General features: G+C 37.3%; 3 protein-coding genes and 2 long non-coding RNA genes across 11 annotated transcripts; 1 reads left to right on the top strand and 4 right to left on the bottom strand.

The window, feature by feature from the left end:
• Window positions 1-17,918: 17,918 nt before the first annotated feature.
• On the bottom strand, window positions 17,919-24,927 carry LOC121234803 (hexosyltransferase GAUT11). The gene is made up of 2 exons (XM_041130903.1): window positions 24,171-24,927; window positions 17,919-19,710 (listed from the first exon to the last, which is right to left on the bottom strand). Exons 1-2 carry the CDS (start codon window positions 24,321-24,323, stop codon window positions 18,256-18,258), a joined length of 1,608 nt encoding a protein of 535 aa, XP_040986837.1. The 5' UTR covers window positions 24,324-24,927; the 3' UTR covers window positions 17,919-18,255.
• Window positions 24,928-44,802: 19,875 nt separating this feature from the next.
• On the bottom strand, window positions 44,803-45,620 carry LOC121236165. The gene is made up of 3 exons (XR_005934662.1): window positions 45,483-45,620; window positions 45,209-45,410; window positions 44,803-44,869 (listed from the first exon to the last, which is right to left on the bottom strand). It is a non-coding gene; the product is annotated as an uncharacterized LOC121236165 (long non-coding RNA).
• Window positions 45,621-51,677: 6,057 nt separating this feature from the next.
• Window positions 51,678-59,054, top strand: LOC121236163 (ADP,ATP carrier protein ER-ANT1). 7 transcript variants are annotated; one of them, XM_041132689.1, is made up of 5 exons: window positions 51,706-51,832; window positions 51,976-52,406; window positions 56,867-57,155; window positions 57,860-58,219; window positions 58,598-59,054. In XM_041132689.1, exons 3-5 carry the CDS (start codon window positions 56,898-56,900, stop codon window positions 58,880-58,882), a joined length of 903 nt encoding a protein of 300 aa, XP_040988623.1. In that variant the 5' UTR covers window positions 51,706-51,832; window positions 51,976-52,406; window positions 56,867-56,897; the 3' UTR covers window positions 58,883-59,054. The 7 variants fall into 7 exon arrangements, with proteins under 7 accessions (XP_040988619.1, XP_040988622.1, XP_040988623.1 ...); XM_041132685.1 differs by lacking the exon at window positions 51,976-52,406 and having other exon boundaries at window positions 51,678-51,832; window positions 56,896-57,155; XM_041132688.1 differs by lacking the exon at window positions 51,976-52,406 and having other exon boundaries at window positions 51,680-51,832.
• Window positions 58,752-61,133, bottom strand: LOC121236164. Its single transcript, XM_041132692.1, has 3 exons — window positions 60,726-61,133; window positions 60,502-60,581; window positions 58,752-59,832 (listed from the first exon to the last, which is right to left on the bottom strand). Exons 1-3 carry the CDS (start codon window positions 61,087-61,089, stop codon window positions 59,545-59,547), a joined length of 732 nt encoding a protein of 243 aa, XP_040988626.1. The 5' UTR covers window positions 61,090-61,133; the 3' UTR covers window positions 58,752-59,544.
• A 2,301-nt stretch (window positions 61,134-63,434) lies between these two features.
• On the bottom strand, window positions 63,435-63,904 carry LOC121236073. Its single transcript, XR_005934652.1, has 2 exons — window positions 63,831-63,904; window positions 63,435-63,749 (listed from the first exon to the last, which is right to left on the bottom strand). It is a non-coding gene; the product is annotated as an uncharacterized LOC121236073 (long non-coding RNA).
• Window positions 63,905-72,089: the final 8,185 nt, after the last annotated feature.

Genomic DNA, 72,089 nt, shown 5'->3' with positions numbered 1-72,089 from the left:
AAAACTTTCGTGAAGGGCTCAACTCCAAAATATGTCACTTTGATGCTCTAAATTCAGCTAGACATCTGGTAATAAAATCAGCCAAGAATTCCAAATTTCAGCAGCAGATATGGGGGAAATTTTTTTAAAATTTGAAAAGAGAATCGGTTTTGAATTGATTGGATAGCTTGCAGCTATTATTAGTTAAAGATAAGGTGCTAAAATTGAAAAGAGAAGGAAGTGGATGTTAAAAGACCAAAGCAATTAATGAAAAGGAAAAAAGGGATTGAAGGAGGAGCTGTAATTCAAAGAGGAAGAATGAAGCTCATGATTTTTGCAATTACAGAGTTATTTTTTCTTTCTCTAATTTTTAGTTGTTGAATTGTTATTGAGGATGTTGAATTCGAATTTGGTTTGCAAAATAATTGGATTGTTTTATTAGTTATGATTCGCTAGTTTTCTTATTCTAGAGCTAGAATGTAGTCATTAAGTTTTAGATATGATTTGAGTATGGCTGTATTGAATACCCTTTATTAAATGCAATTGGATGATTTCAGTTTTCCTTCTTGCAATTTTCTGGCCATGAATTACATACTTAAGATGTTGAATGAAATGAAACTGTAGGTGAAAGTTTGTAAAGTCTGAAAATTTCTGTTTTTACCCTTTTTTTCTCTCTATGGGTGAATAGGGTTTCACATTCAGCGACAGGGTTTGGTCTTCACGAGAGGCTGCATAGTAGTCGCTGATGGTGGCACAGGTCGGCCTTCCTTTGCCGACTTGGTGGCTACTATTTTGTAGCCCATCCCTAAGATGGTACTGGTGCCCCGACCTCCAAAGATGGTTGACGGTGAGGTATACTTTCAATTCTCCAAGGAGGAGATTGCAACGTCCTTCGCTGGACGTCGTGCGGACTTTCATTCATAGCAGATGGGGTCTCTCAGCCATACCGGTGGTCTCTTCCATTTGGCGTCCTCATAACGCTTTTGTGTGTATGGCTAATGAAGCCGATTTCACTAAAGCCTTATCGTAGGATGTTTGTGAGATCAATGGAGTTTTCTATCCTGTCTTTTGTTGGACTCCTGAATTTAATGAGGATGAAGAGCCCTCGAGGGTACTGGTATGGCTTTCTTTACTGGGTCTTTCTCCTAATTTTTACTGTGAAGCTTCTTTGAACATTCTGATGGCACCTATTGGGACGTTCATTCATCGTGGTAATCCAACTCGTTGCGCTACGAGAACGATGGCGCCAGATTATGCGTGGAAGTGATGCTGCGAAAACTCCTCTGACTCACTTCTAGATTGGGGCACTGGGTTTATCTTCAAGCCGGAAGCAAGAGATAGTCTATGAAACACTTCCTGCATTTTGCCTCATGTGCAAAATGCAGGGTCATAATTCGCGAACCTGTAGAACAGGAAAATCTTAGAAGAATGCACATGCTCAAGTAGGGAAGAAAGGGCATCAAGAGACTGTGAAACCTATAGCAAAACCTGTGGCAAAACCTATGGAAGAACCTATGTTAGAACCTGTGCTAAGTGTCTCAGATATTGCAGATAATCTTCCATCTGATATTGTTATAGAAGAAAATATGGTGACTGGTATGGAAACAGAGGGTGCTGTTGTAGAAGTGGTTCCAAGTCTGTTTGAAGTTGTTCCACCGTCTGAGAGGGCAGATCATTTGGTGTTGTTGTTGGTGGTGCCGTCTATTCCACACGGTGACAGCCTATTAACTACAAAAATAAAGGGTGTAAAGGCAACTGAGATAGAACAAGATTTCCCAGTTTGTGTTGAGAATGCAACGGGTGTTATTATGGGGGAGACTTCAATGGTGAATCCTGAAGTCCTGGTGGCTATGGCCCGTGAGTGGGTGGATTCGTTCATGGTGCAGGTTGAGTCACTCAGGGTAAAGGAATCTGCGGATGCACCTGGTGAGGAAACGCTTATGCTGGAGAGTATTGTTTCGGAGCCAGAACATGATGTTCAGTCAGAGGTCTTTCGATAGGATAAAGACTATCTTACGGAGTCTAATGCCAATGAAGGTAAGAAAAAGTTGTTTGTTAAAATGCGAAGTTCTTCTCAGGTTCATGCCCGAATTTCAAATCCTACTCAATGGTTGATTCCATTTTCGTATGGACTATTAAAGGGATTGGGACCTCCCAGAGTAGATTGAAGATGTTGATTGGTAAGTTGAAACCGAAAGTTGTTGCTCTTTTAGAACCTTTTCAAAATTTAGAAGGCGCTCGTAAATTGGCACAGTGTTTGAAATTTGATAATTTCTGTTCTAATGAGGATGATGGGAGTAAAATTTGGATTTTCTGGAATAGTACTTGTGAGGTGTAAGTAGTTCGGATGGGACTGCAATTTATTTCTATTTGAGTAGGTGAAGGAGCTATGAAGTTCTTTCTCACTGTGATTTATGCCAAATATACCATGGTGGAGAGGAGATACCTTTGGGATGATCTTAGCTCTAACAATTTGGGATCACACCCTTGTGTTTTTGTTAGTGATTTTAATATTATCCATAATGACTCAGAAAGGGGGCGAGGTAAGCCTCGTCCTAGTATGGCTATGAAGGACGTTAATAATTGGATTCATCAAGGGGGTCTAATGGAAATGGCTACGAAATGGAGTGTTTTTACTTGGTGTAATGGGCAGTCGGGTCTTGCCCACTCCTGGGCATGTATTGATTGTGCTCTCATGGACAGCCCCTCTCTTGCTTTGTTCCCATATGCTATTTGTTCTGATTTGCCACGTTCTACTTCAAATCATGTTCCCATGTTTATTGAAAGAAAGATCCTTTCTTGTATGGCCTAGCCTCGTTTCGATTTCAACAGATGTGGGTGGATCACCATAGTTTCTTGGATTGTGTTCGGACAGCTTGGGCTACTCGGGTGGGGGGTTCGGCTATTCAGATTTTGTCTAGAAAATTAAAGCAGACTAAGGTGGCTTTAAGGGATTGGAATTAAAAGGCCTTTGGTCATACCTTCAATCGTATTGATGCTCTTGAAAAATAGGTTGAGGATATTGAGCAATAGCTTCAATTAAATTGGGGGGAAATTTTTGAGAGGGAGTTACATATGCCTGTCTCGGATCTGGCAAGTTGGAGGCGACAGGAAGAGTTGAGATTGGCACAAATGGTAAAATTAAAATGGAAGGTGGATGGTGACCGGAACTCAAAGTTTTTCATGCTTTCCTAGCAAATAGGAAGAGAAAGAGAGTGTTGGAAATGTGTTCGAATGGGGTGTTACATGAGACGCCAGAAAGCATTCATCAAGGGGCAGTGGAATATTTTTCTTCTTTCCTTCAAGGGGAACCATAGGTTGAGCAGCCTAGACTTGAGCAATTCATTGATCCTGTCATTTCAGAGGAGGAGAATGTCTCACTTCTTCGTGCTCCTACAATAGAGGAAGTTTTCAAGGCTTTGTCTTCCATTCCGTCTCAGAGTGCTCCGAGTCCTGACGGGTTTGGTTTGGGTTTCTATAAAAATTGTTAGGAAGTGGTTAAAGTTGATGTGTTGAATGCAGTTTTAGATTTCTTTTCGTCCAAGCACCTTCCCAAGTATTTCACGGCCTCATATTTGGTTCTAATACCAAGGTGGATTCGGCTACAGGTTTTGATAAATTTCGCCCCATTAGCCTTTGTTCTGTTTTTTATAAAATTTGTTCCAAGATTATTGTGAATATATTAACAGGTCTCCTGTCAGGCCTAATATCTTCAGAACAATGAGTCTTTATTCCTGAGAGAAGTATCTTTGAGAACATTAGTCTCACATAGGAAATTGTTCAATCTATTAATAAAAGAACTCACGGGGCAAATATTATGTTGAAAGTGGATATGGCGAAAGCTTATGATCGCGTGGATTGGGCTTTTCTGATTACAGTCTTGCAAAGGTTTGGTTTTTCTTCTCAATTATGTGACCTAGTGAATACTTGTATTTCAAGCCCTTGGTGTTCGGTTATGATGAACGGCATAGTCAATAGTTTCTTCACGAGAGGCCATGGTCTTTGTCAAGGGGATACTTTGTCACCTTATCTGTTTATCATACAGCAAGAGGTCCTATCCCGGATGATTCATGGCAGCGGGAGAAATAATAAATTTGGCCATTTCTATCAAGCTCGAGGTACGCCTATTCTTTCTCATTTGATGTATACTGACGATGTAATGATTTTTTCTAATGGAAGTTAGAGATCGGTTCGAGTACTTCAGCACATTCTGAGTCAATATGAGAGGTGGTCGGGACAAATTATCAATATTCAGAAATCAGCATTATATTATTCGGACAAAATTTCCCCCATGTGCAAGCGGTGTCTATTACGTCATACTGGGTTCATGGAAAGGACTTTTCATTTTAAATATCTAGGACTACCGATTATTCTGGGGTGCCTTAAACAGTCTTATCTAGAAGACATGGTGAATAAAGTGAGGCAAAAAATCAGTGGTTGGAAGATGAGGCTATTATCTTCTAGTGCAAAACTAATTTTGTTAAGGCATGTTATATCTAGCATGGCGATTCACCTCTTTGTTGTTTTATAGGTCCTTCAAGCTTCTATCACCAAGCTTCACAGGTTGATGAGTTCTGTCTTTTAGGGAGAATCCAATGGACAAGATAGAAAGAAATAGGTGGCTTGGAAACATATTTGCAACCTTGTGGAAGAAGGTGGTCTTGGGTTACGGCATCTCCAAGACACTTAGAAAGCCTTACATATGCGTTTTTCTTGGAATCTTTTACAAGGTAATTCTCTATGGGCTAACTTTTCCAAAGAAGAATATGTGGGTTCGAAGCCTTGGTTTTTAATAGAGGCCACTAAAGGGTCTAGATTTTGGAGAATGGTTGCTAATTGTATCCTGATGTTGTTGAATAATTCTAAGTGGAAACTTAGAGAAGGATATATTTTTTCTGGCATGACAAATGGAGGGATAATGGTCCCTTAAATTAATGAGATGCCATTAGTGGGTTCACCCCTGCTAAAAGTTAAAGAGTGTAGATTGTCGGATAGTTGGGATGTGGATCTTCTGGAGAACTTAGTTGGGTAGGAGAATGTGTATGAGAATTTAGTCTCTTTATCTGGGCCTTCTTCCGACAAGAATGTTCTTGTTTGGACTCCTACAGAGACAGATATGTTCTCTACTAAATCTGCTTGGCATTGTATTCGTATCAGAGGTTCTACTCTTGGTTGGCATGATTGGATTTGACATAAAAGTCTTCCTTTAAAAATGTATATACATTTTTGGAGGGCTTGGCACATGGCCTTGAGCGTGGATGAGAGATTGCACCGTATTGGTATTCCCCTTGTTTCCAAATGTGATTGTTGTAATGTAGGTCATCTTGAAGATATTAATCATGTGCTTTTTAAGGGTCATCTTCTTAAAAAAGTATGGCCATTTTTTGGCACTCTGTTTGGTATTCTTCTTGGCAGATCTTGGAAGCAGAATTCTGGGACTTAGTTTAGGCGTGCTAGCCCTTCTGCTCGAGTGGGTTTTATAGTTGGCATCATTCTCATCATTGTTACTTGGCGCCTATGGAGGAGAAGATGCCTTGCTCATATGGAAGGAATTCTGGAAACTAATGAAGCTAGGCCTCATTCTATTTGTGTGTGGCTAGGTTCCCTTTGTCATGCAGTAAAAAATCCCATAAAATTGTCTCACCGGGATGACATGATCCTAGAGGCCTTGCGGATTAAGACGGTTGTGCCTAAAGCTCCTTGTTGCAAAGCGGTTAGGTGGTTAAAACCGCCGTCGAGATGGTACAAATCGAATACGGATGGTAGTAGTTTGGGAAACTCGGGCACTTGTGGCATTGGTGGGGTTATCCAAAATGACTCAGGTCGACTTGTCCAGGCTTATGCCTCTCATATTGGTTTCAGTTCTAATAACAAAGCAGAACTTCTAGTGCTCCTTCAAAGTTTGAGAATTCGTATCTTTACATATTTTTAATGTGATAGTAGAAATGGATTCGATGGTGGTTATTTCTTGGTGGAATAGAGGGCGATGTAGAGTGTGGTACCTAGAGGATTTTTGGGAAGAACTTGTTGGATTGTCACGCACTATGCATTGTCGTGTTCAACTTGTGTTTCGTGAAGGTAATATGGTGGTGGATTGGTTAGCCAAGGAATGGGCCTCAGGCGCCAAGTTGGTTTTTTCTAATAATTGCGATATGCTTCGGATTCTCAGAGGATTGCTCCGTTTAGATCTTAGCCCTCACATCTTTAGGATGCTAGTTTGTCTAGTTTTTGTGGTTTTGTTTTCCTTTTCATTCCATAGGATTGTCATAGAATGTTTTCTTGGTTGCAGTCTTGTTGGGTTTTCCATGGACCTTGATTGTTACCACGGTCTTCCTCCGCCATAAATGAGGGCTTTATTAATAAATTCGGGAGAGGGTCACTATTGGACATGTGACTTTCCTGCTCTTCTTAAAAAAAAATTAAGATGTTGAATGAAGTAATGAAAGTTGAAGTTCAATATTAGTTCGTGAATTCATCAAACCTTGGTAGTGTAGTTTAGAAATAAATATACACACTTGTAACCTACATTCAAGAATTTCAAAGAGCATAATAAATTTATATTAATTTATGTGATCACGACAGTAGATATAGGATTAATATACGTATAGGTGCTATACCTTGAAAGATGATATCACATAAAAAAAAAAAGAAAATTCGATCGTTGTAGTTAGCAAAACATTAATGCAAGCAACCAAGTATAAACTCATTAAAGGAATTCAATTGATGAAATCCAAGCCCTAGGAACCTATTATATTTGATTTTTTAGGTTAAGAATTTGCAGTCAGTCACGTCAATTTGGGATCGTCTAAATAATATAGAAAATTTTTTAAATTGGTACTTGAATCTCCTCCTTATGGAAACGATATTCTTTTTGTCATGTTCTACTTGTCACAACCCATGCACTTGTGGTAGAGTCTAGGGACCATCACTTAGCACGAACTTGCAACTCTCAAACATGTAACTTAGACTATCTACACTGAATGGTTTGGTTTTTGGTGAAAACCACTCACCACAATTGGTTGGGCGTGGCTCCCGTAAAAGCAACACGATTGAGCCTCTCACACTGAGATCAACCACACTTGGAGAGTCAGGTTAGCCTCCTTCAACGTGGTTGAGCACTCCTCCTATCAGGTCTAGCCCCACTAGAGTACAAAGGTTACCCTCAACGCAGTCGAACATCTCCTTATCAAGTCGAGTGCCCTCACACACAAAGTTAGGTTCCCTCACACTCGCAATTGTAATGAACAGGTGATGACACTCCCTTGAGTGCATCACTCCTCGCCCATAAAGTCAAGTGCCCTCACACTCACACTTGGTAGTCAATGGGTGATGATGCTCCCTTGAGTGCATCACTCCTCGCCCACAAATCCGAGTGCCCTCGCACTTGCACTTGGAGATTAAAGGATGATGTCACTCCCTTGAGTGCATTATTCCTTGCCCACAAAGTTAAGTGCCCTCGCACTCGCACTTAGTGTTTAAGGGATGATGCCACTCCCTTAAATACATACTCCTAGCCCATTAGAGTGGTCGAGCTCATCTTCCACCTAACTTAAAAGGCAAGTACTTTAGAACTCACACTTGGTGATCAAAGGATGATGACGCTCCCTTGAATGCATCACTTCTCAACAATTAGCGTGATTGAGCACATCTCTCACCTAAAATACAAGTCGAGTACCCTCTTACTCACGTCTGGCAATCAAAGGATGATGACACTCATTTGAGTGCATCACTCATCACCAACGAGCACGGTCGAGCACATCTCCCTCCTCACATAAAGCCAAGTGTTCTCAAACTTGCACTTGGCCATCAAAGCCAACGCAGTCGAGTGTCTTCTTCAGCAATTGCCGAATGTTGACACTCACGCCACAAACGTCTCGCGTGAGTTATCTCCAGGAACAAGCCTCCAGACTCTACAACCACCTCTAGTAAGTTACCTTCGGGAAAGAGTTTGCGGGCTGAGCAACTACCTAGAATGGACCCAGAGAGTTGATAAGCTCCTTAATCATCTAAGTGCAGGTTACCACGAACACACACTAACCTCCAAACAACAAATTGCCTCCAGGGGCAAAAAAATCCACTAGTGCCAACAAAATAGTTGCTAAGTATGGAAATATGCACTCTTGCTCACAATAAACATTCACATGCAACCATCCAAACACATGATTATCAGGAAAACGTTCAAACAAACAAACTTTCCAAAGTTTATTTCTACAGATTATCTCTATGACAGTTGACTTGAAGATGCTCAAGGTCTTCTTGTTGAACAAATCACCCTTAAGAATCGCGGGTATTTGTTGGGTATAAAATCAACAACCAAGAATCAAGCCCAGAGATAAGGCCAAGATGTTATAAGGCAAGTTGACTCAAACATATATAAGGAAATGGTTTCATAAGACAATTAGGACTCAATTAACTCAAATAATGAAAGAGACCTCTATAAAGAGAAGGAAGCTCCTCATATGATGAGAGACTTTGGACTACAAATAGAGACCCCCCAAGTCTCGTTTCTTGAGGAGGATGACATCTCAACTCTCTCTTTATTTAGATATTATGTATTTATTTATTATTTATTCCTATGGATGAATGTTCAAGCATCATATCGACGTCCAAACTACCGTTGTGGGCTTTTTGACTGCATCATCGTGGCTCGAATCACGTCCATGGACCGGAAATGATTATTTCCTCTCGTTTCGACCTATTGTGCAAAATTACACATTAACATATTCCTATAGGAAAATTTGTAGGGAATACTAAACTTCAATCTAAGCTTTATTCTAACACAGATAGAATAAAAATTAAAATAAAGGGCATCATTGTTTAGATTTACAAGATTGCAATATTTCAACTATATAACCCCTAAGATAATAAGGAAAGTGGTTTTTGTGATGCAAGGTCGGGATTCACTCCCATGTTCATTCCAAAAGGGTAAAAAAATCAAAATTTGGGCCAATGAACCGTCGGTCTACTAATTGAAAAGTTAATTGCTCACGATTAATGTGCTTTAATACCTCAAATGATCATATTGCTAGGCTTGTGCATAAAGGCCTTGGCCCAATCCATCCGAGACACCCGATTTGCCCAACCCGAACAAACACGGGTTCATCGGGTCAAAAGTTAATACCGGATTTTATACAATGCAACTCTTCGAAACTGAAAAACACTCTCTGTCGAAAACAAAAACATCTCAGACTCTCTTCTCCCCACTGTAGAAACCCTAGTCATTGTCGCCGTTCACCATCACTGTCCTCTGACGAAGAACTCGTCAAAAGGAAAAGAACCACTTGATTCAAATATAGATCAAACTGGTTGCAGAGTTTGCTGGAGCTGTAATCTTCTGTCATCGCAGAGGTTCTCTCTCTCTCTCTCTCTCTCTCTCTCTCTCGGTAAGAGTAAAGTTTCCTACTCTTGGGTAGGCTCGTGGGTCGAAGAGGGAGTGGTGGGACTGGGGATGTGTTTGGGTCTGTTGCGGGATGAAGGGAGAGAACGTGGTGGGTGTGGGTTGATCAGAAGCCTCTTCAAATGAAGTTGGCTTTGGCTTTTGGAGATTTCCATTTTTGCTGCTAGGCTAGATTTGAGTTTTTGGACATTCGTCAATGAGGGTAGCCAATGAGGGTAGATGAATCAACTATTATCATTAATTAATGGGGGGAAAAACTTGTGTTTGGGAATGAAGATATTCTTTGAGGTTAGATGAACCGATGATTATAATCAGTTATTGGGGGAAAAACTAATGTTGGGAATGAAGATATTCTTTGGGTCGTCCTACTCGTGTCCAGGGCATGGCTGGGAAGCTCAGGGAGTTATGCTTCGTGGTCAGCTATTGACTCCTTATACCTTCTTTTAAGCTTTCTTTGTGCATTTTCCTTTATTGCTAATTTGAAATTTTCGTGGCAGGGTGTGAGGTAGTTGGCGGCGTTCATTGTGGACGACCGAGAGGCATTAGACGGCAAGAATTGGGTGCTCCAATCTTTGGCTCAGTTGGCCTTACATTGTGCCAAATAGGAGAGGGAAAGGAAAGAGGAGTTGGAGGAAACGCTTGTTAAGGTACAATTTAGTCAGCGGCGGAGGCAGAAGAGGATATTCAAGTTTCATCAATGCAAGATCCAACTTAAGTCCACCTTGGCGAGGTCTTGGGAGTCGTTTGATCACCAGCAAAGGGAGTTAGAGCAACTACGAGCTGAGAACGTGAAGTTGCAAGAATAGCATGACTCCGACTCCCAATCGTACAAGTGGCTGGAAGGGAGGTATTTGGAGGCCTCTAGGTCTTTGTAGAAAAATAGGGGCTCTCTCAAGGCTAAAGACTAAAGAGTGAATGCCTTGGAGTTTGAGAAGACCAAGGCCGATCGGGCAATGGTCATCCATGAGGCCACCATCTCGGACTTGCGCTCCCTACTCGACGGTGCCGAAGCGGCCCTTCCTTGGCTTGTGAGGAGTTTTCACACGTCCGCTTGGTTCGCAACGATACCTGGAATTACGGCTACTTTAAGGGTTTGGAGAGAATGAGAGATCACGTGCTCTTGAATCCCTAAAGCTACTTAAGGTCACTAAAACTATAAGAGCTCCCTCCAAACCCATCAACGTTAAAGCGTGGAGCCCTAATAGGGAAAGAGCTCATCCCAAGCACCCTCTCAGACAAATCCCACCAGTGACAACTCCGCTAGCTGAACAACTCCCTCTCCGTGTTAATGTATCTTTTTCTTCTGTTTGTAAAGTTAGGCACATTATTATTATTATTATTATTATTATTTAGGATACTCCAATCAAGTATCCCTATATGTCCTTGCGGCCATTTGCTCACTCCTTGTATATGCTTAATTTGTTAATAAAATTGTCCTTTTTCCTTTGCTATTTGCTCTGTCCCTTCCCCAATGTTCTTTTTTCTTTGGTTTTTCTTCTGTTGGCTTGGTGGGCCTGATGCGAGGGATAAGTCAAATCCAAGGGGACGTGATACTTGGCTCCTTGGTCTTCTTGTCAACCTATAGATTGACAAGCTCGCAGAGATATGCCAACGCCTGGAATAACAGCTATCTGGAGGGTTTGGAGAGAGCGAGAGGTCACGTGCCCTCGAATCCTTAAAGTGATTCGAGGGTACTGAGGGTGTAAGTCCTTTCGCCCTATCAATGGTGTAAGTTGTTTAGGAAGCTGAGAAGCTAGAACTGCTCTCCCCGTGAGGGGGGTTGGGCCACCTGCCCACCCTTTAGCCCTTGTGGGGAGGTAAGTTGTTAGGTAGTTTGGGATTGGACCCACTCTCGCCCGTTAACATCACAGAGAAAGTAAGTATTGGGTCAGGCTGGCGCTGATCCCACTTTTCGTTATGGTAAGTTTGTCGGGCAGTTTGAGACTGGACCCGCACCCAGTTGTTGATGCTCATGAGGAAGGTAAGTGTCAAGCAACTGAGGGTTGGCCCACTCTCCACCGCGATAAGGATAAAGCAGCCTTTAGTATGACTCATTCCTTTGGTGCCTTGCGAGGAGGTAAGTAGTTTTCGATGGAGATTTCGTTAGTGGTGATCACGTTGGTGGAGATTTCGTCGATGGAAATTATGTTGGTGGAGGTTATGTTGATGGAGATTATGCTTTATTCCTGAAAAGTCACATCCTCATTAATAAAATTTATACATCAATGTGGAAATGTAAATTACAAGTCATTAGGTTTTTGTTTTTAGCAATAAAACTTCCGTAGGTGCTCGGCATTCTAGGAGTGTGGCAGCTCGTTCCTTTAGGAGTCTTGGAGCCAATAGAAGCCTGGGTGATTGTTGGCGGTGACCATGTAGGGGCCTTCCCATCAGGGGCCCAGCTTTCCTTCATCTCGGGTAGTTGTTCCTGTCTTCTAGAGCACGATGTCCCCGATTCTGAACGCCCTTGGCCGCACGTGTTTGTTGAAGCATCGCTCCACTCTTCTTTTGTTAATGGTTGTTCTTACTTCTACCTTAAGCCTAACCTCTTCCAGCAAGTCAAGTTTTTCTTCTAGTCATTCGTCGTTGCAGTTGTTCTCGAAGTGTTGCAACCTTTAGGTTGGGATCCCTATCTCGATTAGTGGCATCGCTTCATGACAGTAGGTAAGGGTGAAGGGGGTCTCTCCCGTCAGGGTTGTTACCATGATACGGTATGCCCATAGGACTCTGAGAAGTTGTAGCTAAGCTTATTTTTTAGTACCCCCATCAAAGTCTTGTTGGTCGCTTCCACCTACCTATTGGATTGAGGATGTCCTGGAGACGAGTAGCAAAACTCGATTCCCAGCTCTCGGCACCAGTCTCAGTAGTGGTCAGTGTCAAACTGCCTACCGTTATCAAATATGATGTTATAGGGGATGCCAAATCTACATACAACCGTTTTCCACAAAAAGCGCATGATGCTACTTGTCGTGATCGTCACCAACGCCTCAGCCTCTACCCACTTGGTGATGTAATCCACTGTCACTACTACAAACTTCACTCCTCCCTTGCTTGGGGGAAGGGTACCTACCAGGTCGATCCCTTATTGGGCGAAAGGCCATGGCGAGGTGATCGACGTCAGTACTTCTGAAGGGCAATGGGGCACTTCGAAGTATTCTTGGCATTTCTTGCACTTCCGTATGTACTCCTCAGTGTCCCGCAGGGCGCAAGGCTAATAGTACCCCACCCCCATCACTTTGCCCCCCAGCACTTTTCCTCCAGAGTGGTGGCCACAGATTCCTTCGTGCACTTCTGCCAGCACGTATTGGGCTTCTTCAAATGATATGCACCTCAGGAGGAGTGTGGAATTTCCTCCTCAATATAGGACTGCTTCGATTAAGGTGTAACGCGCCGCTCTGTTCTTGATCTTTCTAGTCTTGTGTCTATCGTTGGGTACCTCATTGGTATCTATATACCTAATAATATCCAACGCCCATTCTGGTGCTCCTGGCTTTACTTCCACCACTTCAATCCCCACAACTTGCATTTCGATAGTCCTGATCACTGTCCCTTCTGGCAAGTGAGAGTTTTCTTGCCCAAACGTTGCCCGTGCCAATTTATCCGCCTTTTGATTTTCAATCCTTGGAACTTGTTGGATTTGAAAGTATTCAAAGTGGGCGCACTCAACTTCTATCAGCGTAAGTTATTTCTTTAATTTCTCGTTCTTCACCGTGAACTCCCCCCATACTTGATTGACCATAGCTTGAGAGCTGGCTCGCACCTCTACGTCCTTGGAGCTAGAGATTTAGTGACCGCCAAACCTGGGAACAATGCCTCGTACTCTACCTCATTGTTAGTGGTTTTGAATGCCAGCTTGATAGCATAATTATGCTCTTCACCTTCATCCATAATTATATGCACCCCTACTCCCCCACCGGCTTGGCAGGATGAGCAGTCAACGACGACTTGCCAAGGCTTCATAAGAGGTGCATGTTCGACCCCTTCCGGGAAATCAATAAATTCTGCTACAAAATTTGCCAACTCCTGTCCCTTAATAGCATTCGGTGGTGAGTATTCGATGTCAAACTCACTCAACTCCACGGCCCAGTTCGTAAGGCGACCTAAGGCATCCGGTCTTTGTAGGATCTTCTTCAGGGGGGTCTTGGTAAGGACCCTTAGCGGGTGTGCTTAGAAATACAGTCAGAGTTTCTGGGTGGTTACCACTAAGGCGCAGGCGAGTTGCTCTATGCGCGGGTACTTGGCTTCTACTCTCGATATGCTCGGCTTGTGTTGTACACGGGCCTCTAGGCCCCTACCTTCGTCTCGTACTTGGGCTGAGGAAGCCGCTTATGGGGAGACTGATAGGTAAAGGGTCAACGCTTCTCCGCATCTTGGTTGGCTGAGGAGTGGAGGGCTAGCAAGGCATTTCTTGAGATCTTTAAACATGCAGTCACACTCTTCATCTCATGTCCGTGCTTTATGCAAAACCTTGAAAAATGGTAGGCACTTGTCGGTGGATCTCGACACGAATCTGTTAAGGGATGCTACTCGTCCGGCTAGTTTATGTATTTTGTTTATGCTTTGAGGGGGGCCATGTTGAGTATGGCTTCCACTTTCTTTGGGTTGGCTTCTATCCCCACTCAAATATGATGAATTCCAATCATTTCTCAGAGCCTATGCCAAAGGCGCACTTCGCCGAGTTCAGCTTCATCTAGTACTGCCTTAATATCGTGAAGGCTTCACGGAGGTCGTCCAGGTGTTGCTCAAGGGTCCCCCACTTTTGACCAGCAAATCATCCACGTAGACCTCCATGTTTCCTCCGATCTAATTTTTAAACATACGGTTGACCAACTGCTGGTCAGTGTCACCCGTATTTTTCAATCCAAACGGCATGGCCGAGTAGCAGTATAATCCTCAATCAGTGATGAACAAGGTTTTTTCCTCGTTGCTTGAGTTCATGCAGATCTGGTTGTACCCAGAGTAAGCATCCATGAAACTGAGCATGCGGTGGCCGGCATTGGAGTCGACGATCAGGTCGATCCGAGGTAGCGGTAAGCTGTCTTTTGGTCAGGCCTTATTCAAGTCGGTGAAGTTAACACACATTCTCCACTTGCCCTTTTTTTTCACCAATACCACATTGGACAGCCAGTCCGGATAATGGGCCTCCTGTATGAAGCACACCGCAAGTAGCAGGTCAACTTCCCCCGCGATGGCAACATTCTTTTCTATGCTGAAGTTTCGACCTTTTTGTCTTACTCCCTTATCCTTTGGGTCCACGCTCAGGTGGTGCTGTATGACCTCTAGGTCAATCCTGGACATGTCTTTGTGACTCAAGGTGAAGACATCCCAATGCTCCATGAGGAGCTATTGTGTTGCATCAATGCATTTTTCATGTCGAAAGTAATCTCGCTGCAAATCCTAACGGCAGCTTCCGGTCACCACCTTCATGAGCCCCTACTAATCTCAGACCTCCCCCCTCCGCCGGGGTCTACTCGAGCGGGGGTGGGAGGTTGTGGTCACTGGTCGGGTAATGGACCATACATACCTCGACATTTTTAGGCTTCAACTCTCGCACGTAATGCTTTTGTGCCATGACTTGCATGCCTTTTCTTGCTTCCTCTGTGTTGCCTCCTTCTCCTACGTTCTTGGATACCATGTGCTCATTGTTGCTTGATTCCACCTCATTTTCTGGCTGGTTGGTGGTCACTTTGAGTGTCTCGTTTTCCTTCCGGAGGGTCTCTACCACCATAGTCAGTTTTCTCACAGTTCTTCCTTTGCGATGAACCTCGCTTCCATGTTTGCTGACATTGTTTCTTCCTGTCCCCGAGTTGTCTGAGAACAGGTTGTCACAGGCGCACAAAGGACACCTGAAGTCTATAGAGATACCACAGACGGCGCCACTGTTAACGTCATGTTTCACTCACCTTTGGGCCGAGTTCCAGAAACTCGAGTCTTTAGGCTTTCACCTGCACACTTGAGCAAACACGGAGAATAGGGGGCCTCTATGATGATCGGGGAGTCTCCGATACTAAAGTCAGTATATCTTTTTAGTAGTTTGTGCATAAGTTTAAAGGAATCAGAGACAGTTCTTTGTACCTAGGGATTGGCTTTTATACTAAGTTTCTGGTGGGGATCACCCATCTCTGACTCCAATGAATTTATGTCCTTTCTATTGTTCCTTTGTCAAAATTATTTAATGCGCGTAGCTTCTTGGATGGCGTCATTAAATGTGGAGTAGAGTCTAGGAGGTGGCGCTATTAATGCGGCGTGGCTCCCTGACTCACTTTATCTAACGGGTGTTCCCCGTCAATCCCCTCCATGCTTGTTGTCAGAAGATCAAGTGTTCTCCGTATGTCCCACTTGCCTGCCTGTGCAGGTTTCCGAGGACAGGGTGTCGAAGGGGTGGTGTCAGGACGGCGAGCCCCATCTCCCCTGTTGTCTGCTTTCCCCATGTATGGGTTGCTTCAGGGGTAGGTTTTGGTTGCGGGCCGAATACTCTATAGAGGCCCACTGACTCTTCTTAGTTGGGGGGTGTTGTTGGGCTTGGCCGTGCTCTATGACTTGCTTACCCCGTGGTCCCTCGTGGGCTCGATGATAAGGGGAAAAACCCTTTGCACTTTGCCTTATTTTCTTTATATTTTATCTTTTAAATGTCACATTTAAAAAAAACTCACGACAATATTTCTAGGGCATGGCCACCATGTGCCACCGCATGCATCTCACCACATCTAGCGACTACATGCTGTCATATCAATGAAATTGGCATTTTATGATATGATAGATTTCCCACCCACCTGTACTACTGGCTCACGACCTGCATGCATTATCACAGTTCAGTGAGAGATAATCCGACCATTGGCAACTTGGATAAGGCAATGTTGTCTATCCAACTATCTTACCACATTTCCTAATCAAAATTTTGAGTATGAGGAAATAGATCTCTTTTTCAAATGACTCAGATCAACAAACTACAATGCATTAGGGCATCTAGTTTGGCCAAATTCATTTTCATAATTTAGCTAATATCATACTTCTTTACATTTGCATATTCCATTTAAATTCAATTCTCATATTGGATTATCCATTCACTCTCTATATAATAATAAATTATTATTAATTTAATAATTTTTTATTTAATTTATTTTTATTACATTTTGTAGTTCTACTAATTAAATGTTAATAATAATTATATTCTAATTAAATTAATATTATAAAATCATATTTTCGAAAGTCATTTAATGCTAATAACAAAAAATATTTTACTAAATTCATCTAAATTTCTATCTAAATTTCTTAATTACAAATTAAATAGTATTTTTACTTTGAGTGAGAAATTAATATTTTAATGTTTAATTAACTAACAGTAGTCTTCTATCTTTAGCCAAGCACTGTAATTTAAATTTAAATTATTTTAATTATATCTAACTCAATGTAGAGTCTTTTTAATACAGATTATCTAAATTTTAACTATTTCTTATTAACTTGACCAAGCCAATGAAATACTCTTACAACAATGGACAAACCATTGTCTCCAACATGGCAACATAATAATGAACCGTAACAAACTGTCATTTAAGACGCCCCTTTATGGGAATGGGTGGATACCAATTTATTGGTTTTTTTTTTTTTTTTTTTTTTGACAGTTTTCACGTTGTACTTAATACAATGAGATGTTTGTTGGGAAACTCCCTTTAAGGGTATTTTGATATGTCGATAAAATGCATGTAGAAAAAAGAAAAACGAAAAAAGAAGCGGATTAGTTTGGGCCTTAAAAATGTAAACAATAGATCAAGTTTACATACAAATAATTTGTACAAATTTTAAATAGATAAGTCTCATATAAATCTTTATAAAAAAATAAAATTCATCTTTAAAAAGTGTAAAAAGAAACCTATTCTTTATTAGTAACATCCATTTTTTTACAAAGTGTTTATATGAAAATTGTCTATTTAGGACTTATACATAACATTACTCTTAATTATAATTTCTCCATTAATGCTAATCAATCTCAATTGCTACCATCTTTCTTGTTTGTTAACCCTCTAGCTAAAGTTACTAAACAACATAGACTATATTTTTTAATTGACCAACACGAGCAGCATGGTGGCCTTGGGGCGAGCCGTATAAACCAAATGTCTAAATTCAAAACTCCACATCTACACCGGAACATTGGACGGGGAGAATTTTTCTTTGAATTACTTGAAATGCACTCTCAGAAAACTCCCTACCAAAGATTTATTCACCCCAAAGATTAGTCAAAACTCCTTCCCAAGTCACAGGTTTCAAGATTGAGGATTAGTTAAGGCTCCCAAGAATTTTGTAGTGTAGAGTTTTAGGTTGCGTTTAGATAGTGAAGTATTCTCAGATATTTTGTAAATAATAGAAAAATAATAATGATAAAATATTAAATAATAATAAATAATTATGAAAAATAAGTAAAAAAATAATAATAAAATAATGAATAATTGTGAGACATTATAAGAATACATAAAGTATTATGAAAATAATGAATATTGACTGAATGAAGTACTGACCAGATTTTATGGTTGTGTCAAAGAAAAAGAAGGAAAACGAAATAAATAATTTTATTATTTTGGTTCAGTTAAAACATAATCTAAGGAGATGAAAGATTATTACAAGAATCACTATAAGAACAAATAATTCTACAGCTTGTAGAATCCACCAAAAAAGAATCCACCAAACCTGTTCACCTAATACATATAAACTTTCTAATGTGTAAAAAATGATTCTCTTTCAAGACACTATGATGGGGAAAAAAATTAAGAAAAGAAAAACGTCCTATTAAAAGTCAAAATTTTCTGCTTCTGACTCTACAATGATGCAACCACAGATCGAGAATTCATCATGGGGGAAGATCGCATATATATAATCAGTAGCAAATTTTAACTTAAGAGACAATCTTGGAGATATGGGTGGCTTTGATTTATGTACCTTTCCCATAGAGGCTTATACCTGCCAATGGCAAACTTTAGCCATGGCTTCATGTTGCCGTTGAAGTGAATTACTGCTGCACTCTCAATCAAACGGTTGTCGATGTTCAAATCATATCCCAGCCCTAACACATGCCATCTCCGATCAAGTGGCTCGGTGAGACCATAAAACGTTAGAAGGCCGGCGGGAAGGGTGCCTAGCTTCCAGAGTGTCCCATCAGTGTTCTGCTCCTGCCAATGATGATACCGGGCAGTCACGTTTGCTTTCCTCCATGCAATCAAATCGAAGACATTCATACCAAATGCCCATCCACATGTTTGTGGGTCAAAATTCGAGCTGATAATTGAGTTTGAGAAGTTGAGATACTTGTAGTAACGATGAAAGGCTTCAAGACAAGTTTCCACTGCTCCATTTACATTTCCATGCAAATCCAACGAAAAAAGTGGCGTCAGATCCTTCTGGACCACAACATCATCATCGAGAAAAACTACCTTCTCTAGCTGTGGATAGATCTCCGGAATGTAAAACCGAAGGTGATTCAGCAAAGACAGGTACTTTGGGTTCCGCAGCTTCGGCTCAATGTTTAAATGTTCACCTCCTCCAAAATAGTAGGCCCATGAATTTGCATCAAGGAGTTGTTTCACAATGGGGGCATATGACGCATTTAACCAAGAAAAATCCTCGATGTTCTGCACATCTATGGTAGACCCCTTGAAGTCGTTGCCAAGGAACCAAGCCTGCATTGCTCCATAGTTGACTCCATTGGTGACAATATGGAAGACCAATTGCTTGGGATGATCAGCATTGGAGATAGTGGAATTCACAACTACAGAGGTAGCCACTACATTATCTGAAAAGATACAGAAATGGTATAGATTGTTGTCTGTAAGTCGAGGAGAGTTTCTCTTGTCATCTGCGAGTTCTTGCAGAGATTGCTTTTTAAGCCAGTCAGCTATGAGTTTAACATTTACACAATGAAGACTCTTGGGTATTGCTTCAGATGCCAGTTGCCCAAACACCGTGCTTTGAACGGTTGCTGCATTTGCACGCTCTTCAAGGGCTTGAATATGAGATTTCATTGTCATTATTGTTGTTGCAATGTCATAATGGGCATCCTGTGCCTTAAAAATGAGAGATGATAGGCTTTTAATTATTGGCTCTGCTTCCTCTAATGTGATGGGCGCCCCCCTCATGGCAGCTTTGGAAAGCAAAAGCTGGCAGCTTCTGATTTTTGAGCTCAGCTCCCAAGCAAGGTGAAGGTTATTGTGCTCTTTGGCAATAATGACATAAGCCTTGGCAAGTGTCATTTGCTCAGCTAATTGCCGGGAAAACGAGGTAGCACTTAATACTTGTTCGGTAAAGTTCCAATCCTTATGGGCAGCTTGTTCAATTCTTGCATTTCTCTCCTGGCAAAGGGAGGTCACATGCCCAGTCAAACAACAAATACAAAAAGCAATCGGCCATATAATATTTGCAGCAATGCAGTCAATTCATCATACAAAACAATATATTAAAAAAACAAATACGCTAAAAGGGAATGGACGCAAAAAGCTCTGCCTTTCCACAAGCCAATCAAACTAAGAAAATATATGCCATGGAGCAATAGAAATCATCATCCCACTAAAAGCAATCTTATAAAAATTCCAATAAAAGTAAAAATTAACAGAATGAAATATAGATTTGAAGTTTTTCTCTGCATGTGATGATTGTAGGCAAACCAAGATCAATTGTGCCAGCCCTTCATCTTTTTTTATGTTTCATTTTCTGGTGGAGATCTCTTCTCTTCATACCAATGAGAACTGAGGTAGATTATGTTTTGTTGTAATGTCTGAAGCAAAAAATTACCAAGTCTAGTTATAACTTAATTATAAATATCTTGGTTAGTATAGTTGTTTGGCTTGAATGGAAGCCACTAATCGATAAAGAAAATTCTGTAAAATTAGAAATCAGAATAGGCTCACAAATTTCCATCTCAAAGTTGACAGATGTTTACATGTATATTCTTGATATATGAGCAAACCATACAGGCGAAGGTTATTGACCATAGTAATGTTTATATTGGGAACAGACCTACACTTGTTGCCACTAGCCAGCGGTGGTGGCAGTTCATTGACAAAATGCTGGGAGAGTTAGGTAGATGATGGTAGCAACGGTAATGGCAGTGAGAAAATGGCAACACTAGTCAATAGTTGCCAAAAGATTGTGGGTAGTGTGGTGGCAATTCTGGTGACAAAGAGCCAAGTATTTTTTTACTTTTTATTTTTTCTGTTTCCTACTTGCCTCTCATTTTTCCCTCCGCAATCACTATATTCAACTTTTCCAATAGGACTGAAAATATGAATTAAACCTTTCAAAATCAATTGTAATTTCAATGCTTTGTGGCACCACAAACACATGATTCAAAGCTCCATATTGATTCCACTACTTCTATAAACCAAAACTATCAGTACTGATACCAAAAGCAGTGAACCAGATACTACTGCAGTAAAACAATTCACATAAGAAACTATTAAAGATATCTTTAGTTTTATTTGGCATCCTTCTAGGCAGAAAAATAGATAACTGCTGACACTCAGCAGGCATACATACCTTAGCTAGTACTCTCACTTGTAACTTAAAGACGTTTTGTGAAAATGATAATTTATTGGAGAAGCTAGGTCAGAAAGTCTATGTAACATACCATGCAAAATATATAACAGTAAACATGGCCTAAAAGAACAGAATATAACATGCACCACAGTATAAACAGTTTGTTTGCATTGATAATAGCTTCTTAGTTTTATGCTTAAGAGAAACTACGAACTTATATTCAGAAATGATATTTCCAGGAGTTCCAAATATATATATATATATATATATATATATATATATATATATATTCACAAACTTATATTCTGTAATTGAAATATTGAAGTTAGCACTACAAACAATTTTAAAATAGACAGTTTCATTTGGGATAATAAATGCCCATGAATGGGGCATGTAACCTGGAGCATGTTCCTAGGATCAGGAAGCAATGGTTTTTCTTCATAGAATAGTTCTGGCAGATAATAGTATAAGGAGAATTCTAATCAAATGGGCATTAGATTTATCATTTGTGCAACATTAATGCAAGTTATTACTACCGAGACTTATGGTACAGAGATCGCATGAACAAAGTCGGAATCAACTCTCCCTCGAGCACCTTTGAAATTGACTAAAAAACAAGCAATTAATATTAATATTCTCTCTGTCTTTATATATTTTCCACCCTTCCTCTACCAATAATCTAGAGTAAAGCTATCATTGATCTTTTCACATAACTAGTAATTAATGACATCCTACCATCAATATTCTTGCACAGTTGGCAGAGCATGAGTTTCATGCAGCATCTCACGTTCAGCAGAACAAGAAAATATCAACCCTTTATTGTAAAATTACACAACAACAGTATGGCATCGCAAATCTATTTTTCAAAAATCGATTCATATTAACAAATTAACATAAAAAAAGTAACATCAACTTGCATTAAGAATAAAACATACATTGAACAATAAAATCCACAAATTATGACCTTAGATTAGAACCAAGGTTTCGAAGGGAAGCTACTCCAATATCACATTAGCCCCGATGGTGCCAATATATAATTCAGAAGCATAATGTGAATGTATTAATGAACCTTAGTGAAGGTGATGAAACTCACATTAAGGGCAACAAAAATCATGTATTCAAAGTATTGAAGCATTAAAGAGTAAAGTACGCACGCAAGATATATGAAAATTAAATAATTAGGACCTTTTTATCCCATGTCTTTAGATCAATATTTCCAAGTATTAGACTCTTGTCGGGTACAGTGAAAAAGAGGAAAGGGAATCGAGTAACTTGATTTGTCACCCAACATACTAGATTAATATTTGAGAATATAATGCAAAACATATAGCAGCAGAGACTTGGTCAAATTGTTGGGAAAAAAAATCTTAGCTGTATCAGTCTACAGTATATGAGTATTGCAATTTTGCATAATTATTTAGGGTCATGTATTATCATACAACCTTGTCAATGGGATCTCCTACGACATATAACTGTTTTAGGACAATTATAGCTATTCAATTGCTATTGTCAACAATGTATTAAATCACTGAAGCTTAGTCATTAGATTTCTTCCCTCCAAAACACAAATTTAAGGGAAATCGCCGAAATGGTTTTCAAAAGAGATTCCACATAATCAGAAGGAAAATTTATAGGAATTTTAAAGCAAGTCAATTTTTTTAGAAATTCAACCAAAGTATGAAATAGGAAAGTTTGCAATGACATTTCAAGAAATCCTACAAAAACCACATGAAGACTGTAGTTGTGATAATTTGGAGGTAAAGACAATAAATTACTGAGAAAAGCCTTGAGAGGTGAACAGGATCAATGACCTTTTCCACTATCTTGATATATTAGCTAGATTAATGTATCAATGAAAGAGAAAAAAGCCATCCAGACCACCAGATTGCTTTCTTTTCTAAAAATATATCCGGCCAACTACTACAAACAGAAACACCAAGAATGGCAGTCAATGTAATCACTTTAGTTACTATGTGATTCAGTTTGTCTACTCAACTCAAATCGATGCCATCTTCCTAAACAAGTTTTTGGTCACAATACAATTTTGATCCCTGAAATATGTCAAATTTTCACTTGTAGCTGAACTACAGATTTTGACAAATAAAAACTGATGTTTAGAAAAGCCTTCATCAAAGAAATGCAACAGTCTGTCCAAAAAAGCCTTCATCCAAGAAATGTAAAGCTCCTGGTTGCCTGTTGATTTTATATTTGAGCTGGCACATTATTAAAGCATCAAAGTAACTTGTTGTTCCTTCATTAGTATAGACCAGTTCACTCAACAGAGGACTCCTCTATTCCATAAGGTTAGAACCAGTTAAATATAATTGTAAAATGATGCCCTAAACAGAAAGACAAATCACGGTTTCTTTAACAAGACCATGTTACATATTTATCAGTTAGAATGGAAGTTTACAAGAACTGAAAACTTGTACACTATGTCACAATCAACTATAGTCTCCTAACTTCTAAAATGATAGTTTAGCACCAACAACTTGCATAGCTGATATGACAATGGGACTACTTCCATCAGTTTTCAGTCCCATATAAGCACAACTTTTTGCATTTGTAATTGTGAGTTAGGATCACATCTGACCTTGCACAATGCAATTCAATATGATCTAGGGCAAAAACAAACAAGTGGCACCATTTCTATAAGTACACACAAAATTAATGTGACATCCCAGCATTAATTGATGTTTTCTCCTCGTTCTAAAGCACACCACTGACACAAACGACCAGGCCTTAAGAGATTGAAACACCCTAGGATGAGGACTGAAATACAACGAATTGCAAGTAACATTTATATTAAAAAATTAAGCTTGTCAACCGACGTGAAGAAGTTTATTTTTGATAAGTAAACCAGCGTAAAGAACTCAAAATGGGATTCATATACATTGACTGCATACGTGACAACTAAAATACCTGCTATGAACGTTAAGTTTTTTTTTAAGCATGCTATGAACGTCAATTTAAATTCCCATAAAATGGTTTGAGCATTCAATTCGGCATACTCCAAGGCCTAAATTATCGAAAATTCGAAAAAGACAAGAAAAGCCGGATTTTCTATTGCAATATTTATCTTAAGGGCAGTATCAAAACTCAGATATCAATTCAAACCACATATTTTTGCAAGTATATCAAATCCAAAAGCTCCAGAATCAAATGGGTATCATAAAAGAGAACTAAAATCACCAACGTAGAGCCTCTAAATCCAAGTAACGCATGGAACAAGGAAAAATGAACAATATAGCAACCTCAGGGTCATCTGTATCCTTACCAAAGCCGGCTTTTCTACCAGATCTTCGCGCTGATTATGATGAACTACAAACAAAACGAGGCCTGCAATAGCGAACAAACCAAGAAGCGCCCAGATCCAAAACGAAAACCTCCTTCGAACTGGGCGCCGGTACTCGGCCGGCCGCCGCCGCATCTTCCGCGGACTCCTTCCACAATTCACAACCAAATTAAGTATCCGCACCGACAAAAATTTCAGATTCAATCAAAAAGCCATCGAGTTTTGGCTCACTCGGGTCAGACACCACATCAATAATTCAAATTGACCCATACCCGGATTCAATCAACAACCTACTAAAACAAGAACTCTCAGCATACCACCCTAGTTTTGGTTCACTTGGATCGACACCAAATTTTAGTACATGAACGAAGAACTCGCTGTATGGCATATATAAATACACTCTAACGTGAAACAATCAAGAACTGAAGAGAGTGACAACAATAGAATCTTTAGGTTATTTGGGAATTGAATAACGAAAACGAAACGAAAACACCAGGACTGATGAAAGTGATCTGTGAGTGCGCGTGTATATGGGAAAACTTGGGAAGAGAGCAAAGAATTTTCCAAAAGGGCTTTTGAACGTGAAATTGAAGCTCCAGGCAATGAGTGAGGTGCTTGGCGAGGGAAAGGAAAGGAAAGGAAAAGAAAAGAAAATAACAAAGGTAAAGGACGGCACTTGAAACCATGTGATGTCCGCCTCATGTTAAGGGCTTATAGGATTTTCTTCCGAAGAAGAGACTCTTCGTGTGAAACCTTTCTTTTTTAATTAGAATAATTATTGGGCAATCTTATGCTAAGCAATTTTTTTTTTTTTGAGCTATTCTACTTTCAATTTGGCCTGTCAAGTATATTGTTTATATCATTTAAATTGTAAATTTTAATTTATAATATTTAAATTTTAAAAATTTGTCTTCAAAAAATTACTTTATATTAGCAATTTATTAAATATACTTTACACATCGTTTTGAGAATTTAATTTTTCATTTATTTACGGTTTTCCTCCGAAGAGTCTTTTTTTTATGCAAGTTATTGTTTGTACTCGAAATAGGATTATAATTGTACAAGTGATTGAAAAGAGACAGATGGTATTCATTTAGTGTTATAAAAATTAGGAATGCTTGGTATAATTTTAAGGTGTTTAAGTTTCGTGCATTCATTTTAAAAAATAATGAAATTTAATATTAAAAGTTAAATTTTTTTCATATAAATATCATATTTATCTACTTTTTTTAAAAAGAGTGCACCATACTTGTAAACAAATATTATATATATATATTATTATAATAAGTGGTTATCTAACTATGAATAGTAGCTTTTGTTTTTTTTCGTTAACTTTTCTTGTTTTCCGTTAAGTCAGTTAAGCCCTATTTTACCAAAAGGCCCTTAAAACTATTGATCATTTGAAGTGTAGCTCTATTGTAAAATTTAATAAAAGGTCTTTAAGACCCTTGATCATTTGATGTGTAACTTCCTTGTAGAATTTAATGAAGAATCATGTTTTACCAAAAGGCCCTTAATAGCTCCGCGATGCACATGAATTGACATTTCTTTTTTATGTTATTTTTGTTCTGACAGTGTACTCATTTTTCTTTCTTTTTGTTTCAATTTGTTTTAAATAAAGAAATTAAAATGACTTTACTATTTAGAACATTAACGCTTCAGAGTATTCTCATTATAAAATTCAACTTTAAGTAAATTTAACTAATAAAATACTTAAAACACTCAATATATAATATTAATTAGAATATAATAATAATTATTATTAATATTAATACCGAATATTATTAATTTTATTAGAATATAATTATTATTAATATTTTAATTACTAGAACTATAAAAAGGACACATTGATACCCAATGAGAAATAGTTTGTAAGATAAGTTTCATACAAATTCTTATAAAAAAATTAAAGTGGATCCCGCCTATGTAAAAAAAAAAAAAAATTATGTTTTATTAGTGAGATCTATTTTTTTACAAAGGACTTATATGAAACTTGTTTACTTAAAACTTATACTTACCATTACTCGATACCCAATAGTTTAACCTGGCTTGCATGCCAAAGCCAAACACATGCTAAAATAACTCTGGTAAAATATTATATTGGGTTGCCACCCAGACGTTTGTTATAGGTACAGACAATGCCATTTAATGGGTTCCCCATTCTCTGACTGCATATCACATGTAATTGTTATAAGGTGCACAAAATAGGATGCAATTTCCTTCACTTATTTGGACAATATTGAATGTGTATCTGGCCCACTCATTAGCTTGTGTTTTTTTTTTAAAAAAAAAAATTAATAAATAAATAAAAGAGAGAGAATTTAATTGTTTCTTGGACAGTAAAAATACATTTTCCATTGTTGTGCTAGGCAATGACTAGACGAGCTGTAAAGAGCTTCAAGGCTGGGTTTAGGGGATGATTTATGGGAAGGGGAAGCTGCCCTTAAGGTGAAGGGTGACATAAAGGCATTAGAAATTTACACAAAAAAACATTTTTCTAATAGTATTTTGATTTTTATGAGTATTAATAAATTAGTCTCTATAAAATAGTGTCTTTTACTTGAAGATTGGTTTTACGCACGCATCTGCCCTTTCTTTTGCTTGGGGCTTCAATCTGCATGGGCCTGCTTTTATTGGGGTGATTTGTATAATTGTATTCTGGCTGTTTGCCTGTATCATTATATTTCAGACTGGCTACATCCTTTTGAAGACTATGTTTGTGTGGCCAATCAGTGTTTAATTCCTTGATCTTGATGATTATGGTCAGTGCCTGATCGAAGATCTCTTTGTGCAGATCTAATCTTGTTTCATTTTGTTCCGTCTCTCGCTATATAATTGTTCTAACGAGGCATCGTTAGTTAGTACTTTTGAAGTATGGTCTCAAAAGTACGGTCTCAACGTGATTTATACTTCTCTTGAGACATTTCTACAACCATCAGCAATGCCAACTGAGAGAGGTTGCCACATTCAATATATCTCACACCCAATAGCAACTTTGAGTGAGAAAAGAGAGAAAAGCCACAGACCAGACGAGTCTTCCAAGGGAAATAGTTGGCGGCGGGTCCTCTCCTTGGTGGGTGAGGTTTTTTCTCTCTTACAGAGAGGATAGTCTCTTAGACTAGTTGTTGGCTGACTTGAAGAGTGTTATGGAGGAAGATTTGATAAGGCAATGGGAAGGGTTATCCCTTACTGAGCAGGAAAGAAAGGAGATGATCCTTTCACAAAATACAATGGAGAAAGCTGTGAAACATGGGAAGTTTTGTATGTTGGCTATGATCATAACTAATGAACCTATAATAAGGAAGCCTTTAAGAGCAAAATGACAAAGGCGTGGAGGAGTGAAGGTGGGATTCAATACTCAGAAGTAGGAACCAATAGGTTTCTCTTTGAGTTCAATAAAGATGAAGACAAGCAACGTGTGATAAAAGGTAGGCCATGGTCTTTTGATAGGTGGCATATGTGCTTACAAGCTTTTGAAGGCCACATGCCTATCAATGAAGTCCATTTCAATAGGAAGGAATTTTGGCTCCAAGTCCACAACATGTCACTTGCTAGTATGGCACTAGATGTTGGAAATCAGATTGGAGGCAATGTGGGAAGGGTGGTGATAAAAGTTCAGACAAATAAGAGAGGTATTGGTTGGGGTAAGTTTTTGAGAATAAAAGTCGAGGTTCATATCACTAAAGCTCTAATGAGGGGCATGTTTTTAACTGTTGATGGAAGAAAGACATGGGTAACTTTTAAATATGAGAGGCTGCCCATTTTCTGCCCCATATGTAGAGTGATTAAGCATGCTGGTAAAATTTGCTCTCAAGCCTCAAATGTATCAAGTCAGAATCAATATGGAGTCTGGTTGAGAGCACCTGCAACAAAAGAGGGTGACTTTAATCGTAAGAGATATGTCTTAACTCAAAACCAACAAGATGGTGATGAAAACCATACATGGAGGAAGGGTGATGAGTTTAGAGATGGCGTCAAAAAAGAGAAGGAAGAATGTCAGGAGGAACTTCAGGAAGCAGTTAAGGTAAGAGAGGCAGTTGTGGAAAGTGTCACTGGCATGGAATGTTTTACAACAAGATGGGGATTCTGGAGCACAAGCATGGGAGACTAAAAAGGGTGAAGTACTCAATCCCAACAAGGGAACTACCAGACATAATGCATCTACAGGAGGGTCGTGCCAATTACCACATGTAGAAGGTCCTGGCCAAGTAAAAACTTATTGCTCAGCAAAGGGACTCTCTTCTAAGTCTGATCTGATGGCTCAAGTCCATTTTCTAGATCAATTTATCTCAAACCAGGTCCAGATACTGGAAGATTCTAAAAAGAGGGCACAATGGAAAAGAAGGGCTAGGGACAAGCATTTTGTTACCTTAGTTGATGACACTAAGGGAAGAAGTGCAGGGCATATTACAAACAAAAAGAGAGTTGGTAGTTCTCCTAGTGAGGAAACAGACCCTCTAAAGGAAAAATGTCTAAAAATGATGACATGGAGGTTATGGACTCCAACCCAATTGAGATGGTGGTGGCTGGCCTTCAGCCCCACCAACCCCAATGAGTTGCCTAAGCTAGAACTGCCGAGGGCTTGGGAACCCTCGGACAGTTAATGACCTGCATCTTATGGTGCAAAATAAGCCCCCGTCTTTTGTTTTCTTAATAGAAACAAAATGTAAGAGGAATAAGGTGGAACTTGTCAAAAGGAAATTAAAGTTTGAAAACAACATCGTGATAGATTGCAGGGGTCTAAGTAGAGGTTTAGCTTTCCTCTAGACTAATGAGTATGAAGTTGAGGTTCATTCATATACTCAGCATCACATCTCATTACTGGTCAAGAGGGCTAACGCAGGAAAGGAGTGGTTTTTAACAAGATTCTATGGATCTCCTAATACTGCAAAGAGACAGAGCAATTGGTAGCTACTGAAGATCCTTAAACCTGAGGAGTCTAAGGGGTGGCTATGTGTAGGGGACTTTAATGAAATTATAAATAATGGAGAGAAATGTGGGGGTGCCCTTAGACCATATATTCAGATGGAATCCTTTCGAGAAATTGTGGAGGTCTGTGGTCTTAGTGATATGGGATTTTTTGGGAATAAGTTCACATGGTCAAAAGGTAGGCATGGTGTTGCTTACACAAAGGAGAGGCTTGATCGTGGTTTCAGTAACCTAATTTGGTCTTATTACTTTCCTAGCTCTCGAGTATATACCCTTCCAACTCTAAGTTCTTATCATTGTCTTATTTTTGTTACCTTGGAAAAGAACCTCACTGAGTTGGGCATGTTAGACAAACCTTTCAGGTTTGAGACAAGTTGGTCTCAAAGGGAGGAATGCAACAAGATTGTGGAGGATGTATGGAGGCTACCTAGGCTAGCAGAGAACAAGGTAAGTTTTATTACTAAAGGCCTAAAGAATTGCAAGGAAAAGTTGAAGATATGGTGCAAAAGTAAATATGGCAACTCAAAAAAAGAAGTGAATGCAAAGCTGGCATAGATCTCCAATTTACAAGAGAGGAATTCAGGCCACTTGACTGAGAGTATTAAGCAACTACAAAGAGAAGTTGATGGTTTACTTGAAGAAGAACACTTGAAATGGAAGCAAAGAGCTAAACAAAAGTGGTTAAATGAGGGGGATAGAAACACAAAGGCCCGGTTTGTATTCGCAACTCATATCACTACTATTTATTACTATTCATCAACTTTAACTCACAAATCTCACTACTATTCACAACCAATCTCACTACTATTCACAACCAATCTCACTACTATTCACAATCCATCTCAACTCATCTTCGAATCCAAATGACACCAAAGTATTTTCATCAGTGTGCATCTCAAAGAATGAAGACTAACACTATCAAAAAGCTGATGGATGATCATGACAAGGAAATGGTTTTTAAAAAGGGCATCAGTGACCCTTTTCAAAAAAATTTCAAGGAGCTTTATACATGTTCTGAACCCAGGAAAACAGAAGAGTGCCTTGCTGATATGGAGCCTCGAGTCACAGCTGAAATGAACACAATGCTTACCAAAACTTACTCACCAAAGGAAGTGGAGGATGCTCTTTTCCAGATGAATGACCTCAGCTCACCAAGTTCAGATGGTTTTCCTGCTTTTTTCTTTCAAAAGCATTGGAAAATAATAGGAGCACAAGTTAGTGATGCAGCTCTTTTTGTCCTTAACTCAAATGGTAACTCAGCTAAGATTAACAGTACTTATATTACTCTTATACCAAAGAAAAAAATCTCATACTAAAGTGTCTGATTTTAGGCTCATCTCTCTTTGTAATATTTTGTACAAGATCATCTCTAAAGTTATTGCCAACAGAGTTAAAAATATATTGTCATCCATTGCAAGCCCTACCCAATCAGCTTTTGTTCCTGAAATGCTAATAACTGATAATGTAATTGTGGCTTTTAAGGCAATGCATACTATGAAGTGTAAGATGACAGGCAAAGAAGGCTATATGACATTGAAGCTTGATATGAGCAAGGCTTATGACATGGCGGAATGAGGCTTTCTTAGAACTGTGTTAAACAAAATTGGGGTTCAGTTCTCAATGGATTGATATGGTGATGAAGTGGATTGAGACAATTTCATATTCAATCTTGATTAATAGAGTCCATCAAGAGGCTTTTCAACCAACTCGAGGCATACAACAATGTGACCCCCTTTCGCCCTATCTATTTATTCTCTGTGCTGAGGCTTTTAGTAGCTTGATTGGAAAGGCTGAGGAAGGTGGTCTGATCCATGGGGTGTCTGTGGCTAGGGGACATTTTATGATTTCTCATCTTTTCTTTGCGGATGACAATATTCTATTTTGTAAAGCCAATGCTATGGAATGGGAAGAGTTGTTCTGATTACTTAAAATCTATGAGGAGGCTTCTGGCCTTAAAATCTATGAGGAGGCTTCTGGCCAGAGGCTTAATCTTGATAAAACCTCTATTATTTTTAGTAAGAACACCTCAAAAGTAACTCAGCATTACATACTTTCTATTGCTGGTATCAAGACTACAATGACTTATGAGGGATATCTTGGTTTGCCATTAGTGTTAGGTAGAGCTCGACACCAAAATTTCAAGTGTATTCTGGATAAAATCAAATTGAGGCTCAGCAATTACAAAGTTAAAACCTTATCACAGGCAGTAAAGGAGATTTACATCAAAGCTGTTGTGCAAGCACTACCAACTTACACCATGAGTGTATTTAAGTTGCCTAATTCTTTATTGAGAGCAATCAACAGTGTCATATAGAATTTTTGGTGGGGGTAGCTACAAAAGGAACACAAAATTCACTGGGTTTCATGAAATATGATGCATAAGGCCAAATTTGAAGGGGGAATGGGGTTTAGGGACCTTGAATGTTTTGATAAAGCTATGCTTGCAAACATTGTTGGAGGATTATTCAACAACCAAACTCTCTAGTAGCAAAGGTGTTGAATGCCAAGTATTTTAATGCTACAGACTTTCAAGCTGCTAAGCTGGGCTCTAGGCCCTCATACATCTGTAGGAGTTTCCTTGCAGCTAGACCACTCATTGCATAAGGTTCTTACTGAAGAGTTGGAGCTAGAAGGGACATTAAGATATGGAAAGACAAATGGTTGTATCACTCTAATCCAATGAAGGTTTTTACTCCAGTTAAGATATTGGATAGCAAGGCCACAGTAGGAGAGTTGATTGAGCCTATATCAAAGTAGTGGAGGAAGGACTTGATACAAGAGATATTTGAAGATGAGGAAGTTGAAACCATTCTAAGGACTCCTATTAGCACTCTGAATAGTAGGGACAAGTTAATTTGGAAAGGATCTAAATCAAGCTACGTTTCTGTTAAGAATGCATATCACCTAGTAAAGAGCTTGGCAGCAGATGTTAATGGTCAAGCCTAGTGTAGCAACAAATACAAAAGGATCCGACAGCAGGTATGGCAACTTAAATTCACTCCAGGAGATAAAGTGTTTATGTGGAGGGCTAGTCTCAAAGCTCTCCCTACTCAACTCAATTTACTCAAAAAGAGGGTGGTTGATAATCCTTTATGTCTGATATGTTGTGTGGAAGCGGAAACTGTTGTTCATGCTTTATGGAGATGTAAGTCTGCAAGGGATGTGTGGATTTAGTGTTCTAAGAGGTTACAAAAATGTTTTCTACCACAGACATCTATGTTGCATTTTGTTGAAGCTCTAATAGACTCAATGGAAGAGAATATTTTGCAAGAATTTGTAGTAGTGGCTAAGAAGATTTGGTGGAGAAGGAACATATTTGTCTTTCATATTGAATTCCCTCACCCAAACTCTCTTGTTAAGGAAGCTCATCACAACTTAGATATGCTAGTTGAGGAAGAAAGGAGGAACAACTGTCGACTCAAGTCAGAGTGCACATCAACAAAAGCCTGGTCTCCACCTGGAACAAATTGGTTTAGGAGTGGTTTGGATTCAGTTGAGATGATTTGTAAATAGTAGAATAAAAGTTTAATTATTTATTATATTTTGTGTGGGAACTTGGGAAAGTTGTTTTGGAATTTGAAAAAATTGAATTGATTATTATATTTTGTGTAAAAATTTGGAAAAGTTGTAATGATAAGATGAGATGAGTTGAGGTGGGTTTTAAATACATGCATAGCCTTAAAATTAGTCAGGATGGGGCTATTGACAAGAGCAAAGGATTGATTGGCGTTGGCATTTGTGTAAGGGATAGTGCTGGTCAGATTATGGCAACCATGAGGCATAGAAAAAACCTTTTTCCTACTCCTTTAATAGCTGAGGCCTTTGGAGCATTACAAGCAATCAAGTTTGGCATTGACTTGGGTCTTAGGCAGATCATTGTTGAGGGAGATTCCATGCAAGTGAGAAATGCTATTAAGGATAATTCTGAGCCATGGAGCAGTGCAAGTATGTATGTGAATGAGGCTAGATTTCTACTAAAAAACTTTGCCAAGTGGGATGTTTCTCATGTTAGGAGAAATGGTAACAAAATGGCTCACTTGTTGGCAAAAAAATGCTCTTTCCATTTCAGATGTAATTGTAACGATGGAGGAATCTCCTCGTATTTCATCTCTATTATAATGGAATGTGATTAGAGTTTTCCCTTGAAAAAAAAAAAAAAAAACAATGCCAACTGTGCATCAACACTAGAGTCGGATGCATTCGATGCTCTTGCTTGGCGTTAGACTGGGAGTGTGCAACATCTACTCTCTCAACCTTTGACAAAGAGAATATTAGGCTTGGGTTTCTTATGAGGTGTTACAATTGATATCATAGCCTATTCTAACAAAAAATATTAGATTTAAGTCATAATAGAATGGCCCAAAGCAAATATTGGGTATTTAAGAGAATACCCCATACTCAGTGATGAGAATAGATGATATATGAGCAATCTTATATTATTTAAGAGAGAGAAGTTCTTTCTTTTTGTAATGGCTCCAATGAGACTTTAGTTATTATCATTACTAAGGCTGTGCATATGACCTATAGACCCAACCCACCCGATTTGGCAAATGAAAAGTTATTTTGGGTTGGCATCGGGTCAGATCTCCATCCCGACTGGTAACGTGTTTGAAACGTTAGGTGTTAAATCAATGGGTTTGCAATGCAACGGATATATGCATAACTACTCCTCTCGACTCAGCAATTAGTTGGATGTATGAGCCCTAGCTTCCAAATCGTTGAACCGTCCAGATTCATTGCCTCGTTCATCGTCGTTGTTCATCAGAGTTTTGACTTTTCAACTGCACGAGTTAAAACCCACCATCTAGATTCTTTAACTTTTTTCAATATGCTTGATTTTCTTTCACCTGGATGAGAGGAGTTTTCTTTCACCATCAAGCCAATAGATGTTGTAACATTGGATAAAATCGGCTTTTGTGGGTTCACCGTTCACTTACTTTCTTCACTATATGGGTTTGTCATTTAGATGTTTGAAGCAATATAACTTTTGATCTTTGATGCTTCACTACAATTATAGCTTCTTCTTTTCTTAATGTTATGATGCAAAAAGGGTCTCCCTGCTTTTATGCCACTACAATGGTTTTGGATCTCAATGTCTCATGGTTGGCCTTTTGCATCTCAACTTCACCTATATTTATTTTTATTAGAATAATTTTACTCATCATCTCTATATTGCACACCATATATGATTTTTTACCATTTTTTTTTTCTTTAACAAGTATATGGTATAGAGATGATAAAACTCAATTAGTTTCGTAGAAATAAAACAGAAAAAAAAATTAAAAAAAAAAATCAACACATGTGTAGTGTGTGATGTAGGATGATGTGTAGCAAAACCCGTCACCACACACCTGCAGAGTAAAGCAACTCTTTTATTTTTTTTCTACTCAGGTGTGTGATGTAGAGTTTCTAAGTAGAATTTTTCTTTTATAATTTGACTTTTTGCATTCATTTTTATTACTGTGCAGCTTCTAATTCTTGGTTATTTCATCTCAACTGAGATCAAGAGGCATAAAAAATGTTGATCTTAATAGAGATCTAATGGAGGTTGTAAATCATCGTTATTTTTCAAGTAACTACAGTAATCTCGCTATATCTTGATCAAACTGTTCACATATCTAAACTACTATTAATTCATTGCTCTCTCCTCTAAAACTTTTTGGAAAGGGTAATGATACCCTTACAACCGGTTTACTACTCCTTTACTATTTATATTATATTTGAAAATTTTTATTTTTTTATCATTTTATTTTAAGTATTTTTTTAACATCCTTAATCATTAAAAAAAATTAAAAAAAAAATATATAATTTTACTAATAGTCACTTCTTTAATTATTAAGTAAAATAAAAAATTAATAAAAAAATTAAATAAAAAAAGTAAAATAGATAATAAGAGAGTAGTAATCTATCATTTTCCTTTTAATGCTAGTTTGCCTCCTTAAAGTGTCCTAAGTGCAAAAGTGTATTTTATTTTAAAAAATGTTAGTTTGCCTCCCAAAATACCCCTCTATTTTGAAATTGTGTTTTTTTAAAGTGTATTTTAGGCATTAGGGGCTAAGTGGGGGCTAGTAATGCTACGGATCAGCCCCTATTCACAGTTCATCCGTAGCCACACCTTACGTGTCACGATTTCACTACCTTTTTTTTTTTTTTTTTTTTTTTTTTTTTTTTTTTTTTTTTCTGAAAACCTGCTCACTCGTTTCCCCCATCTCCTTCCTGTTTCTCTCTTCTCAGCCATGTTCCCGCCGCAGCCCAGATATGCCGTCACTGCCGATTTGACCTCCCACCGTAGCCACCGACCACCACCACTGAGCCCGTCCTCCTCTCCCAGCCCGATGCCCGTTTTTCTCTCCCTCATGGATCCTCTATCCCTCACGGCCAAATCTGCACCGTCGACTGCCATCTCGACGGTCGACAGCACTTTGGCAGTCGCCACCACCTCGGCAGTCGACTCCCGAGGATGGGCGAGGGGGAGGCCTTGGGCGACACGGGTTTGGAGAGAGAAGTGGGTTTGGATGAGAGGGAAGTGGGTTTTGTTGGGGGTGTTGTTAGTCATTTTAGCATGGTGTGTTTTGGATGATCCCAAACAATAGGCTGATGGCAATATTTTTCGAAGTGGGGGCACTCTAGGGGCATAGTAGCATTGTCCAAACCTTTTTCCCCGCTGCCTTTATTTGGCCTTATTTTCATTTCAGGCCCTCTCCCCTCTCCTTTGTTTGGCACCATCTTCTTCATTAAAGTAAAATTGTTACTCTTCGATTCCATCACCGAAAGCAAGCATTCTTGTGCTTCAGGCTCTTCTCTCTCCTGTTCAAGCATTCCGTTGTCCTTACGGTTGAGGTAAAGATTATGAAGATTTTTCCTTCATTGTTGCGGTTCCAAGTAGAACTATGGTATTTGTGCGATCTTCTATGTCAATCTCTTCATTCTCCGACTCTATTCTCTCTTCTCTCTCAAATATGGGATTTTCAAGCAACTTGGTATGCTTGGACTTGGTACTACATAACTGATCCATTACTAATTTCCTGAGGATTTCTTACTCAAAAACAAACTGGGTAGCTTCTGCGTAAGAGTATAGACCAAATCAAAGCAGAAGAATCTATAAAAAAAATATATATATATATATATCTTGGATGCTCTACTGTTGAAAGACGTACGATTGTTTGTCAGCCATTGACTTCATAAGCTGCAAAGTACATTGAGAGAGAGAAGCAAAAGAAGTGGAGGAAAGTGGTCGGAAAACCCCAAAATCCTAGAAATGGTTCGTCTCTCTAAAGACTAGTAAGGCTATGTGTTTTCTTCTTTTTCTTGATGTGGAGATTGACGAAGAATATACCATCTATTGATAGAGGATTAAGCTATAGAGAGATCCTTAGCATTTTCCTTTAAATGAAGCCTTTTTATAGTGTTGGATCTCTATTTTAGGAGCTAAAAGTCAGGAGTTTATTTTGGGTTCATTGACGTTATTTTGAAGATGAAGTGATTGAAGGAGTATTAGTGTAAGTTGGGACTCTGAGTGACGTCCTTAATGAATAATTTGAAGCACGATTTAGTACCAAAAGAAAGGGGAAGAGTGTTAGCACCAAAAGAAAGTTGAAGAAGAAATAGTTTCTGGGTATTTTCCTTTTCATCAAAGGAAAATATTACTTTGTCCTCCTATTTGTACCGTTCTATTTGACTGTTTGGCAAATTTTTTATTTTTTATTTTTTTATTTAGTGATTAAGAAAATGATTTTAAGTGTATTGAGATTTTTTTTTTTATCTTTTTAAAGTATTTAAATACATTAAAAAAATGTAAAAAGAAAAATGAAATAAAAAAGAAAACCCAAAAATCAAAAGCAATAAAGTTAAACAGTCTACTCTGGACGGCATAATAGTCCGACTCTTCATCAAATTATCAACCTTTAATAGTTGAAAGATGATTTTGAGATGGCCTATATTGATCGCGGTGAATATAGACGTGGTTTATTTGATCTATGAGCTGGAGCATTTAGGATTACTAGGCACTATGTCTTCCTTAAGAGCATTTAAAAGCATTATCATTGGTTTGATCAAATTTATTTTTAAAATTTAGTCAATATCACACTTTTTTACATTTACCTATTCTATTTAAATTCAACCCTTACATTGGATTATCCATTCACTCTCTATATAATAATAAAATATGATTAATTTAATAAATTTTTTATTTAATTTCTTTTTATCACATTTTGTATCTCTACTAATTAAATGTTAATAATAATTATATTCTAATTAAATTAATATTAAAAAAAATCATATTTTCATAAGTCATTTAATGCTAATAACAAAAAATATTTGATTAAACTCATTTAAAATTTATCTAAATTTCTTAATTACGAGCCAAATAGTATTTTTATTTAGAGTGAGAAACTAATATTTTAATGTTTATTTAGAGTGAGAAATTAGTATTTTAATGTTTGGTAAATCAATTATGGTTCTCCATATTTGGCCAACCATTGTAATAAAAGTCTAAATTACTTTTGATTTGTCCAATTCAATATGAGATGTTTTTGACATCAATTATGCTAATTTTAGCCAATCTCCTCATTTGGCCAAGCCAATGAGGATGCTCTAAGTAGGGAGTTGGTGTTTTTGATTTTTCAGTTCTTGGATAAGGAGAAATTCAAGGGAACAGTTCATAATTAAGTCCTATTACTCTATTCATTATGTAAACTTAGTCATTGTTTAAAGCTTCATTTGGTTACACAAATAAGATAAGATCAAATGAGAAATTTGTAAATAGTAATGAGATAGTTTGAGTTAAGATGTTTTATGGGGTGTTGGAAAATGAGAGAAAAATTCAAATTAAAATATTATAAAGTTAAAGTATTGTTAGAATATAATCTTTTAATATTATTTTTGTTTTAGAATTTGAAAAAGTTGAATTATTTTTTGTGTTTTGTTTAGAAGTTTGAAAAAATTATAATGATTAGATTAAAAAGTTGATAAGTTAAAAATTTGAATTTGAAAAGTGTTTACGTTTGAATGTTGTTTAGATATTGAAATGGGTGGAGACTATTTTTAATACCAAACGGGGCCTAAATCATCTAATTGGTTACTATGAAAACTTCAGAAAATAAAAGAATACAAAACTTTCAAGCATAATTTAATAACAAGCCTCTGTTTATCGTTAGAAAAAAAAATGAGCCTAATGTCTACTCAAATAAGCCTAATTTATGTAATATGTATTGTAGAAGGGGCTTATTTGGCTTATAAATTTTTATTTTGTGTGTATAGGACATAATTATATGATATTGTATATAAAGAAATATTGTAAATATAAAAAGATATGAGAATATATTAAATTCATTAATAGTCAAAGAAAGTATCATTATATAAATGATATATATGTATACATGAAAAAATCTAATTGTAAGCGATTCTGCGCACCCATTCAATATGATTGGTCAGAAAGTAGATTTTATTGAAAATAGTGCTAATTTGAATTTAGAATATGAAAGAAACCACATTAGTACGTAAATTGGTACGCAAACTTACTTGTACATAGCAAAACTCTATATATATATATCTATATAATAGAGAAGCTAATATATGGTATATTGTAAAAATTATTAAGTAAAACAGAAAAAATAGATTTTGATAATGTATTTTAAATAACCAATACAAAAACCATTGGGAGTGCTAAGATGCTCTCCCTCTTTTGTGAGGATTTTTCCTCCTTTTGGTAGAGAGATGAGAGAGGGTTTTATTTGAAACCAGAATAACAAATATTTGATTAATCACAAATGTTGGCAGTCAGCTAGTATAAGAGTAGAAATACAATTAGTAGTAGATTGTGTATCGATCAATTCAGATGTTAGAGACACAACTTCCTTAGCAAGTCGATGAGCTACCCCATTTGCAACCCTCTTGACATGTCTTATTCTCCAACCAAATTCAACAAATTAAGTTCTTATTTCTGAAGTAAGACAGCTAAAAAAATTAGCAAGATCATCTTTAGCTAAAATAGCATCAACAATTTGGGATGAGTCTCCTTCAAAGAAAATATTCAGTAGGCCAAGATCCTTGCAAAAATAAGTTGGTGCTAGTAGACCCCGTACTTTAGCTATAGATGGTTCTATACAAAATGTTAGAGGTTTCATCAACCTTACAAGAACATGACAGTCACCATCTCTAATAACAACACCAATATCAATTTTTCTGTTTTCAGTATATATGACTACATCTCAATTGGCTTTAACCCAATTTATTGGAGGAGATTTCCAATGAAGAGCTTGAGGCATTGTGGGGGCAGATAGGCTGCCTTACATACTTCATAGCAGCTTTATACTCATCACATTCTTGAAGAGCATGGCTATAGAGATTAGAGATTAGAGAGTAGCAGAATGTAGGAAAGTCCATTCATAAATCAATGTGTTTCTTCTAAACCAAATGGATCTAGAATTACAGCAAAGAGTACCAATTCCTGTGGTGATAACCTCTCCATCATTTGGGTAAAAATGGTATCAAAGCAGTGGCAGTAATAAAGGCTTTCTGGAAAACCTTAGATCCAAGTAACCACTCATCTTTTGCTGAAGGACATGGGTAGAGAACATGTCCAGGAGTTTCATCCTCTTGTAGACAAATGGGATATACAGATTTAGCAAGAACATTTCTTTTACAGGGATTCAATTTTGTAAGAAGAGCATCAACACAAGCACGCCAAAGAAAAACTCGAATTGCATTAGTTGTAGGCAAAGACCAAATCATCTTCCATAGTAGTTGGAATTCACATTGTTTAGAAGATTCCCCCTACTACAAGAAAAGAGTTGCATGCATAAGTGGTATGCACTTTTCATAAAAAAGTGCCCATTGGGAGTTCCACTCCATGCGAGCTTGTCTGAAACAGCTGTTGAAGTCACTAAAATGTTTAAAATTTGTGAAATGTCTTCCTGAGTAAATAAAGCTTGAATAAGATCCATATTTCACCAACCTTCCTGTGTATCAATTAGCTCTGCAACCAAGGTATTTTCAAATAAAGTGTTCACAGGGGATTGAACTCTTGGGAGCTTGCTCGCGGTAACCATTTATCCTTCCAGATACGAACTTGTTTGTCATCACCAACCCTCCATATAAGTCCCTCATTGAATAGTTTGGTTGCTTGCCAAATACTTCTCAAAATAAAGGAAGGTTGACAATACAGCTGAGGTGATAGTTGAATGGGTAAAAGTATTTGACTTTGAAAATCATACTTGAGAGAAATGAGGAGAATTCAACATTCTCCAAGCTTGCTTAGCCAAGAGAGCTAAGTTAATCACTCTAAATCCCTAAATGCAAGTTCTCTGTGTTGCTTACCAACACACAAAGTTCTCCAATTCTTCCAATGAATCCTAGAGCAATTATCTTGGTGACCCCACCAGAAACTAGAGATCAAAGAGTTAAGTTTCTTATACAGAGATTGAGGCAATAAAAATATACTCATACTGTAGGTAGGGATAACTTACAAAACTACTTTGATAAGAATTTCCTTCCCACGCATGAAAATAAATTTTGTTTTCCAATTCTCCAATTTACTCCTCACTCTATCCACAATATCATAGAAAACAACCACTTTGGATCTACCAACCAAAGAAGGGAGACCTAAATACTTGTCAATATATAAAGAGGCCCTTAATCCAGCTATCTCTATTAAGAGATTTTAAGTAGAGTATTTGGTATTCTTGCTAGGGGTGTAACCGGTTTGGTTTGGTCCAATTTTGGAATATTTTAAAACCGAACCGACATATACTGGTTTTGAGATTTGAAGAACCAAAACCGCACTGATTACACCCATAAATTGATACTTCTGGTTTTATTAATTTGGGTCCGGTTTGGTCCGATTTTTCCTGTATATTATATAGTATATATAATATAGTATATTATAGTATATAATGATATAGTGATAATATATTGTAGTATATTATAATATATAATACGGTGTATTATAATACGGTGATATATTATAGTACATTATAATATATAATGATAGAGTATTATTATAACTATTAGTACAATAGACTATAGTGATATAGGATTTTAAAATTTAATATTATATTAATTAGTAATTTATCGTATAATACAAAATTATTTTATATATAATTATATATATTATATATAAAAAATTATATATAATATAAAAATCATATAAAAAATATTTTATACAATATAAAAAATTAATATATATATATGAACCAGTCCAATTTGGTGTTAGAAAAGGGAAAATCGGAATCGGATTGATTTTGACCCATTTTGAGAAAAATAAAAAGGGTACTGGATCGAACCAAACCCAATACCGGTTTGGTCTGGTCCGGTTTACTGGTTCATCTGTTTTTTTCACTCCTAATTCTTGTTGAAGAATAGAGAAGTGCTATTGAGGTAGATTCTTACACTCCTAAAATGCGATTAAGCCTTGCCCATTCATGCATATTTGCTTGACAAAATAATAGACAATCATCAACAAAAAGAGATGGCTCATTCTCACCACGCATCTGGCTATAGGAACACCAGACAAAAGACCTTGTTGTTGAGCAGGATATAATTTAGAACTTAATATCTCATCACAAAGGATAAATAAGTAGGGTTATAAGGGGTAACCCTGTCTTTAAACCCTGTGCAAATTGAACTTGTCAAAAGGAACACCATTAGCTAGAATTGAGAACGTAACTAGAATTGAGAATGAGGAGAAAGTGATGCAGTGTAAAATCATATCAATTTGTCTTGTAGCAAAATCCAATTTGGACATCACAATTGCAAGAAAGTTCATTTAACACGATCATATGCCTTGCTTATATCCAATTTTAAAGCCATGTAACATTGTCTCCCATGAAGTTGAGTATACATAGTGTGAAGGGTTTCATGTGTAACAATGATATTATCTGTGATTAAACGACTAGGAAGAGATGCATACTAACTTGGAGAAATAATTGAAGGCAAAATCAATTTCAATCAGTTTGCAAGTACGTTTGTGATAAGTTTGTAAATCACATTACAAAGGCTTATGGGTCAATGCTAAGTTACTACCTGAGGATTTCTACCTTCAGGAATCAGCACAATGTATGTGTAGTTAATATCAACAATATCAACACTAGGATTTAAAAAAAAAAAATAGCACATTTTGACACTTCATCTCCAACAATGGACCAATGAGTTTGATAGAAACATGCACCATATCCATTGGGACCAGGTGCTTTAAAAGGAACCACCATATCCCTTGTAAAAGGTTTTAACAGATCATCATTCATTGCAGGGGTAACTTTCTCTATCATAGCAGAAAGACATGTCTCTATGTTAGATGGATAAGAGTACTACCTATGCCTTTTGAATCTGTAAAAATCTCTCCTTATTCATCCAAGACCCGCAATAGCTTGGTCCTTTTAATTCTTTAGTGTTTCTATCCCCTTATTGAAGCCAATTTACTTTTGTTCTTTGTTTCCATTTCAAATGCATTCTCTCAAGAAAATAATTAATTTCCTTTTGAAGATCTTGAACATCCTCAATTGATTCAACTGTCCCACTTTGTTGTAGAATTTCAAGTCTTTTAATCTTGGTTTGTAGGGAGGCATCAGTGACATGATCTTGGTATGTACTCCATTTCTTCAATTTCAACATACAACTATTCAGCTTTTTAGTTAGACAAGTAAATTCTCCAATTGAAGGAGGAGATTGAGACCATGCTTCTTGAATCACATCTTCACAATCATCATAAGTGGAACTATTAGCATCAAATCAAAATATTCTATTATAATACCTTATCTACTGGTTGCTAGGGTGAATGGTAAGTAATATTGGATAATGGTCAGAAGAAGAAGATGCCAAAACCTAAACATCACCATCACCATCACCAAGTGTTTCACACCAGGTTTTTGTAGCAACAACTCTATCTAACCTCTCCTTAGTGAAAGTGTCATCTCCTCTATTATTTGACCATGTAAATTTACCTTTGGAGAAACCCAAATCACTTTAGTTAACAGTTTTGTAACATTTTCCTAAAAGAATCCATTTGCATATGACATCTTTGAGTCCCACCTACTTTTTCTTTTTGAAAGAGTAGTTTGTTAAAATCACCTAGACAAAGCCACAACAAAGGCTTCAACTGAGATAAATGACTCAAAATATTATAGCCTTCATGCCTTTTTGCCACATTAGGATAGCCATAAAAACAGGTTAGCATCCAAGTGAGGGTATTGACATCATTAGATCCAAGAGTTAATATGTCATTGAGAATAACAATGAATAGCAATCTATACTTCCTCTTTCCACAACAAAGCCAAGTCCCCACCTCAACCAATAACATCTACAGTGAAAAGGCAATCAAAACCCAAGTTCATTTTCAATCTTTCCAATCTATTTTTATGTAACTTAGTCTCCATAAAAAAATAGAATACTTGGCTTCTTCTCCTTGACCATATGATCAAGGTCTTGAATTGTCCAATGGTTGCCAAACTCCCTACAGTTCCAACTTAAAATCTTCATTTTTCTCGGCGGGGCTGAGAATCAGCCACTGCTAATAAGTCTATAGTTGGACCCAAAGAACGAGTCCTTGTTGATGCTTTTGGTGTAACCTCACATTCCAGAGGAAAACCAACAAAAGGTTTTATTTTTCCTTATTTTAACAAATTTAGTGGATGTAGTAGCAGTATCCACTGCATGGCCTCTTAGCCTTCTCTTCCATTTTATTAAAGAATCTGTGGGGAAAGTATCTAACATAGGCAAATTAGATTCGAAACACGAGAATTCATCATAGGAAAAGGAATCTGAGGAATGGTATTCAAGTAAGATGTAGGTAGGACCACACGAGCATCATCTTCATAGATGGAGATTGGATAGGCACAAGGGACAATTTTTATAGTTATCAAAGATTCAGGTTCAAATCTAGAAGACGTACCAATCTGATTCCCATGTGATTGGTCAACAGAAGACCACATAGGATCTAGTTTTTGTCAGCGAATAATTGTTGGTCAACCACATTATAACCAATCTCCATGTTGTAATTGTTGTAATTGTCACTATCCCTGTCATGAGTTGGTAACTGCTTGTGGGAGATAGCCTGAGAGGACCTTGTCAAATGAACAACCACAAACCTACCAATACCAACAAATGAAGAGGGCCAGAAGCCCTAAGCCAGGAACCATATTGTTGAAAAGTTGATGATCCTGAAGAAATTGAAGCACCCTTTTTTGAAACCACAAGAGAAACAAAACCTGAAAATCTTTCATACTTGAAAGATAATATACACCGCCCATTTAAGAACAACACCTTCCCCCTGACTAATGGTTGCTTTAAATCAATCTCAACAAGAAGACACATAAACTTTCCTTACCCATTACCATGACTATCAACCTCCACATGTAACATGTTACCAATTGAAGCTCCAAGTTTAGAAACAATCTCATAATTCATGCATCCAAAAGGTATATTATGCAATTGAACCCAAGTAAAAGAGATATCAGTAGGTGGAGTGAGGCCATCAAACCACTTCAAATAAAAGAAGATTCTAGTAAAATAACCACAGTTGGCTATCCCAAATACGATCTAAATCACAGTATGAAGCAAATTAAAAAATGAAGTGTTTTCCTCTATTTCAACAAAATTAATGATAGTATCAGTTTTCCAAACTTTGAGTATAGTAGTTTGTTATGAGGCCCACGAATTGGGCTTGGGGTCAAGGACAGAAGGACCTCGATGGATAACTTATGAGTGAGCCCACAACCAATTGAAGGAACGGTGCGTTTTGGAGGAAGGCAACACAGTAGCTGCAAATTAGAGGAATAATTGATCAGAGTCATGCGCTTCTGTCTACAATTTGTTATTTTAGTATTTTAGTATTTTAGTATTTTGTCCTTTTCAGTTTATTGGTCCACTTGTAAGCCATAGATTGGCATAGTTACCTGCGGGAGGGAAGTCTAGAAAAGGGAAATTACAATTTTCATTTTCATAATCTGGAAGAATATTGATCAAGTTGTTTTTCTGTTTTCATGGAGGTTGAGTATTCCTCGAAAATACTCAGTTTATCTTAATATCATTTACATACATTTCTTTATCATCCATTCCAGTATTTCACTTTTCTATTAATTTCCTGTCAAGTTCATTACAATTGGTATTTAGAGACACCGGTCCTTTATGGCTAATAACACCAGATCCAAACATGCCCACGAGGAGAGGATGCAAGTCCACGAGGAACAATTTCAAACCCTGGAGGAAAAGTTGCATGCAATGTGAGAAGATATCACTCAGCTGATGGAAATGGTTCGCACCATTGTTACCCAAACAACTGCCCAAGTGGTCCATTGTGACCTGCACCATGACAGAAAGAACAATGAATATCGACGAGATAGCCAAAGAGGGGTCAAACTAGAATTTCCTTACTGAGATGGCAGCAACCCAACGGGCTGGATTTTCAGAGCTTCCCAGTAGTTTGATTATTACCAAACACCACCTTCACAGAAGATGTTAATGGCTTTTTACTACATGGAAGGAGATACTCTAATTTGGTACCAAGATGCTATGGAAACTGTGTAGTTTAACAGCTGGGAAACTTTACTAGGGCCTTGTTGTTACGCTTTGGACCATCAGCCTATGATGATCCAATGGAGGCACTTACTCATCTCAAACAAGTGACTATTGTTGTCAGTATAAAGCCCAGTTTGAAGCCCTTTCTAACAAGATTAGAGGTCTACTAGAAGCACACAAGCTCAATTGTTTCTTAAGTGGGCTGAGAGATGACATCTGCCTGCCAGTAAGGATGTTCAACCCACTGAATCTGATTGCTGCCTTTGGGTTAGCAAAAATCCAAGAGGAATACTTAAATAGTTCTACGAAATCTGTGAGAGGGTGGATGGAGAAATCCATGGGGTCTTCAAGCTCGAGTCCTACCATGGGGCCTCACTCAGGTCCCTTACAAGGACAGGGACAAAAGGGACAAAAATTATTGAGGCCATCTAGACATATTTCCTCAACTCTGATGGATGAGAAAAGGAAAAAGAGACTGTGCTACCATTGTGACGAAAAATGGAATCCCTCACATGCGTGCAAATCTCCAAGACTTTATATTATTCAAGCATTGGATGATGACTTGGAAGATAAGGGAGAGGAAGTGTTCTTTGATTCTCAGGAAGTGGAAGATAGTTCACAAGGGGACAAAGCAGACAAGAAAATGGAGATTTCTTTGAATGTGATAACAAGAGCCCCAAATCCCAAAACCATGAGATTATGTGGCTCCATTGGAGGGGAAAGAGTGGTGATCTTTCTGGATTCAGGAAGTACACACAACTTCCTGGATCCCTCCATTGCTAAGAAGACTAAACTCTTGGTGGACCCAACAAAAAAGCTGAAAGTCAATATAGCAAATGGGGATATGGTGACCAGCGAAGGATTTTGCTAAAATGCCTCCATTAAAATGCAAGGTACTCAATTCAACATTCATTTTTATTTGTTAACACTTGGGGGTGTGATGCAGTGTTGGGTATAAACTGGTTGGAGACATTGGGTACTATTACTTGGAATTTTTCTAAACTGCTCATGGAGTTCCAGTGGGAAGGGAAGAATGTAGAATTAAAGGGATTGAAGTTAGGCAGAACCTCATTTGAGGAAGGGGAGAAGGTGAAATTTAATATGAGTCATGGGTCCAAAGGTACACTAATACAATTAAAGGCTATGGAGTTGTTGCCCAAGCTGAATATTCACACTAAACCAGATATGGATGTTAGGGTGAATCAGTTGTTACAACAGTTTAAGGGTATTTTTGAGGAACCAGTGAGTCTACCACCAGTGAGATCACAAGACCACAAAATTATTCTAAAGTCTGGAATGGTTAGGCCAAGCTCAAGTCCTTTTTCCTCCCCAGTACTTTTGGTACGTAAAGCAGATGGAAGTTGGCGCTTATGTGTGGATTATAGGGCCCTCAACCAAGAAACTATTAAAGATAAATTCTCCATCTCAGTCATTGATGAATTGCTTGATGAACTCCATGGTTCAGTTATATTTTCTAAAATGGACTTGAGGTCCAGGTACCATCAAATCCATGTGACCCCTGAGGATGTTCCCAAAATGGTATTTCGTACCCACGAAGGCCATAATGAGTTTTTGGTGATGTCATTTGGGCTTACCAATGCACCCTCAACATTCCAAGGGTTAATAAATGAAATTTTTAAACCTTTTTTAAGAAGGTTTTTTTTTTTTTTAATAATATACTCGTGTATAGTCACTGCCTAGAGGATTACTTGAGTCATCTCAAACAAGTGTTGGATGTGCTAGCAAAAAACCAACTCTATGCCAAGCTGTCAAAATGTACCTTTGGAGTCCATGAAGTGGAGTACTTGGGACATGTCGTGTAAGGAGAAGGGGTCAAGACAGATTCAAGCAAGGTGGCATCCATGCTAGAGTGGCCAATTCCTAGAACCCTAAAGGCCTTAAGGGGTTTTCTTAGATTGATTGGGTATTACAGAAAATTCATAAGAAACTACAGGCTTATAGCAGCACCCCTAATAGCCCTTCCAAAGAAAAATACCTTTACTTGGACACATGAAACCACAATGGCCTTCCAATAGCTTAAACAGGCAGTGTCCCAACCCCCAGTTCTAAGGCTTCTAGATTTTACAAAAAAATTCACAATAGAATGTGATGCTAGTGGTGGCAGCATTAGGGTAGTTCTCATGATAGGGGGCAACCCATTTGTTTTTTCAGTAAGGCCTTGAAGGGAAAGGCATTAGCATTATCCACTTATAAACGTGAGTTACTTGCACTAGTGACTGCAGTGCAAAAGTGGCGGCCTTACTTATTGGGCCAGGCTTTTGTGGTTAAAACCGACCAACAAGCCTTGGAATTTCTGGTTGAGCAGAAAGTGGGTACCCCAGGACAACAGAAGTGGGTCACCAAGCAAATGGGCTATGTTTTTACAATTGAATTCAAGAAAGGGAGGGAGAACAAAGTGGCAGATGCCCTTTCAAGAAGGAATGAAGATTCTGAGGAAGAGTGTGCACTATTGGCCATTATTTCTTTTCCTACGGCTGAATGGATCACTGAACTCAAGCAAAGTTACAGCACTAACCCTGAACTACTGGACTTATTACAAAGGTTTCAATCTAATTAGGATCTGCCTAAAGGGTACTTGGTGCAGCTAGGACTGCTGCTTAAGAAGGGGAGATTTGTCATTAACCCTGACTCTGGGTTCAAGGAGAGGGTTTTACAATTTATACATAGCAACCAATCAATAGGTCCCTCTGGGTTTCAAAAGACCTATCAATGTGCCAAGATGGATTTTCTTTTGGCATGGGATGAAGAAGGATATCAAAACCTGGTCAAATGTTGTGACATTTGCCAGGCTAACAAAAATGAAAACATTCTACCTACAGGCCTTTTACAACCCCTTCCTATTCCTGAACAAGCTTGGCAAGAAATTTCTATGGATTTTGTGGAGGGCCTTCCATCCTCCAAGGGGGCCAACATGATATTAGTGGTTATTGACAGACTCACAAAGTATGGCCACTTCATGAGTCTGTCACACCCATATATTGCCAGTGAGGTTGCCCGAATTTATCTAAAGGAGGTGTTCAAATTACATGGCTTCCCTAAAGCCAAAGCGTCTGACAAAGACCCTACATTCCTCAGTACCTTTTGGAGAGCCTTATTCACACTAAAGGGAACATCCATAAACTATAGCTCAACTTACCATCCATAGAGTGATGGTCAAACCGAGGCCTTGAACAAGGTTGTGGAGGGATACTTAAGGTGCTACGTGGGGGCGAAGCCTAGACAGTGGGTGCAGTGGCTATCTCATGTAGAGTGGTGGTATAATACCTCTTACTACACCTCTACAAAGATGTTTCCTTTTGAGACTTTATATGGTTATCAACCTCCCAAACTAACAACATACATACCAGGAACTACATCCAACAACAAGCCGATCAAGCAAATTTTGAAAGAAAACCTTCAGTTTGCACAACAACGAATGAAAACGTTTGTAGATTTGTGAAGAACAGAGAGAGAATTCGAGGTAGGGCAGTGAGTTTACCTCTGCTTGCAGCCCTACCGCCAAAAGTCAGTGGTGGCAAGGCACAATCTCAAACTCTCCCCCAGGTTTTACGGCCCTTTTAAGGTGGCGCAACGCCTAGGGAAGGTGGCTTACCGTTTGGAGTTTCCATCGGAGTCGAGGATCCACCCCGTCTTCCAGATCTCCTGCCTCAAATGGAAGCTCGTGGCCCAAATTCAACCGCTACCATCACTTCTGCCAGTCAACGGGGAAGGAGAAGTCCTGCCTGAGCCAAAGGCCGTGCTGGATCGCCGCGTGTGCTTCCATGGAAATAGACCTCACACGGAGGTGCTCGTGAAGTGGGTAGGAGCTTCGGTTGAGGATAGCAGCTGGGAAGTTCTCCCGAAGCTTCAAGAGACTTATCCCTACCTGGTGGGGCAGGTTCTTTGAGAGAGGGGGGGCGGGGACTTGTTATGAGTCCCACAAATTGGGCTTGGGGTGAAGGGCAGAAGGACCTCGGTGGATAACTTACGAGTGAGCCCAGGGCCAATTGAAGGAACGGTGCGATTTGGAGGAAGGCAACACAGTAGCTACGAATTAGAGGAACAATTGATCAGAGTCAAGCGCTTGTGTCTATAGTTTGTTATTTTAGTATTTTAGTATTTTGTCCTTTTCAGTTTATTGGTCCACTTGTAAGCCATAGATTGGCATGGGTAGTTACCTGCGGGAGGGAAGTCTAGGAAAGGGAAATTACAGTTTTCATTTTCATCATCTGGAAGAATATTGATCAAGTTGCTTTTCTGTTTTCATGGAGGTTGAGTATTCCTCGAAAATACTCAGTTTATCTTAATATCATTTACAGACATTTCTTTATCATCCATTCCAGTATTTCACTTCTCTATTTATTTCCTATCAAGTTCATTATATAGTTTTGAAGGTTTCACGGTTGACACGCTTCTCAGCCATATTTTTGCCAATCAATAAGCACTTCTCATGCTCAAGACTAGCCGAATATCAACTCCCACAACTAAAATTTCATGCTTTTAAGATTCTGTGAAACTCAATTTATCCCACAGATGAGCAAAGTCATCCGCCATAAACCACAGAGAACAACAAAGAAGAGATGAATAACAATGTCGATCTGATAAAACTTGCCCGTCACAAACTATACCTTCCACAATCTTGTGAATGAACCAACTTTTTCCATACCATGAGAGAAAGACACCAACTGCTAAGGGAGCAAGAGAGAGAGAGAGTGAACTGCTTGAGAATTTTAATGTCAAATTGCCTTTGGTTAACTTTATTTGAAATTGAAATTTGTGAGAGCATCTACACCTGGATGAGCAAAATTTATCCTAAATTTGAGCTAAATGTAATTTTTTCTAAATTTTACTCATATTTTGAAAATCTCCTACATCTCACTCCCTATTCTTTTTCTATTCTATTAAAATAATAATAATTTTTTATTTTTTTATGATTTTTTTCACACTTCCTTGTACAATATTAACTGCTCACGCTTTTATTTTTTTTCCTTCTTTTTGAGCTATTACTCTCTGGCAAATATGTTTAACAAAAAGTTAATTCTTTTTTTTTGTGGGTTCAATAATATTTTCAAAATTATTATGTTTTAAAGAATAACATATTTCTTTGTCAAAATTTGCTTTTTTCAATGGTAATATTGTAACGACTAAATTTTAAAAATTAGTAGAGAATTGAAATCGTATATAGCATGGTGGAAATGTGTGTTTGTTAATACAAAATAGTTAAATTTTTATTAAAAATAAATTTATTTAATATTATTAAAATATATAAAAATATAATAAGCCTCACATTAACAAAAATACAAAAATTTGATTTTTATGATATTGTTTCTAATTTTGAAAAAAGAGTAGGAATAATAAATATATAATAAATGTATTATTAAATTTAGAATAAAAAAATCAAAAGAATAATTTCAGATTTGTAAAGTAGCTCCGCACAAATCTTAAAATCAAAAGTTTTAGATTGCGTTTAGGTACTAAGATGATCTCAGATATTCTACGAATAATAATAAAAAAATAATAAAAATGTAATGATCGAATATTAAATAGTAATAAATAATAGATAAAAATAAAAATAAAATAATAAATAAGAATAAAATATAGCCACTAATATAAGTTAGGAGCTGGATGCAGCACATTTATCTTCTCTTTTCATATATTCTACTTATAAAGTTACGTTTAGATAGTGAAGTGATCTCAGATATTCTATGAATAGTAATAAAAAAATAAAAAAAAATAATAATAAAATATTAAATAATAATAAACAGTGATAAAAATAATAATAAAATATTCTCAAAAAATACCGCACTACTTAAACTAGCCTCTAATATAAGCTAGGAACCGGATGCAGCACATCTATCTTCTCTTTTCATATATTCCACTTAAAAGGAAGCGGATGCTAGTGCGCTAAGCAAGCTTTCCTATTCCTCCTCCTTTCACCGTTTCACGAATTCCACAAATTTTTTTTATTTTTTATAATTTTTTAATCTGATGTGGCAGTCCGCTGACCTCAGATTCGCCGTTTTGATCTGATACCTACGGCGCCGTTTTGATGACATAGTTAAGTATCTCGTTCTCACGGCCAGCCCGTATCTCTCTCTCTCTCTCTCTCTGAAACAGACCCCGAGACCCGCCGTGTTCTCTCGACTGGAGCCTCCGAATCAGACGTATGAAACCGATGCTTCCTCTACAGACGAAAGAAACCCACGGTCTGTGTTGTATTTGTGCCATTTCTTCTTCTTCTTCTTGTTTTTTATCAGTTTGGAGTTCAGAACAATCTGTATATATGGTGCTATTCTGCTGCTAATTGGATTAACGTGTTCTGCTAATTCTGTTCATCGGAATTTTGTAGTTTCATATTCTCACATTGAACTTGAAAAACCTTGATGTATGGAAGATATTAAGAATATTTGTAATCCGTGATCGGTGACTATGAGTCCGTCTACGTACAATCCCTGAAATGCAGTCCTCGGGTACTCTTCCTACGTCTCCTTTGTCCACATCTTCTCTTCAATGACCAAAAAGTTTCCCTCTATTCGAGTTCCGCCCAGCCTGCAGTACCAAATTTCCCTCTGCTTTCGAGTTCCCTCTGCAGCTCCGTCCGCCGGCGTCGACTGGATCTCTTCTCCTCCACCACCGTCGGCCAGTATGTTTTCAGGGATGCGTTCTCTTTTTGGGTGAGGTCAGCACATCACTCGTCCTCCCCACAGCTTTCATCACAGCTCTGCTGCCGCACCGACCACCAAGAGACCATTGTCAACCGAAGACGACGCCACCGACCAGGTAAGGAACCGTTACTCTCACCCTCTATTTTCGAATCATTTCCCTATCCGGGCGCGGTTGATTTTCTCCCTTCTTTGCCATTCATCACATTTCTGGGCGTATGTTTGAGAGACATGCATGTACAATCTGATTTAGGCCTGGCAGGAGAGAAGTAGAGAGCCAAGAAGGACTTGACCGAAGGCCGAGCCAAAAGCATATTGCTTTCACAGCAAAATGTCGGCAATTCATTCTTGGCTCAACCCCACTCTCTGTCTCTTCATGCAAGACACTTCGAACAAAGTGGTATTCGTCGATATTTGTCTATGCCATTTTCACACGCCACATGCTATTCCTCTTTCCAAGTATAATTAAGCTTAACCCGAAAAGACCCAATTCGGCCCTACCTATTTCCTATTTTCAACATATCAGAGATGATTTTTTTTTTTTTCAACATATCACAAATGTCTATCTGCCCCTCCAAAGCATCTTATCTGCTCAAAATCATTTTTATTCTAAAACAAATAGAAATCCACTGCCAAAATCTATAAACATAGATATGTCATGGCATGCCATTCGCCCCTGCAGTGTCCATTATAGAGCCAAAACAACAAATTTCTCAAGAAAACTTGACTAAGAACATGATCAAAAACATTTAATCAAACTTCTCACATGGGACTTTCATCAAACACAATACATTCATTGCTTGAATAATTGTAAGGAAAATTTCCAGGACACTTGCCTCCTCCACAAGCTTATTATTCCCAATTTGACAAACATCAAATACTCCTTTGCAAAACAAAATTTCTTCCCCTATATCGTTTCTGAAGATGAAAATGTACCATTGAATGTCAGTTTGTCTGTATGAATTAATGCATAGCAAATTCTAGCTTATTGGTATGTTAAAGACAATATTAGAAATTTGGAAGAAACTTCTTTCGAAAAAAGAAAAGGAAATTTGGAAGAAACCAATGAAAGAAATTCGGTATACCAACTTCTCCTGTAAGACCCTTGAGATCGCACAAGCTATGTCTCTGCTCAGTGGCTGGAACGCTTTCAGGGATGTTGCACAGCACAAGCCTTGAAGGAGGTAATTAGGGCAAGACGAAGGGGATGCAGTGTAAAGACCATCGACTGGAAAACCTCAGAAAATGCTGAAGAGAATCTCTCACAGGTTTCCGAAGCACAAAGCGGACGACGGACTCGGTTAGGGCTCAGGAGGGGTACATCAGCTCAAGTTTCAGCTCAATATGCACTGTTTCTATACGTATGGTGTCTCCTGCGGCGCCTTTTCCACTTAAATTAAATGACTCGTTTCATACCCTATTGCAGCTGTCTCCACATCAGGAGTGCGTGGGGTCTCCTCTGTGTGGGGACTGCGATTAGAATTATTCCTGTTCCGTTTCCCTTCCAAGCTTCTTCCCATCTCTCAAAACCATTGTTTTTCCAACTCCGTGTTTCTCTTCCTCTTTTTTTCTTCACTTTCTATATATCTAACTTTCTTACTTCAAGTTAAATTATCGTACAATCCCTTGATGCCTATGGACGCAGCAAGGGAGAGGAGCCCCCTATTGGCCCCCCTTGATTGAACTTCCTTTCGTCCTCTCCTAGGGTGGACGATGATTACCCAGTTTTTTTTTTTTCTTTCTTTCTTTCTTCTCTTCCATCCAAGAGAACTCCCAACTTGAACCTAAAGCTTTCCTTCACATTCCTTCATCCAAGCTCAGTCCAGGCATTTTTGCCTCACTGTACACCAGGTTTGTATTTCTCTTTCTTCCTTTTTTTTAAACTTTCTTTGCACATGTAATTCTGTTACATCAAATTCAATTATTTGTTAGTATTTCATCTTTATTGCATTGATGACAATTTGGTTTCCTAGAATATCTCGGAATTGAAGAGGAATGTCTAGTTGTACGAGGGCTTGTTTGGAAAACATATCTCATCTCATATCATCTCAAAATTTCTCATAATTTTCTTCCCAAACATCACTCAAACACAAACATTTTTAATTTCAAATCTTCATCTTTTTCATCTAATCATTACCTAATCATTACAAAATTTTCTCAAACTTCCAAGCAAAACACAAAAAATAATACTACTTTTTCAAATTTCAAAACAAAAATAATATTCAAACAATCTTTTAACTTTATAATATTTTTATTTTTATTCAACTTTTTCTTTATTCTTTCCTGAGACCCAATAAAACATCTTAACTCAAACCATTTCACTAGTATTCACAAAATTTTCATCTCATCTCATCCCATTTTCCTCAAGCATCCCCCTAAGTCTTAATTTTGCAACTGTTTTGGGACCATACATGCTCAAATGACATTCTTGGCAATGATACAGAGAATTATTCATTCATATATATATATTATGTTTTTTCCTTTTGAATACCCGTGGATTAGTTGGGTTTTGCTATGTGCCAGCTTACATAAGGCCCATTTAACCAGTATGAGGCATGCTGATCTGTTACTTTCTCAGGACTGTACCTTTTTATAATGGGCAGTTTTAGAAATCATTTTAGGATGATGGATATAAGTTGAATGTTTAGGATCCATAGGGCATGTTGTATATGCAATGTACTTGCTGCATTTTTAGCATCTTGGCATGAGATATTTAATTGTTTATGTATTCTTTGTCTACAGTGCATTGGGTAATCCCATGTCATTTTTGGAAGATCCAAGTGGGTAATTCTTCAGTGATTAATGGATTTGCATTTGATTAGCTTCACCTCAATTCTGAGATGGTACTAAGATGTAAAATTACTCTAACTCTCTGCCATGTTAACTATTTGGTGGGGTCTGTTAGCATAAAAAATATGTGACATGAACGAATTGGCTTGCCAATGAATTTGATTGTAATAGCCGCATAGAGTATAGGAAGGTAGTATATGTGATTCCACATTGTTTAGGAGGTAGAAGTTATTGTGTTATAATGACTCATTTGGGCTCCCAAGTGTAATATTGCCTATAAATGGCTTGAGCCTTCCTTTGGTCATCGCATGGTTCTTGATGAGGGGCAGATAAATGTTGAATGCGATGAAGCATTAATTGTATCTCATAACCAGTTGTAGAATGAAGAGTTGTATATAAATACTTTTATTGTTGCGCATCTATTGATGCCGGATCAGTTATAAAACTTTTAGAATTGTCACTCTTGGTAAAGCATCCAGAGATTGTCAGATAGTTGACAGTTTGACAATAAGGTGAACCCAAACATGGGATGAACAAGAACCTGGTTTATATGGGACATGAAATCAAGCTTAAGTTATCCAAAAACAACAGGAAATATTCAAGGATTCACCAAATGCTATTCCGTAGCTTGTGAGAATAAAGTGGGAGTAGAGCTTTAGGACACAACATCGGGGATGAAGTTACGCTTGAACTTACTCCTCCATTTTGGAAGAACTTTTTCAAGGGGGACAACTCATAGAATGTTGGTCATGAAGTATGATAACCTCTTTGAAAAGTTATGAGGCATGTGGGAAGGGTGGCCTATATGTTGAAGTTACCTAAATGATTAAGGCCTCGCCCAACATTTCTTTTAAGCTTTTTTAAACCTTTCAATGAAAATTTGGTTGATAAATGATTCAGTCTTTTAGCAAGCTGAGACTTGCACCTCCCAGCATCCGGGTGCAATCTTAATGGTGTATTGAGGAGATGTTGGCCCGCTAAGCAGAGGGCCAAAGCAAGACAAATCCACAAATGATATACCTTGGGAAGCGGAAGGGAATACCAAAGGCGGAAGCTTACTAGAGTGCGATACTTGGAGACATTGACGATGTTGGGTTCTTCTAAACTGAATGACAAATAAGCTTTTGAGAGAGAAACTCCAAGTCTGTAACGCTATAGAGTGATAATGGGGCAGCTACTCCCAATACATTTCGTTTGATGTTTTAGTATGGAAAAGAGTGCAAGTGCCTGTTCTTTTTTTTGGAAAAAAGGAGTTTATGGTTGAGCTGAGGAACGGATAAAGGGGACCATTGAGAATGGAAGAATTCAATGACGTGTTATATGGAGAGCTTATGGGAGTTTTTGATTTCCAGAAGAGTTGTCACCCAGTGTAAGAGGAGTAGAGTTTAAATAAGATGGTTTGTATGGTCTCTTTCCCTCAAGGAAGAGAAGGATCTGACAATAAGTAGAGAGGGTTACCTGTAGGAATAACCCAGTAATCCCCTCTGGTCTTGGGATGTTGAATCATGGGGGAAGCCCTGCTGGCTAGTCATCATCCCAAATAAGCACAATATTTAGCTTTGTTTGGTTCCATTAGAGTCCACAATTTGATCTAGAGCAATTGTTAGTATTCTTCCACTAGTTACAGTTTTGGGTTAATTTCTCAAAACCTTTATCATTCAGTGATTATCTTTTCCACTATCATGTATTGGCTTTTTGCTTCTCTCTTTTTTTTTTTTTTTTTTTTTTTTTTTTTTTTTTTGTCTTTTTTTTTTTTTTCCTCCTTGTTCCTTGGGTTTACTTCTACAGAGCTAAAGAGGCAAATTATGAGATAACAGGAATGGCGACACAATCTGAGCGATTCTCTCTAGATTTTCTAATGGGAGGGGCAGCAGCAATAGTAGCAAAGAGTGCAGCTGCACCAATCGAGAGAGTGAAACTTTTGTTGCAAAATCAAGGAGAGATGATAAAGAGAGGTCAGCTCAAGAGACCATATACGGGTGTTGGCGAATGCTTTGGAAGGGTCTTGAGAGAGGAAGGCCTGTTGTCTTTCTGGAGAGGTAACCAGGCAAACGTCATACGATATTTCCCTACTCAGGTATTTCCTTTTACTCTGCAAACCTTGTTTGTCATTAAGGATTTGGGCTGGAATCTGTTATGTTAGTTCCAACGGTTATGGCTTTATTTGTATAATTTACAATGTTTCCCTTTTATTGTTTTTTTTGGTTGACACGTTTATTATTGCTTGATGGCATGGTTACATGAGGGGTCCATTGGTCATTTTTCTTGTGCATGCCCTTCCTTGTATTAATTTCACTCATTATAGAGTGGATCCTGACATTGTTTTCTTTTTACTTTTGTTCACGAAGATGAGAAGTTCACAAATTGGAATTTCTTGATATTATTTTAGGAAAAGGATGTTGATAACTGACCGTAACATTTCTAAATATGTGAATTTTTTTCCTGAAGAGATTTCATTAATTGTTTCCCATTTCATGGAACTTTAATTTGGGGTTTCTACGGACAATTTTGTATATGATAAATTTCAGTGCAGGAGATGAATACAATTTTCCATATTGTCCACTCGTTTGTGTATATTTGTTGTGAATCTCTTCAAGAATATGCATTTATCTTCAATTTTATTTTTCTCTATTAGATCAATTAAGTTAGACTTCAGACCAACTGTTCTGTTTTCATGCCCAATGCATTTAACTGTACATTTTAATAACTTATAATTATTCAGATGTGGACGTTGCAATCTTGCCAAATGTTTTCACTAAACAGATGTTAAATTGTCCGTAGGCTTTCAACTTTGCATTCAAAGGTTACTTCAAAAGTGTTTTTGGACGCTCAAAAGAGAAGGATGGATACATAAAGTGGTTTGCCGGTAATGTGGCTTCAGGAAGTGCTGCTGGAGCTACTACCTCATTGTTTCTATATCATTTGGATTTTGCACGTACTCGACTTGGCACTGATACAAGGGATGGTCAACGCCAGTTTAAAGGGCTACTAGATGTATACAGAAAAACCTTGTCAAGTGATGGAATTGTAGGCCTGTACCGGGGTTTTGGGCCTTCAATCATTGGCATTACTCTGTATAGAGGCATGTATTTTGGGATCTATGACACAATGAAGCCGATTGTTTTGGTTGGACCTTTCAAGGTTAGTATCTATATTTCTTGTTGGGGAATTATGTAAATCAGACATCTGTCTATTTAAGAGGGGGTGAATTTGCATCTTCAGCTCTAATGGAAGCATTATGCTTGAGTGTAGTAGAATCACACTCAAATGGGTTGTTATTGCTGTGATAACAATAGCGCTGGCCCCCACACAGGAGATAGTCAATTGATCAGATGCATTTGAACAGCTGATTTAAGGACAGTGGAAGACTGTTCACGAAAATTCCTTCATAATTGTTTTCATCTCCAAAATTATTTGATGTTTCTAAAGTTCTGTGGAAATCATGCCCTTTGCAATTTTTCTTCAGACATGTCCCCAAGCTCCATATGACACCATTCACATTTTTTCCTTTTTCGGCAGGGTAACTTCTTTGCCAGTTTCTTGCTGGGTTGGAGCGTCACAACAGTCTCTGGCATCTGTGCATATCCCTTCGACACTCTGCGACGGAGAATGATGATGACCTCTGGACAACCTGTAAAGTATTGCAATGCCATGCATGCTTTCCTCGAGATCATTCGCCTTGAGGGTTTCATAGCGTTGTTCCGTGGAGTTACCGCAAATATGCTTGCGGGGATGGCAGGGGCCGGTGTACTTGCAGGATACGATCACCTACATCGAATTGCATCCAGACATGGTTATAATTGACAATGGTTTTAATTTTGAGCCGCATCAAAGAGTTCTAAAGCGAGTCCTGGCCTTATGATTTGTATATTAACATGCTTTATCCATTGTTTACTGAAGAAGGGTCCTTTGAAAATGTACATTGATGGTAAGAAGAAAATAAAATAATATGATCAGATATGTTTGAAGTGGTTCACTGCCTGATGTTCCTTCTGGTGCCTTATTTTCCTTTATTTTTTTGTAGAGTTTTGCCGACAAGTCCATGTGTAAACACATTTCTTATTGACGGACTCATTGTAGTTATAAGAAAAAGAAAGTCAAAATACAAAGTTATGCTCTCACATCAGTGATGTATTCTGTGTCAATAAACAGATTTGCAGATAGATTTCTTTCTTTCTTCTAGAATGTATGACAAATAAAAAACATAATTCATAATTATTTACTAATTTTACAGTGAGACCTCAAAAGTACAATCTACATGCATTAAGAAAAATTCTTCTCATCAATTACTATTTACAATTCCATACCACACGTCTTATGAAAAACACTTCTATCCCCTTTGAAAAATACTTTTACATCTTATGAAAAAACTATAGACGTGGGGTGTGAGCGTGAATAACGGTTGATGCAAAATTGAGTGTTCAGATCTTCCACAACCAAATCTCATAGAATTATTGACAATCACATCAAGCCAAAAGCCAAAAATTTTTATGGCGCTTGGTTGTAATCAAATAACCTCCAAGCTTCCTGCTCTTCCTCCTTACTGCAATGGTCATGCAGTAAGCATTTTGGATACAGTACTCTGCAACTCCTCCACGGTTTCTCTTTCCTGCCCATCTCATCATTAGGGACCATAACATAGACGATTGCTTTCCTTGTCCTATTACCAATAAGGACACTCTTTGTTGTCTTGCTTCCTCCACTATTATTGGGCCCTTTTCCCTTCCTTCAACCAAAGCTATCTCAACTTGCACCTATTAGAAATTATATTATATCATTCACAATACAACATTCATCGATCGATCAATCGTGTTATGAGGAGAAATTCGTCATTCTCTTATGCAAAATATTTTCTTTTTTAATTAATGATCCATGATTAGCCATTGCAATTATAGAGCTATATAGGCACCTTAAACCCTGTTGACTATATCTTTTGAATAATTCTTCTTATCAGCCACTATTTAATACCCCATATCCTATGAAAAACACCCTACACCTTATGAAAAAAAAAAAAAAAAAAAAAAACTGTCAAGTGTTGGGGTGAATAGTGGTTGATATATATAAAAACCCCATCTATAAATACATCTATATAAACACATTGATGTGTGTAGACATTATAACCTCAAATTAATAAACATGATGTACATGTAATTAAAAGCATGCAGCCAAAAGAATATTCATGGCAGAGTTGACATACATTCAGTGAAAAAAACCATTGAACAAGTCTTGCTAGAAAATGAACAGAGACGTCCAGTAATTTCTTGAGTTAAGCCAAACCTTTGACAGAAAGCTTCCCTCACAACTTGCAATATTATTAGTTGTTGACAATCAAATTCAGTGTTGTTGGCTTTTATACCGTATTTAGAACACAATCCTAGAGGCACTATAATTGAACTGGAATGTCCCAATTCAGAAGGACTTACCCCAGGCCTTTTCGTCTGACACATATTTTTCATGGAGTACAGAAGTTCATGAGCCATTAAGCTACCTTTCCCCTTGGACCCTGCATGCAGCAGCAGCAAGCCAACGGACCTTAGCTCTAACCATTCAATATATATATATATATATATATATATATATATATATATATATATATATATCTTCACAGATTATGAATGAAAACTTACAAGATGATGCATCATCTCACCTTGTTTGGAGAGCTTGGATACATGAAGGAGAATAATACTATCGTGACTCTGAACTGTGTGAGAGAGTGCCCATTCAAGAGCTCCCTGTGCTTCAAGGCTCGAATCCACAACCACCATTATCTTGTTTCCAACCTCCGCCGGCACCTCATGATCTTTCACCAGCCTGTCAGGATCCTCAGGGCCGCCGGCGGTGCTAAACTCATTGTGAACATCCCTGCTATTGCTTAAAAACTCTGTTTTCTGAGCTGCTTCAATGGAGTCTAAATTCCTGGGTTTGGATTGAAATGGCGTGGAGCCTACCCTGAAACAGGCGGTGGCACGACCAACAGACAAACTCGCCACTCTAACGCGTTTTCTGCCCATGTTGTTGGGAAGGGGGTGTTGGTGTGAAAGTGGCTACATTTTTTTGTGTATAAATAGGGGGGAGGTTGAAGTTCTGCATGCAGTGTTGTCCTCGTGGCCATTGTTGTATTGACTTTTGAGCTCTTTCTCTTTCAATGGTCGTACAAATCATTCTTTGTTTGTTTCCTTTGTTTTCTTGGTTGTGGGGACTCAGTCTTCTATGAACGTGCGAGCCATGTAGTTAGGAAGTTGTACGTCACTACGTCCATCCTCCATTTTATTAGTACATGTATAATTTTTCTGCCTGTAAATTCTTTAATGTTTCCTCACGTTTGGGAGTTTGATGTAGACTACCTCTACATTATTAACTGATCATCTTCATTCCCACCATGGATTCTGATGATTGATAGGTCACTATATTTGCGACCATAACCTTAATTTTTATGTGCACATGACCATAATAATAAGAATTTTGTCCAACTATTTGCCTGAGTTTAAACTACTGTTCATATTTAATACGAGATCCATAGATATATCGTGTGAGTCTTACATCATCGCACGTTTGGATACAGAATTGATCTCATCTCATCTCATCTAATTTCAACTAATAATCTCACTGCTATTAACAAATCATCTTAACTCATCTCATCTCATATAATCTCACTATCCAAACGGGCCAGCTTATATAATATCTTCGAGTAGAGTGAATTCTGGATGCACTAGAATTTAAAGATACATACGTCTATCTCTATATAATAAATCATCTAATTCAATTAAGAAATTAAAAAGAATCTCGACCAATAAAAATATATATAGATGTGAGATATTATATAGATCAAAATAATTTAGTAAGATGCATACGTAAATGATTTAGGATTTAGTTATCATGTACTTGTAAGATTAATCATGCTGTGGCATTATACAGTGTGTTTTGCATTAATATATGCAGAACATATTACATTATTATACATATACAAGTCAAGCCCCTAACAGTAAGGCAGACATGATGAGATAGATGTTTGGAATAGAAAGAAAAGAAGTCCAGCTGTCTGATCCAGAAGTTTGGCAAAATTCCATGAATAAGAAATGATTCCAACATGACTTTAATATGATCTTCGCATTCAATGCTGTTTTCTTCAACTAATTTAGAACTTGCATTCACAATATTATTATTCCATGACGTCACAGTTATGCCTAATTTGATGCGATATATTATATTATATATACATATATATATATATATAACATTCCAATATGCTCTTCTTTATTTTATATTTTATCATTCAATCATACTTCTAATTGATGTGATAGACATTTAAAAATATGTCATATCAACAAGCGTAATAACTAAATCCCGGACGAAGAATAGTATTTTTAGAAAAGAAACTAAAAATACAATATTGTTTTTAGTTCAAAAGATTTGGGATATTTGGATAAATGTATCAGCCAAGATTATTAAGGACTCAAGCTTGTGTGAAAGGCCAATCATAATTTGAAAGATGTAGATTGTGAGAAAATTAGGTCCTACATCAATAGTGAATATTTCACACACATACATACTCACACGTATGTAAAATTGTTAAAAATGCATCCTTAATTTATAGACAAATAATAAATGCATCTTACAATGAATGATCTGGATTAATCATCATGTACTCCATGACTTTACATGTCTTAGCTATAAATTAAGATTCTTGCGAGCAAGCCTAGTTCCCAGCTGATCTCTTTTAATGAACAGTAAATGCAACTTATATATATTGCAAGTGCAATTGGAACATGATATCATGACCTTGTGATATGAAATGTGAAAATCCGACTTGTACTGATATATATGTGGAAAGAGAAGCGAGATGTCAATCGATCTGATCGATCCCCTTGTCTAGCTCCGATGGATGATCAACTAATGGACTATTAGTATGTAAGGGTGGGCTTTGACTCCGACGGAGTTGGAGTGCCCACTTCCGACCTCCGACTCCGACTAGGGTCGGAGGTCAAACGCTACTCCGACTCTGACTCTGATTGGAGTTGAAGTTCAGAGCTCGGAGTTTGGCCGTTTGGAGTGAAGTGGGCTTCCCAACTACTGGGCCCTAGTTGCCCTACTCAGATTGGGCCTGGGCTATTGGCCCAATCTGAATTTTCAGATTGGCCCACCCCTGTTTAAAAATATTTATAAAAAAAATTAATGTAAAAAAAAATAATAATTAAAAAAATCTAAAATACTGTAAAAAAAAAAGTTAAAAAATTTAAATTTAAATACAATGACTAAATCAAAGTACAAATCGCAAACGATAAAATTAAATTTAAAACTACAAATCGTAATAAATTTAAATTTATAGCATCAAAAGAAATTTAAATATGAAATAGTCACAATCTCCCACATTAGTTTTGACAATCCATGCATTTGAGTCAATGACTCGATAGTGATTTCCAATTTTCCTGCAAAGGGTTTTATTGATCAAATGCACTATCTTTTCTTTAGTCATTTAACTATAGACTTCTAAACTACTAGCCAAGTGATATATGATATAAAATAGGACACAGTATGAACTCACCTTCACCTTTAACTCTAACAAGTTTTGCATGATGGTAATCATGGTATTGAGTTTCTCACCAATAAAGGGGTCATCCCACAGTGCGTCTGTCTCAGTCATCCATAATTAGTCTGAGATTCACAGCTAGGTCTACAAAAATCATATAAATTATAAATTAAACAATGAAAACATTAAAATTATGTAAAAAATCATTTAAAATCATTAAGTTACCTGATTCAAGCCTATAGCTCTCGGCATCAACGATATCTACTTCAATAGGCGTTGAATTTAACCAGTTCTGTGTGTAAATGAGGGTCTCGATAGTGGTCGGAGACAATAAACTCTGATAAGCATCCAAGACACGACCTCTGGTGCTTAACGCCAACTCAGATGCAACCGCAGTGGTAGGAATAGCTAGTACATCCTCTGACTATTTAGAAAAGGACTGGAAACTTGCCAGAATTCACCTTCTATCAAGTTAATATATGGAATGTATCACTAGGTGCATCGACATCTTCCATAAAGTAATGCTCAACCTCAGACTTACACTGCATAATATTCCTCGATGCATAATTTTGATGATACTGTCATAACCGCAATAAATTTGAACTTTGTACATGTGTGTCATCCCAGTAAGATATTGAGCTAGTCGGGCTTGAGGAGCTACCACCTTCGGTTGAAAACTGACCACTGTTGTTGTAATGACTATATAAATCATCAATATCACATTTAAGTGATCTAATAAACTGATCAGTGTCCTCATCACTGAGGACGTCCCTAACTCAATTTTCTATAATTGCCAACTTTTATCGGGGATAAGGGATCGCAACCACAAATAATAATTTATTTATCTTCTCCACATCTTCCCAATATTTATTATATTTGTATTTCATCCTCATAGCCATTGCATTAAACAAATCTATACTGTCAGCACAAATCTCTTGCAAGTGGTTATAAAGCCCCGAGAGCTCGTTGAAATACATGTTCGTTGTAAGATATTTTATCCAAGATATCTGCATAGTTATATCATAAAATAACTTTAAAAATTAAACAAACTACCTGAGATTGACCTAATCAACTGTGTTTGGTGCACCGAGCTCGCTTCTCTCCCCAATTGACTCTAGCAAAGCATACCTCATGCCCCATCCTCGACCTTCATCCAACATCATGTATGTAGAGTACTTACATCGAGTCGGAACGTCCAGTTGCAACATATTGAAAGATATGATTTCAAGTTGTTCGGCTATTGCCTTAAACTGGCGGAGCCGTTGAGGGGAAGCCCTCACATATCTCACAAGGTTCTGAATTTTAATAATGGAATCATCGACTTCCTTAAACCCATCAGAAACAATGAAGTTGATGCTATGGGCACAACATCGAATATGAATAAATTGGTTATCATGAATGATATCCTCATTTCTCGTTGTATTCTGCCTGAACCAAGTAATGGCAGTGTCATTCGCATTGGCATTGTCAACCATGATACAAAACACTTTTATGATCCCCCAGTCCTTTATACAGTCATCTATCTCCTTGCCAATGGGTGAACTCTTGTGATAAAAAATTTCTTTAAAGCCAATGATCCGCTTTTGCAACGTCCACTCACTGTCAATAAAGTGGGTTGTGATATACATATAGCCCACATTCTGTATGGAGGTCCATGTATCAGTCATAAATGACACTTTTTGGCCAGTGGCAACTAACAATTCCTTCATCGCTGCCTTCTCCTTGGTATGTCTCTTCAAATAATCACGCATCACAGTATACCGTGAGGGCATGAGAATTCGTAGCTCTAAAGTGTGGACAAATTTGCAGAAGCCTGCCTTGTCAACCGTGATAAAATGCATCTCATTTGTGATGATCATCTCCACAAGAAGATCCCTCAACATCTTTCGCTGTATTGAGGGATTGATAGCTTCTTAATCTGTGTGCCATCAATAGCCGTAGAAATCTCGTAACTCAGCTTCATCTGATTAGTTACTACCAGCCCTTGTGTGTATCTTATACAGCTGGCTGCTCATAAAATGTTCTATTAATACTGACATGTCTTGCTTCTTCGAATGATAATTGCATAGTGGCATCGAGCCTACGGGTTCTCACGATCACCCGAAACTTTGGTGAAATGTTCTTATGTTTATGACCTTTTCTTACTATGTAGTGCTAGTGAATTGGCCTAGCATTGATTATCAACTCCTCCTCCTCAATAAGCATATTAAATATCTTCTAGATCTATTGAGACTCGAATACTTGCACATGAGGTAGCTGATGTAGATGGGGTCTACGACCTGAAGTACCTGTCGGTGACACGAACGACTGTGTGTCATCCATCCTCTTGTGGAGAATCGGAGCAAGAGGTGTAACATCTATAATTTGAGCAAATAATCTGAAACAATTAACAAACAATCGTCATTTAACATGTTATGAAAATTATCTACAAATTGAAAGCATATTGAAAAGGAAAAACAAATGTATCTAGTCGTGTTTGTCATTTTAAAAATAAATAAAACACAAAAAATGAACCTTTGCTCGAGCCACACTCGAGCAAACAATTGGCCACACTCGAGCGAAGGCTTGATCGAACAATCTGTGTGAAGTTTGCTAGAGCGACACTCGTGTGAACGTCACCTAGAACAAAAACACCTGATTTTTCCAAAACCTAAATCTCTTAATTCTTAAATTTAACAGCCTAAAAATAAAAATCATTGAAATGCAAACCACAAATCAATGAAATGAACAACAAATCATACACATTTCACAAAGGGATGAGGAGGAACAACAAATCACAAATCACATTTCACGTTTTTACAATTTGAGGAGGAATAACAAATCTATTGGAGGAGGAACAACAATTCATTCTTACAATTTGTGATGGACTCCAGAAGGTGGCTCGAGGCGGCCTCAGGTGACGGCAGATGGCGGGGGAGGTGAACTCGTGTGGAGACAAAGGAACTGTTGTGTGAAAGTGAGGGGGGAAGAAAGGGGTTCTGCATTTTGGACTCCCATCTTCATGAAACGATACCCTTCCTCTTCAAGCGGAATGATGTGGTTTAGTTACTTGACCAAAACGTCCCCTTTTGAGCAAAACGACGTCGTTCCTCTTGAAGTGGAACAATGTCGTTTTGATCATGTGTTTTTTTTTTTTTAAAAGAAATTCAGAGTTCGGAGTCGGGGTTCAAAGCCCACATGGGTTCAGAGTGACTCCGACCTTTGGCTACTGGAGTCAGAGTGACTTTGACAACAATTCCGACTTCGACTCCAACTCTGAATTTCACTAATTCTGACTCCGTCAGAGTCGGAGCCTTATTGGAACTCGGCCAGAGTTGAAATCTCAAAAATTTTGCCACCCCTATTAGTACATACCCAAGGAAGGAGTATAAAATACAATCCCACTTCTTTTTTTTTTTTTTTTTTTTTTTTTTTTTTTTTTTTTTTTTTCTTTTGGAGAAAGAGGATGGTACCTCCGAAACTTTATTGAAATCCTCACTTTTGGTGGAGGGAAACTGTGGTTACAACATAAAACCAACTTATTATAATCAAATCAATACAATAACCACCCATCAATACAATAAAAATAAACCTATACATATACCAAACTATGTACGAAGCTGAGGAAGTCCAAGTTTTTCCCTTTTTAAAAATCCTCTTTAACAACTTCAGAATATCACCATAAACCTCCTAATGAGCCGTCAAACCTTCTGCACCTATTTTTGCAAGATAATCCGCCAAAGAATTTCTTTCTCGATAAATTTACTGGATTCATTCAAACGAACTTGTATTAGTAGAAAACAATGTTACACACATACCACTATATATGATTTTTTCTAAAAGACAAATATGTTCTTTAGGGATCATAAAGTTCTAGTTTTTCTTAACAAAAACTCATTTACTTTTTAATATTTGGAACTAAAATTTAAATTTTTATCATAAATCAAACATATAGGTTTTTAAAAGTATCGTTAATCACTACAAGAGATGGCATTGTTTGGACCAAAAATTTCGTCTAAAAAAATGTCATTTTCATCCCAAAAAAGTGTTTGATACAAAAAAGTTTCGTCCCTAATTCTTCTCAAAAAGACCATCTCAAAAATTTTTGGAAACGAAATGTGACCAACCCATTTGAACAAAATCTTTTTTAGACTGTTCAAACTTAATAAATTATGTTTAAACTATAAAGTAATTGTTCGGATGGGTTGTTAATTTAATTTGAACGACACGATTTTTTTTATCCTCTTTAAATGAAGCAAGTGTTTGAACACTTTCTAGTTGTTCGAAGACGACGATTTGTGTCCACACATAAAAAAATCTGATCGAATGTCTTCGAAAAAATTTTGAATTAAAAATTATGTTCAAATGGTTTATTGTCCATTCGAATAAATATAAATTTTTTCTAACATAATAGTATATGTTCAAATGATCAGACATGCAGAGTGTTCAAACATTTAGCAATCCATTTGAACTAGAGTGACGATTTCATTTTCATTTGAATGGTTTTGGGTTGTTCGTTCGAATGGCGGTAGAAAATGTGTTCGAACGATAATAATGAATAATTACGGTTAGAACTAAAGATTTTCCGTTTAAACGGTAATTACTGATACAGTAACTGAAAAATTTAAAATTAGAAAAATAAATCTAAAAATTATAATTAAAACATCAAAATTGTTCACAAGTTGCATTAAGTCAAAATAAGTTGAAAGACATAAAGTAAGAAAATAAGTTCTAAGTTGATGGTGGCTTAAAGTTAATTTGGGACATTATTAACTGCATCTGTTCGAACATTTTTTGGGATTGAATTCCCATCTCCCTTTGCACGTTTTGTTGTAATTGCACCTCCATATCCGCTGCCTGATGTAATTAATCCTCCAACTCTCGTTGCTTGGACTTCAATTGTTTGATCTCGAGCCTTGCTTTCTCAAAGTCTCGAAAGTTGTTATTTGATCTGCTTGAGAAGAGGGTGAGGTTGAGGAGGAAGACTTCATGCAATGTTTTAAACCCTTCAAATATCCAGAACGAGGTTCAAGAACCTGAGAAAATATTTCAACATCGTTAATGAAAGATTCATCAGAAGTAACATTTTGCTTAAGTGAAACCCTCTTCTCCTACTAAAAAATAAATAGAAAAGAAAAATCATTAGAGATAGTATAAATAACATAAATATTATTAGGCAATACGAAAAAAATTAACTTATATAATTCGCTTATGTTTTGAGATTGATCAAAATACCAGCACGATTTGTATGTGATTTAACATACAATTGGGTCATATTATAGTTAATAGGACTATCTTGTTATAACAAAAGGAAAATATATGTTAATATTTAACTAGGACTAGTATAATGTTATCAATTTCTCTGATAGTCGATGAAAAGATCTAGAACCCTTATGACGATTTATCATTAAATTTGCTCTATTTACTTTGTTGACAATACTCTGTTGTTGTAAGAAAAGAAACAACATAATTACTATATTTGTTTCATGCATCTAACATATAGCATAGAAAAAATATAGTAACAAAATTACTTGATATGCTAGATCTTCAAATTTATCACAAAGTTTCTCCCATTCGTCTGGGCGCATGTTTTGCAATGGGCTCTAACGTGCCTCTGTTGCACTATTAAACTTTTGATAGTGTTAATGACATCACCTTTGTACTTTTAGAATACATTACTTATTAGCTCATCAACCATTACTCAATATTCTTGCCGGCCAAAATTAAGTTTAAACTCATCATTGAAATAATTAAGAATGATAAGAACAAATGTAAACTACTTATAAATTAAGTATTAATTAAATACAATTATTTTTTAAGTAACTTATTACTAGGCAATGAGTTTTGATATTGTTTTTCATATCCTGGAGAAGCTTGGCCCAAGAAGATGTAGACATGGCTACATATATTCGGGTAAAGGTATCAACATAGGAAGCAAGTCAAGCTGCTGGATCTCTAGAGCCACCGGTGTGATTATCAAGAATATCAATTTTAATTTTTCTCCTTTTTTGCATTTTTTCTATGTAGACACCTCTAGTAACATCTCGTTCTCGACAATAGCCTACAACAGCTACACAAGAATTGAATACTATAATATCAAAAATAAAATTTATTTTTAAGACACTATTACTTATCATCATATAAACTCAAGTTTCTTTCCAACATACCATGTTCTGGTTCTAATGATGTTGGCTCACCATCCATGGCAGACGAACCAATTGGGGAGTCAATAATGGATGGAGATGACAAATAAGTTACTTTGCATTTGGGAGACACAGCTGTTTAAAACTGTAATAAATTATTATTCACACAATATTCTTATTACAATAACGATACTTATATATAAACAAGTATCATTCACTATCAGTTTCACTCGACTAGTCGCCCTCATTCTCACTAGACACTTCAGTTGACTTATGTTCTACTGACAAGCCTCCCTCAATTACTTCTAATTCAATATCTTTTCTACACAATAGAACCATCTCATATTGGCTGAGATCAACAAATAAATTGATGTCTGATTCGTTTTCTTGATATGTTTCTTCATTTGTTGGATCTTCAAATTCTTCAGGTTATCCTTCTGCCTCTAGAATTTAATCATATACAATCTTGGTGCAAACTTCTGTATCACTTGCCATGGGTTTCTGTACTCCAGATCATATAAGTAAAAAACTTGATTTGCTTGGCAAGTGAGAACAAAAGGATCATCCTCGTATCATATGCGAGATATATTGACACTTACAAAATGTTTATCATTACGCATTCCCAACTTAAGATTTGAGACATCCCACAAATTACACTTAATAACCAAACTATATATTCCCCTAAGTACTTTAACCCAATGATATCTTGGATGACTATGTAAAAGTCAATATTCTCCTCCCTGTCGCTTCCTTCAACAACGACCCCACAATTTTGAATTTTTCTTTATCATTTTCTATTAGCTGTGTGAGATCTATATCTACACACTAAACATGCAAATTATCGAATAGTCCGCCTGGATGGACCACGTGCTAAAGTATACAGTTCACTTGAGATTTCTTTTGAATTATCATTATACACTTAAATTCCTAAAGAGCAAGACACTGTTTAGTAACACCATCTATTCAAACCAAACAGCGAACTCATATAAATACCCGAGTGTCAGCACTCCTCTGTGCAAATTCTATAAATAACTTCACTCCTTGTGCATATTCCTTATAGTCTCTGCCAAATCTATCTCCCAGAAGCATCCAACCCTTATTCATTGTATTTGCCTTAGTACACTACTGAAACAAACTGTAAAAGCTAATTTCAGGGTAGACATCATCACAGGTTTGTCCATATTCACTGCTTGTATATATAGTATAAGATAGTTGGTCATATTTCATTCAAGAGACTATATCTACATCGCATATCTGCTTAGTCACAATCTCCCATGTTACTCGGAATCTTGGCAGTGTTTCTCCATAATTCTCTAAGTATGCTAGTCATAAAAAGTGATTGCATCTATCAATGGGTGAAACACTTTTGGAACACACACCTGAAGAATGAAAGGAAACACAGAACCAAAATCCCTAAACTAACACAAGAGTCTAACATGAGAGTTCAGATTGAATATATCTACCATATAGATAATAGAATCCCAAACCGTACCCTTTGGACAATTCAAGTGTTGCACCCGAACATTCTTTATGAACAATAGGGCACAACTCTTGAATGAGTCAAAGGTTAAATTGGATAGAAACTCAATCATGCAAACACACTAAATAAATTATACCATACTATGCTAAATAGTTTAAGAGTATCTACTCTAGTGATTTATGCAAAGTGTTCTAATTAATTTCTACTTTTTGTGTTTATAAGTATACTATCCTTAATTAGAATATAGCGAAATTTCTTGCACTTAGATATAAGCCATTTCTAATATGACCCAAGTTCACAAAACACCAAGTTCACAAATAACCCAAGTCACAAATATCCAACTTCATACATATGATAATTTTCACACATATAAAATTCACAAAATAAATATATGCATTTCACAAACATGACCAATATACCATTCACAAAACCAATTAAATTCATCAGCTTCTCCCACAAACATTATGCTAAACCCACTTGCGTAATTCAATCTTTTCCTAACAAATACTATACAACATACCTAATTTAAATTTTACAAACACAAAATTCCTCACAACTTCATTCATAACTTCAATCCAACATATTCTTATAAATATATATAAATCCGAAAAAATTCACAAACTCCAATAATATAACTCCATAACAATAGATCACACTACGTACATTCCGACAAATTTCGACAAATTCAAAATTCTATAAATTTAATCTCAAACTCAAAATGTACAATCAAATTAACAAAAGGTAACCAAATCATTACTCATGGGCATGCAATCTAAAAAATATATTAAATTCCCAAAACCTATATATGAAAAGGCAATAGAGTTAGATCAGAGAAGTCACAAAAAAAAAAATATCCATAAAACACTATAATTCAAAATACAT

This window comes from Juglans microcarpa x Juglans regia, chromosome 6D, assembly GCF_004785595.1.
Source record: "Juglans microcarpa x Juglans regia isolate MS1-56 chromosome 6D, Jm3101_v1.0, whole genome shotgun sequence".
Taxonomy (NCBI): domain Eukaryota; kingdom Viridiplantae; phylum Streptophyta; class Magnoliopsida; order Fagales; family Juglandaceae; genus Juglans; species Juglans microcarpa x Juglans regia.
This window is presented reverse-complemented; position numbering and strand designations above follow the sequence as displayed.

Excerpts from the sequence above, each read along its gene's own strand:
- LOC121234803 (XM_041130903.1), bottom strand. The coding sequence starts at position 24,323 with ATGCGGCGGCGGCCGGCCGAGTACCGGCGCCCAGTTCGAAGGAGGTTT. Across the intron at positions 19,711-24,170 it reads TGGTAGAAAAGCCGGCTTTG|GAGAGAAATGCAAGAATTGA; the intron begins GTAAGGATACAG and ends TCCCTTTGCCAG.
- LOC121236163 (XM_041132685.1), top strand. The coding sequence starts at position 51,793 with ATGAAACCGATGCTTCCTCTACAGACGAAAGAAACCCACG. Across the intron at positions 57,156-57,859 it reads TACGATATTTCCCTACTCAG|GCTTTCAACTTTGCATTCAA; the intron begins GTATTTCCTTTT and ends AATTGTCCGTAG. Across the intron at positions 58,220-58,597 it reads TTTTGGTTGGACCTTTCAAG|GGTAACTTCTTTGCCAGTTT; the intron begins GTTAGTATCTAT and ends CTTTTTCGGCAG.
- LOC121236164 (XM_041132692.1), bottom strand. The coding sequence starts at position 61,089 with ATGGGCAGAAAACGCGTTAGAGTGGCGAGTTTGTCTGTTGGTCGTGCC. Across the intron at positions 60,582-60,725 it reads ATCCAAGCTCTCCAAACAAG|GGTCCAAGGGGAAAGGTAGC; the intron begins GTGAGATGATGC and ends TGCTGCATGCAG. Across the intron at positions 59,833-60,501 it reads GTCAGACGAAAAGGCCTGGG|GTGCAAGTTGAGATAGCTTT; the intron begins GTAAGTCCTTCT and ends AATTTCTAATAG.